Source organism: Heptranchias perlo, chromosome 1 (assembly GCF_035084215.1).
Source record: "Heptranchias perlo isolate sHepPer1 chromosome 1, sHepPer1.hap1, whole genome shotgun sequence".
NCBI lineage: Eukaryota > Metazoa > Chordata > Chondrichthyes > Hexanchiformes > Hexanchidae > Heptranchias > Heptranchias perlo.
Window position 1 is genome coordinate 33,662,037 of NC_090325.1, and position 72,089 is coordinate 33,734,125.

Consider the following 72,089-nt stretch of genomic DNA (forward strand, 5'->3'; position numbering starts at 1 on the left):
GCAGCAGCTTGCATTTGTAAAGCGCCTTTAACATAGTAAAAACGCCCCAATGCGCTTCATAGGAGCGTTATCAAACAAAATTTGACACCAAGCCACATAAAGTGATATTAGAACAGGTGACCAAAAAGGTCAAAAAGGTAGGTTTTAAGGAGCATCTTGAAAGAAGAGAGAGAGCTAGACGGGAGAGGTTTAGGGAGAGAATTCCAGAGCTTAGGGCCTAGGCAGCTGAAGGCCAACAGTGGAGTGATGAAAATCGAGGATGCACAAGAGGCCAGAATTAGAGGAGCGCAGAGATCTCGGAGGGTTGCAGGACTGGAGGAGGTTACAGAGATAGGGAGGGGCGAGGCCATTTGAACACAAGGATGAGAATTTTAAAATTGAGACTTTGCCAGACTAGGGAATCCCTGGGAAAATTCACCCCATGCTCCCTGTGCATAGCAGTTTGTTGCGGACCATGCACAGAGTCTGTCTGGACTATCAATCTCTGATGGTTTTAGATGGACTATTCATTTGAGCAAGACAGGCTGAGAAATACTGTTCATACAAATGACCAGGGCAAAGGAAATTTAAATACGTGTCTCTTAAACTTCAAAAGAGATGTCAATCAAACAAATATACCAACAAAATGGGCACGGACTCGATGGGCCAAATGGCCTCCTCCTGTGCTGTAATCATTCTATGATCCTATGAAAACCCACAAAATGTGCGATTGCATTGAATGACTTGGCCCTCCCTCTCTCAAATGTCTGGCCAGACACCAGAAGCCATTTTGGCTGAACCCGACTTGGCTGTTGCTGACCCCAGCAAAGAGGAGTCTAAAGTTTTTTTTAAAAAATGTTAAATTTAGCAGGCCCCACAATCGATTGCACTCCTGGAAGGGGGTTTTATAAATTTAATTGCTCTCCTGTCCACCATAGAAATTTTGGATGCCAGTAACATGCTTCTATCCCTTGCATCCAGCATTGCTATAGCGGCAATGATGGGAAATATGACATATCACATCATCCTGTCATTACTGTCCACTTTGAATCAAAATAAGCTGAGCCATTTTTGTGAGTGAACCTGGTTTTTAACCAGACACATACTCTGACAGAAATAAAGAAGGCTCTTTATAGACCAAGATAATTAATTTTTGTCACAAAGTGTATAAACATACTTTTCAATCTTTAACTCAGCAGCCAGCTAGAGCTTTTATAGTCCATTTTTAAGTTGTACTTTAAATTTTTTTTTAGTGGAAGTAGGGGCCAGCAGCTGCTTAAAAGACCATGTCAGAAGATGAACTTGACAGTTTAAGATTTTCCTTTACCTTTTTCTGTCGGGACAGCACTAAGTCAAGAAGGGCAGAGGAATGGACGCTTGGTTAAGCTCCACTTATATTTATGTTCGCTTTAAATGACTAGAGTTGAGATGTAATATTAAAATACACCTCAGGTCTGTGCTGAGTTAGCTGATTTCAGCCAGAATGGCAGTAGGGGTGCTGAAATTGTCCTCAGCACCCTTAGGTTAGGGAGGGGAAAATCGACCTGAGTTTTCAGGTTCTGATTGTTATTCAATGACCCCTGCTGGAAAGTAGACATGTCTAAGGACAAGATCAGGATCAGGCTCGGCTTTGATGCCCTGCCATTCCACAGTGGAATGGAATGTGACCACATCAATAGAGAGAAGGCAAGAAGCAGAGAGTAGAGACAAGAGGAAGCTACTTGGACTAGAAAAATAAAAGTGCTAGATGGGGATGAATGAATGAATTTGCATTTATAGAGCACCTTTCATGACCTCAGGACGTCCCATAGCGCTTTACTGCTAATTAAGTACTTTTGAAGTGTAGATCTGTTGGGGCTGCTCTTATTTACTAGATACAAAAGTGATCCAAACTTAGGAATTAAAGGAACAATATCAAAACTTGGCAATAACACTAAATTGGGAAGGCATCGCAAATTCTGATGAGAATTATGAAAGATTGCAGGAGGACATAATAGGCTAGGAAGATGGGTAGATAGGTGGCAGCTGCAGTTCAATGTAATAAAATGTGAAGTAAGAATAGGAAAAAGAAATATATTTCTTAAATGGTAATTTAAATGAAGTGGAGGAGCAGAGGGATCATGGTGTACAGATATACAGGCCATTAAAGGTGTCAGCACAAGTAGACATGACCATGACAAGCAAACAGAATTCTTGGTTTTGTGTCTTCAGATGTAGAATACAAAAGCAAGGAGCTAATATTGAATTTATACAGGACCTTTGTAATTAGTTAGCCTGCAGGTGAAGTATTCTGTGCAGTTTTGGGCACTCCATTATAGGAAGGATATAATAGGCCAAATCTTGCTGAGGCAGAGCATCTCACAGCGTGCACCGTTAGTTAGACTTTTTCCTGTATCCTTCAGCAAGAAAATAATTTGCGCCGTAACTTGCCAGAAGTGTGAGCTGATAACGACGTGGTGAAGACAATGGGGCATCTGGGACCTCAGTGAACGGTGGGACCAACAGTGTAAATCCTTAACCAAAGAGATTTAAGGATTGAGAAAGAAACAGAGGAACGATGATGAAGGAAATAGGGTGAATTAGAGTCAAATCAGGAACAGAAATAGAAATAAAGAGAGGGAAAGAAAGATTGGATTAAGAGAGAAAAAAAAGACAGAAAAGAAAAGAAAAAAGTTAAAAAATTTAAAATTTGAAATTTGAAAAATCTCTAAGAAGAATTTACTACATGCAGGAATAAGACTCAACAGTTTAAATTGTTTAAATTGTTCCCTTTCTGGGTCGGAGACAATGATTGGCATTGCATTAACAATGATCACGCCTTAAAAGGGTACTTACGCTGTTAATTATGAGCCCTAACATTCTGCAGCGAGTTTAATGGGTAATTAATGTGCAAATCCAGCAAGTTTTAAAAAAATAATGGGAAGGCTAAGGGCGAGATGACGTTTGTGTGAAGCAAAGGGTGGAGCGGTGTAAATCGACCAGCAAGTTCTGGAGAGTCACAATTCATATCTCTTCTTCCCCTGAACTTGCTGGCCGATTTGCGCATTAATAACGGCATACGCCGTGAACTCACCACTTTTTTCCCAGGAAGATTTGGCCCAATAACAATGGAAAAACTGCAGCCTTGATTCACTAGGATGTTAACAGAGATGAGGGATTAGAGTTATGAAGAAAAACTTGAGAAGTTAAAGCTTTTTTCACAAAATCTGAGATGATGATCAGGTGACCTGATGGAGGTCTTCAAGAATATGAAGAGTGGTGATAGATTGTTTCACTGGTCAGTGAGGTAGTAAAAAGAGGGCACAAATTTAAGATAATCACAAAAAGAATTAAAGGGGAGGCTAGAGAAAAATTCTTTACATTGAAGGTGGTTAAAATGTGGTACAAACTATTGTTGAAGTAGAGTCCATAAATTTTTTTAAAAGGGAATTCAATACATACTTGCAAATGAGGAACATTAAGGGATTTGGCGAATGAGCAGGAGAGTGGAATTAGGCTAGGTGGCTCATGTGGAGAAAAACACTGGCAAGTGATCTGTTTCTATGCTGTAACTATGAATGGGTTTCTTGGAAGAGAAGGATTCATCGGGCCCAACAACTCTCTATCATTTAATAGGAGCTTCACATGAAGATAATTCTTTCACGCTCTCCCATTTCCCCCAGTACAGAAAAAGGCCTGTTTGCAAAATAAGTTCCTCTGCACTGTGGCAAAAAATTGTTCTGCACAAGCAGACAGGGCGGTACCAGGCACAGTATTGAGTTGTCCAACCAGAGGGAACAGCTTTCAGACCATTTATTATTGTGGAAGTATCTCCAGTGAGAATGCGTTAAATCGCTGAAGTGAGGTTGACACCAAACTTATATTCCTGTTGGGTTAGTTCACTGTATTTCTCCAAATCATCCCTCTGACTGGTATGTATGTATTCATATTAGTTGGGCAGGTACGCTTTAATATGGATGCATGCCAATAGACTAGAATTAGAGAAGTGGGTGGTTTAGAAAGCTAGGTCAGAATAGCCTGTCTTTCACTTGGATCATCTCATGGAGGTGGCAGATCAATCCACATCTACTATAAGGTATTCTTAAAATATTATTTTCTGGTGTCAGGTCTGGTTTCTCCTCTTCCAGTTTTGATTGAACCGTGCTAGTGATTTCATTTGAGATGGGTTTTTTCCTCCTGAAAGAGAGGATTCTCAACCCTTATCAATGCAATTGTAAACAATTTTACAACACCAAGTTATAGTCCAACAAATTTATTTTAAATTCCACAAGCTTTCGGAGGCTTCCTCCTTCCTCAGGTGAATGGTGTGGAAATGGAATTTTCGAATCCTTCGCATTTGAAAATCACAGAACAATGCCTGGTGATTACTGCCCGTTGCCAAGGCAATCACAGTGAGCAGACAGAAAGGTGTCACCTAAAAGGCCACCGAATATACAAACCCCCCAAAAAAAAGAGAGAGAGAAGGAAGACAGTCAATGACCCGTTATATTAAAAACAGATAACATTTGTTCGCTGGTGGGGTTACGTGTAGCGTGACATGAACCCAAGATCCCGGTTGAGGCCGTCCTCATGGGTGCGGAACTTGGCTATCAATTTCTGCTCGACGATTTTGCGTTGTCGTGTGTCTCGAAGGCCGCCTTGGAGTATGCTTACCTGAAGGTCGGTGGCTGAATGTCCATGACTGCTGAAGTGTTCCCCGACAGGGAGAGAACCCTCCTGTTTGGCAATTGTTGCGCGGTGTCCGTTCATCCGTTGTAGCAGCGTCTGCATGTTCTCGCCAATGTACCATGCTCTGGGGCATCCTTTCCTGCAACGTATGAGGTAGACAACGTTGGCCGAGTCACAGGAGTATGAACCATGCACCTGGTGGGTGGTGTCCTCTCGTGTGATGGTGGTATCTGTGTCGATGATCTGGCATGTCTTGCAGAGGTTACCGTGGCAGGGTTGTGTGGTGTCGTGGACGCTGTTCTCCCGAAAGCTGAGTCTTTCTCCTGAAAGCCTTATCAATGCAAGGAGAGAGGCAGGAAACATAAGAATCCCCACCCTAACTGTAGGCTATGACAGACAGATAGAGAGACAGACAGATAGAGAGACAGACAGACAGACAGAGGGAGAGACAGACAAACAGAGAGAGAGAGACAGAGGAAAAAGAGAGACAAAGATTGTAAGAGAGAAGAAAATTAGAGAAAAAAGATGATCGAGAAGGGCTGGCCCCAGAAATACATGGAACAGCTGAGGAGCGCTCATTGGGAACCTTTGCTCCTGTCTCTGCCAAAGTATCTCTGATCAGGAGCAGTACTCCAATTAACATAATACAAGCAGTTGCATACATCCCTGTGGGCACATCTTGAGTGCCCTCCAGTGGGGGAGGTGGGTGGCAAATGTGGTGCTGACCAGCTGCTCACGGGCTTACTGGCACCACCGGCAAACTAATAATTTTTTAAAGTACCAAACAGTCTTTTTCAAAAGCAACATACTGCGGATGCTGGAAATCTGTAATAAAAACAGAAAATGCTGGAGAAGCTCAGTAAGTCAGGCAGCATCTGTGGAGAAAGAAACTGAGTTAAAGTTTCAGGTCGAAGACCTTTTGTCAGAACTGGAAGATGGTAAAAGAGTTAAAGTTTTTGAGCAAGTACAGAGCCAGGGAAAGTGGGGGAGGGAGAGGAGGGGAGGAAAGAACAAAAGGGAAGGTCTGTGATCGGGTGGAGGGCAGGAGTGATTAAATGACAAAAGGGATGATGGTGCAAGGCAAGGAAGGCGGTAATGGGACAGGTTAAGAAACAAAAGATTGATCAATAGCAGCTGTAAATGGCAGGAGCAGAACCATTATCAGCACTAGCTGACTGAAAAAATGGGATCAGTGGTTATGATCTGAAGTTATTGAAATCAATGTTGAGTCCGGAAGGTTGTAAAGTGCCTAAACGAAAGATGAGGTGCTGTTGCTTGAGCTTATGTTGAGCTTAATTGGAACGGTGTAAGAGGCCGAGGACAGAGAGGTAAGAGTAGGAGTGGGAAAGGGAATTAAAATTGCTTTTACATTGGAGCTGGAAATTTTCTTCAGGGGTCCAAGCCTGGACCCCATGTGTGCCCCACATCTGCCAAGCTGAGAGATGGTATATACATGCTTGAGCCTGATGCACCAGTTGCTTGTCATGTTTGGGGTGAGGGGAGGTGTAGTTTAGGAAGACAATGTGAAAAAGTAATTTCTTACAATTGATGTCCTCAGTTTGATAAGCACCCAAAAAAAATCATCCAAAAATATGAATTCTGGAAGTGTTCATTCCAGTTCTTCCGCTGGAAACAGCCAGACTCAGGATCATATTGTAAGGCAATCCAAAGTCCAGCCTTAAGGTTATTTGCAGGTTACCTTCCTTTCATTTTTGGCCCTCAGCTGCTTCTGGTACCTCTGGGCTTTCATTTCCAGCCCATTCTGCTGTGAGGATTTTCTAGAATCAGGCTGACCTGAAGGGATTCCCACCTCCATTGGAGAGCAGAGCACACTTGGGAGCAGACAGAAAAAGGCTGTGGCAGGCTTTATGTACCTGTCATAGCAGCATGGTTGTCAGTCTCTGAGAATGTCCAAACAATTGTTTTTTTTAAAATTAGTGGCCAGATTTTGTCCTATCCTATGCCCGGCAGGTGATTGCATAGGCTAAAGTGGCCCTTTGAATTTTAAATACCCCCTGCAGCCCTAGTAACCTTGGACAACAGGAATGCACTGGCATTCCTAGGGGTCAACATTTCTGGGGCATAAATGATGGGAAATATGTCATATAAAGAAAGAGAAAGACTTGCATTTATATAGCACCTTTCACGACCTCAGGACATCCCAAAGTGCTTTATAGCCAATGCAGTACTTTTCAGGTGTAGTCACTATTGTAATGTAGGAAATGCAGCAAACAATTTGCGCACAGCAAGGTCCCACAATAGGGCATACAGAAGAGACCTAACATAGTAAAGCACATATGGAATATCAGTCGTGTTATCTGAGAACTATTGATGAGAAATGGGAGGAACCTGACCCATACTCTTACATGAGATAAGTGAATACATTTAAAAACAAAGGTTTACTGTTGGCCAAAGCAGAGATCCAAGAGAAAAGATGCAAAATTAGCACTGCACTTAAACAAACTACTGTGATGTTGGGATGGGAGTGGGTTAGGGGATGTTGTTTGTTGAGGGCATTAGCCCAGAGTTGAATAGGGGGTATGTGAGGAGAGACAGATATTCTATTTGATAACCTTTAGAGGTCAGGGAGTTTAAGCAGATCTTTCCCTCATAAAATTAAATGGGTTGGGCGGATTGATGGATACATTGTTAGATTAGACAGGACATAGTGGGAGGTGGGAAGAGGTTTGATGGGTCTAATAGGGTTTCCTCAGTCCATGTCTTCTTACTACATGCGATCAATGCCACAGAACCTGAGACTGATTTCTTGATGGTTTTCCATTAATAATATGCTTCAGTTCTTTCTAACCAACTCTATATTTGTTCCTGACTTGAAAGTACGATCATCGAGACCCAGTGAGGCCCGATCTTTGATTCATCTGGAATTGACTTTCTTGCCTCAGTTGTATTCTTGAATAAATTGAACTACACCCTATTAAATGTTGCTGACAAATCCTTTAAGCCTAAAAAGATTTGGTCTGATTGTAGAGATTATAATTGAATGTTGATTCAATTCCAAGTTCAGATCGATATTGCTGCTCATTAAGATGAGAAATGAGATGCAGTATATTTACACATCAGAACATTAGGTTACTGAATAGCACTTTGTTTCTGGTATAGTGCGGCCAAGATGATCATACAATATGGGTGTTACAATAACATTGAAGGTGCAACCCTCAATAATTAAATCCAGTGCAAAGACACAATATAAATAAAGTCATAAAATGACCAGGGTCCAGCCTGGAGATTGTTAATGAGGATTTAGTTCCATTGATGATGTTGATACTTTAAAGTTAATTTATTTTAGGAGTCTTACAACACCAGGTTATAGTCCAACAGCTTTATTTGAAATAAAGCTGTTGGACTATAACCTGGTGTTGTAAGACTCCTTACATTTGTCCACCCCAGTCCATCACCGGCATCTCCACATCTTAATTTATTTTGGCACAGTCAAATTAGTCTCCAATGAACAAGACAGCTAGAGTTCATGATCATAAAAATAATTCATGACAGATTAGATTGTAGATCTTTTGTTGATACAATGATAGCTTTATACAAAACAGTCAGGTCTCTATCTTTATTTTTGTTTTAAAAATAAAACATATTTAACATAATACTAGTTCACCTCCAATGGGGAGTCGAGATCAAGTGTAATCTTCAGGTGAAGTAGGGTTAAAAGTCAGGGGATAATTAGACCAGGGTATGTAGAATTAAGATTTTTAATGATATTTCTCTCTGGTACAGGCTGAGGAGGTGGGAGACATAAAACTAAGGTGTTGCAGCGCCACCACTGGCAGGAGGGTGTAATTTACAATAATAAAAACAGAAAATGCTGGAAATACTCAGCAGGTCAGGCAACATCTGTGGAGAGAGAAACAGAGTTAATGTTTCAGGTCGATGTCCATTCATCAGAACTGGGAGAAGTTGGAAATTTAACAGTTTATAAGCAAGTACAGAGCCAGGGAAAAAGGGGGGAGGAACAAAAGGGATAGGGGTGTCTGTGATAGGGTGGAGGACAGGAGCGATTAAATGACAAAATGGGTTAATCACTCCTGCCCTCCACCCTGTCACAGACCTTCCCTTTTGTTCTCACCACCCCCCCCCCCTCCTTTTTCCCTTGCTCAGACCTTCCAGATTCAGTCAGCTCGGTCAGTGGTGGTACTACTGAGCCACCCAGTGGTAGACATTGAAGTCCTCACCCTGAGTACAATCTGTGCCCTTGCTTCCTTCAGTGCTTCCTTCAAGTGGTGTTCAACATGGAGAAGTACTGATTTGTCAGTTGAGGGGAGCAGTAGGTGGTAATCAGCAGGAGGTTTCACTTCAAGTTATCTATTTAGGGTCACAATTCTTACTAGTGCTTGCCATGTACTTATTTTGCATGCTTTCAAAAGATATTCCACTTGACCTGAATTGAGGTTTTCTAGTGCTACCCCAACTTAATTTGTTTACGAAAGTTACCTCTGATGGCGTCCCGATGCACTGAGTCAGTAAGTGTCGCACTCAGATTCTAGACCATTTGGTATCTCCAATTTATATTAATGGTTAAAATCGCCCATTAAAATAATTTTTCTGTTTGCCCATGCCTTCCTTGTATCTTCAAAGAGTAACCTGTCTTCCTTTTCGTTTTCACCCAGTGTTTTAAGCAAATCCCTATAATTATCTTTGCTAACTTTGCACTACGTACAGCCAGAATATTGTTTTGGAAAGCTTATCATGTATTAACGGGCCTACTTTATTTACCTCCCAGGAGTCATTGACAAACATAACTACTCCACCACCTTTCTTGTCTGGCTTGGCCTTCCTCAATACTCTAAACTCTTGAATGTTATATTTGAACTCCACTTTAGCTGGAGTTACATTATAATACTTAATCGTCAGGCTCAACTGTGCTTTTAGTTCTGACATCAAAGTTACAGATGAATATAAAAAATAGCTATTGCACATCACGGTCATTGGCACCTCAGCATCTTCAGCAAAATATACTTCTCCATCTATGCTTTTCTTTCCTTCCTTTTCTCTCTCCCAGGATAGGGGTTGCTATCGGAGTCTGGAGTCGAAGCAATGACAGTCATTTTATTTCTATTGAGAAACCCGAGTGAGTCGGAGAGAAGATGAGGTAAATCAAGAAGTGGTTTTTAGGCAATACCAAGTTCAGGTTTAAAAACTTGTATGTATTCGGAGGAAAGGAGGTAAAGAGTTTTTACACTTAGCCTTTCAGCATTAACATTTTCAAGTGAGGGAGAGGGTAACCCATTAAAATCAATTTTTTATTTCTTCAGTAATTTAAATCCTTATTGGACTTTTCACAGAGTCATTGTTCAAAGATTAGAAGAACAAACATAAGTGGACCCTGCATGTAGATTAGCAAATGGATGGTAAAGTAAGATAATTTGATTTGCAAAGGGGTAGGAATAAACATTATGAAAAATTTCTGCAAACACTGATAAAGGTACACAAATAAATCAGGAATGTTATTATCCAGATAATCAATGTTTAAAATTTAATTTGTTTGCAAGGCTCTTAGTCTGAAGTAAAAAGCAAACTGTAAATTCTGGAAATCCGAAATAAAACCAGACAATGATGGAAATGCACAACAGGCCAGTCAACATCTGAAAGAGGAAGAGAGGTTAATGTTTCTGGTCTAACCCTTCAGCCAATTCTGATGAAAAAGAAAAAAACGCCTTTCGTGACCTCAGGACATCCCAAAGCGCTTTACAGCCGATGAAGTACTTTTGAAGTGTAGTCACTGTTGTAATGGAATGAAGGGTTACCCCCTGAACATATCTTGCCAATAATATGCAATATAATCCTCTCACAACTACAGTATTTGAGAACTTGCTGCAAAGTTGAAAGGAGGAAGAGGAATTCATGGGGTGCTGAACTAGAATTCCCCTTGAGGTGTTTTGGCCACACCCATTGCATTTATCCCAGCTGATCATGTTGGAAACTGTCAAAGTGCTTCATTCAATGATTTACTTTGGAGTGCAGTGACTGTTGTTACATAGGCAATTGCAGTAACCATTCTGCACGAGCACTGTCCACAAACATAAATGAGATGAATGTCAGTTAATCTATTTTTTTGTGGTATTGGTTGAGAGAAGACTGTTAGCTAGGACATCATGATTTTCTTTGAATAGTGGAAAATAGCTGGAGGAGAGGCAGAGACTTGTATAGCCGCAGGATATAAAAGCTGCTGTGTTTAAAAGGGAAGTGGCAGCACTGGAGGAAGCAAGTAATCTGAAAGTCAAGAATTGCAACCAGTTCAAAGAAATGAGCAGCAAACTTCAGGGAGCCACCTATCAGAGATATGGAGCAGGGGGATAGTCTATTTAGAACCGGGAGCCTGGAGATCTATCAAGAATGTGGTATGCACTCTATAGAGGGGGGGTGGTTGTGGCAGTGAGAGCCACCTCCATGAACCTCAGAACTCCTTTGCAAGGCAGGAAGAAATGTAACGACCTCAGCAGAGCAGCCAAGGTAAGCTGCCTGCTCCCCTGTCCGTCCTTTGCAGTCTCTTCATTCATTAACCTCAAGGTGCCAGAGGGTGAGGATGATTGAGAACTTGCTGCAAAGTTGAAATGAGGAAGAGGAATTCATGAGGTGCTGAACTAGAATTCCCCTTGAGGTGTTTTGGCCACATCCGTTGCTATTCCAGTACCAGTACCTGGACATGTCGGAGGAAATTTTCTTCACTGCCTCTGCTTCACAAGACAAGCTGCCATAGAGTTGTGCCATCTGTTGCCCAAAGATCTGCACACATCTGGATCAGGGATGCTCTTCCCACTGATGTGAAGTTTACTGCAGCATGAAACTTTCCCATGCTACCCGACCCTTCCAAGTCACCCGAGGAAACATCTGCTACTTCAGACAGTCCAAACATGTATCAGGAAATTGACAACTGCTAACATCTTTATCACTTTTCCTGTGGAAAGTAGGCATCAGCTGGACACGACTCATGGCTTTCGCATGGGAATGCTTAGGTAACACATCAGACCCTGGCCTTCATAAAGTAAAAGGATTTGCACTCAATAGGAGGCATCTGATCATAGAAACATTCTGCACGTGAGTGGCCTTTATCAAGGAAGTAGCCATGAAGCCTTCTTTGTGTGACATTCCATGGTGCTTGCATTATTTGAAGGAGAAGAAACATTGGGCTGATGGCTCTTAGGAGACCAAGGCTATCTACTGCATCCATTACTGCTAACCCCACTGAGCAACTCCCTAACTACCTCGGCTGCCACCTCCACCTTCAAGAAAGTATGCCATGCAGCTAAGGCACAAAGAAAGAGTGAGGCAAACTCGAAAGCTAGGTGTACCTGTGTCTCTGCACTCATGTTCTGGTGACAGTAGCAATAGCAAAGTTTGTTTCCTTGCCACATCAACCAGGGAATGGTGCAAGGCTCAGTGAAGATATACGTAAAGGAATAACTTGTTTGATGCTGGTGGTGGAAGGGGCAGTAAGAAGAGCAATCACAGTTACCTTAAACATAAATCATCATGATTCTATTAATGTTCCCCAATGAGTACTTCAAGAAAAGAAATCAATCAAATGTGACTGACTTCATATGAGGTAATGTAATACACAATCCACACATTCCCCTCACTACGGGGCTCTCTGCCATACTATGACCTTGGATACAACATCTAACATTCTCAAAGCAATTATGACAGTCTCTGGAGTGCCATTTGTTTATGATAACCTAATATGGTTGTTCTACTTTTATTTCTGATATATCTAAGTACTGCAATAACTTACCTCTTTATTTCCAGCAGGGGCTGACAATAGGAATAAGTGGTGAATTATTTTCCAAATCTGAATTGGCTCAGAATTGAGATATTTTGTCCCAGGTTGGACAATTTATATTTGAAATGACATGTACTATTAAAAAGTATGCCGTTGAACAATTTGCCACTTCTAGTACTACATGTGCACAAACTATGCCATATTGGAGTCTGTACAAAACAATTTTGTACACCATGTTTGCTGGGTTTCTGGTGTAATAATGTTAATTAAAAAAGAATCACGGTGTTCATCTGTTCAATTTTCTTGGTAGTGCCGTGGGTACTCATGGAAGTCTGATGAGGTATGTGTTCCAATCCTTTAGCAGTTTAGTGTTGTCTGAGGTCCTTGGTGATCCAGTTCGGTTCAAGGATAGGTTGCCTGATTGTCTACTGGGCTGTTTGTCCAACATCCTGGTAGTCTAGTTGAGGCAACGAAGGCATGGGTTAGGGTTTTAGCAGCAGTGGGGAGAGGAGGGGTTGTAAGTGGCAATGTTTTGGACACAGACTGGATAAGGGGTAAAAAGCTCAGCTTAGGGTAGAACATAACAGTGAGCTTGCGCATCACTGGATTTAGCCATAGAGCTCAGCCAGGAAGGTTGTGGTCAGGGCTGGAGGCATGTGAATGCCGGTGGGAACCAGAAAGGACCACTTTGATTTTGCTGATGCTGAGCTGAATAAAATGTTGACTCGAGCCTTTAACATTAGACAGGCGTCAGAATGTAAAGGAACAGCCGTGGAGTTGGTGGAATTGGCAAAAAGGTCGAGGTAGTGTCATTGATGCACATGTCGAAAGAAAAAAAACTTGCCCTTCTCAAAATGTCCTAACATGCTTCATAGCCAATTAAATACTTTTGAATTGTAGTCACTGTTGTAATGTAGGAAACACAGCCAATTTGCACACAGCAAGGTCCCTCTAGCAGCAGTGAGATAAATGATCAAATAATCTGTTTTTAGTGGTGTCGGTTGAGGGATAAATATTTGCCAAGACACTGGGAGTACTCCCTTGCTCTTCTTCAAATAGTGCCATGGGATCTTTTGCACCCACCTGAGAGGACAAACAGGACAATCTGAAAGATGGCACCTTTGACAGTGCAACATTCCCTCAATACTGCATGGAAGTGTCATCCTAAGTTATGTGGTCAAGTCTGTTGTGTGGGGCTTGAACCCGCAACACTCTAACTCAGATTTAAGCTTGCTACTTCCGAGCCAAGGTTGGTTCCATGCTTATGGGTAATATTGCTGAGGACTATCATGTAGATAACAAATAAGATGGACCAAGAATGGAGACCTAGAGCACACTGGAATTGACCATGTGGGCATGGAAGAGAAACTGTTTGAGGAGGTGCCATGACTGCATTGGGTCAGGTGCAAGTGGAACCACAAGATAGTGTTTCTGCAGAAATAGTGTTGAAGGCAGGATAGAGGTTGAGGTGGACACAATGGGACAGCAACCCTCTTGATATTGTTTGCAGAAAGGAAATTGTGGGAGGATTAGAGAGACTTGTACAGGAAATGGTTAGAGAAGTGTGTGATGCCTGGGTGGGGACAAGGTCAGTGTTTAGAGAGAGGTTTACAATGTAATTGAGCATAGAATCATGAAAATTTCAGCACAGAAGGTAGCCATTTGACTTATCATAGCTATGCTAATACTGGCTCTACCTCAGAGCTACCTATTCTAATCACATTTCCCTGCTCTTTCCATGTACCCTTTAATAGTCTTCTTCAAGGCCAGAGTTTGCAGGATAGTTAGAAAGGTATCTCATTTACATAGGGTTGGCGGGTTCCTATATCACTATGGGGGCATCTGTGGCACCCATCTTCCACCTGCAGCCAGAAAATCCAGTGTGGGGGTGGGGGGGGGGGGATTGGGGTGGAGGGTAGCCGGGCATCCCAATTTAAAAAATGATATTCTTACCTCTTCTTCAGAGGTTCAGACTGCTCCATTGGCCTGGACGCCACACGACCTCCTGCTTCCCCACCTGCACTGCCCACTTGCAGCCAGCGTCAGGAGGCTAGAACCATTTTCAAGAATGCCGCTGGTGCCAAACAGGCACTCTGCTGCAGCTTGTCGGCTGTGGGAGGGTGAGAAGCAACCCAGCAACTATTCTGAGCTGGCCGGCAGGTCAGGCCTAGGAGGGGGAGTTGATCCTTGAGAGAGGCAAGCACAGGCCAGCAGCGGGCCGCTGTATTTTTGTGGGGCTGGGAGGAGCACTTCTGTTCCTCATGGCCCCACTAAAGTAAAAGTTCAAAATTTCTTTGGGCCATTTTGGTGTGGACTCCAGCGGTTCCTTTAAGGACCGCTTGCTGAGGCCGCTCACCACTTGGTACAAGTGGGCGGAGCGTGCACACCACATGCTCCGCTCCCATGTACTTCAAAACTCCAATTGGGGCCCTACCATGGTGTAGGACCTCAATTTGAATCTTTAAACAGCCTCCCACCTGAAACAGGTGGACATATTGTTTGCCCAGTTATAGGCCTGCAAACTGTATCAAGAGGGCCTTGAGCATCCTAGGGGGTGAGAAAAAAGCAGGCAGCAGTTGAAAATCTCGCTCCAATGGTGTAAATAGCTGAGGAAGTCGTTTGTTTTTGTTTCAGATTGCCCCCCCCTCTGCAATATTTAGCTTTTTAACTTTTAAAAATGACGAGTTCTTGTATGATTACAAGGCTGAGTAGGTGGCTTTGTGTGGGGTAATTTAAATGGGGGATGAGGTCGAGGGGGTGAGGAGGGTGGACATGTTGGAGGATTTCAAGTGGAGGCTGTAGTCACCAGTGAGGAGGAATCATTCAATGCAAAGACTTAAGTGAAGATATGAGTGAGGAGATTCTAGTAAAGAAGGAACCTGAGGGTGGTAAAAATGAGGATTTTACAGAGGTGGTAAGGGTGATAGAGTTAAGTTGCTCAAAATTAAAAGATATGCTACACCTATGATCGCTCCAGGTGAGACTTTGGGATGAGTGCCACACTGCTTCCGTGGTGGTTTGGTGGGATGGGGGGAGGAGGAGGAGGGCAGTGGGCATGAGGTCTCTGAGTGTTCAATGCTGGGTGACACCAAGCAAAGGGTAGGCAGGGTAGGAAAATCGGAGGAGGAATTATTCCTGGCTGCTGCCGTGCACTCCCTGACAGCTGCCTCAGAGTTACATTGGTAGAAGCCTGGAAGAAACCCCCCCTCGACCCCACCCCACTCTGCCCGCAGGTATTGCACAGTCCAGGGCGACCTCGGAGGCTTGGACGAAAAAAAGAAGCATTTGTTGCACTCGCACAAGCTGCAAAAAGAAAAATAACACCAAACAAAAGATTCTTCAATGCCAAAACTAAAGGTGGTATTTTGTTCTGCTAGATGGCGCCATTGATCAGGCTTTGAGTACAAGGGACTGAGACACAGCATTGTACGTAACAGATGGTCCACAGCAGGAGGGGACCAATTATTTAATTAATAACCAAGTACGATGGAGTCAATCACAGAGTCTTACAAACAAAGTGTGATTCAGAAAGGATTGCTGCTTCTGTAGTGGTCCTTCCCTCTTCTCCACCCCTTTCTTTTGTTATATTGCATAATTAAGTCTGGTGTACTCCACAAAATGGTCTTCCATTAAAGGGCCACTGTCTTCACAAAAAAAGTACTTGGAAAATTTCTTTTAATTTGTTTGCACACATACAACACAAAGACTTGAACCACATTGTTCCATCTCTTGTATGTAATGTTGTCAGACTGAAAATGACTCACAGCTGATTTAGCTTCTCTTTCTCCCCAAACAAAACAAAGGTTTGTCACATTTCCATAAAGATGGTGCTCCTTTAATATGAATTGCACAGTGGAGGTGTTAAGCAGTTTTTTGAGTGCTAGTTTAAATGTGGATCCTTTAATCACAGTGTCAATGCTAACATATACGGAAAAGCTATCTATATTTTGTAAGTTGCTTTTCCATTTTATTCTTTTTCCACTTCTAGGCCTTCCCACACCAGGCACTGTACCCTACACAAAATGAGACTTTGGGGTAAATTCCTGACAACTCACTGTCTGTAAGCGTGTGTTGGAAGACCCTCTCTAAACACAGTTAGTGTCGTCATCCTCCAATCTGGAGCTAAACCCCTACCTCCTGCCTCTCCTCAAATTCTCCCTAAAGCCAGGCAGGCTGTGGACTTTAATCTCCTAGCAGCCCAGAATTACGACTCTGGACTGACCTGAAGTGAATTTCTGTACTGATCACAGTGGTTCTGACTTCTCCCTGCACTTGAATTGTTGTTGTTAATGTTGTAACGACTGCTTTTGTTCCACAATTCATGCGTAATGGCTACTCCACCTCCCCAGATCTGACTTCCTCCATGTCTCTCTAATATTCTCCCCCCTCTCCTCCACTCTGCTTCTCTTTTCTATCTCTTGTCCCTCTCCTCCCCTGTCTTCAAATCTGTCACCTCCCTGATTGTCCTTGACCTACTGACCCAAGCATGTCTGGCCTACTCCTGCTCCTATTTCCTATGTTCTTATGTCTACTTCCTGGCACCATCCATTGCTACTGCCCTGCTTAACTCAATTCCTTCCACCAATCCCAGCTCTTGTCCCTCCTAGTTAGGCCTACAGCTTCCAACTGCAGCACAGGCCCAGTTCTACCCACTGAGGGAACTCCAGGAAATCCTCAGGCAATATTGTGGGGGTAGAGACCTGATGTAATGGGTCACCCCTCCCATTTCCTTATCATTGTGTTTGGAAACAAAGAGGAAAATCTCCTCTTAAATTCCACCTAATAGACTGTAATGAATGGTGGGGTGATTAGTTACAGTCCTGAATCTCATGAGTTTTAAAGCTTTTAAAAAGAAGTGGGCCCCCTCTTCAGCCTCCCAGAGACAGCCCACTTCACTCTGCTGAGGCGTACAGCAGATATATTCCAAACCCTTTGGAAGCAGGTCGCCCTGCAAAGGTGGGAATACTGTTGGGATCCTGCTAAAAATATTACAATAAGGCTGACCCCAGGAAATCAGCGTAGGGCCAAAGGTGGTGGATGGAAAGCTCAACCCACCACAATTCACCAAAGAGGAAAATCTGAGCCACTGAAAAGGTAATCGGTTGATTATACTCAATGCAGGCATTGGCCTGCGTGATCTTGTGCTGATAGTCACAGACAAGCTGAACATTGATGGAGTGGCAATCTTGACAGTTTGTGAATGTGCAGCTGTTTTGTTCAGAAGCCTCTTATGCCACATGGGCACCACTAATGATCCCCTGCACTTTGTGGAAATCCTGCCATTTGAAAAAAGTACATTGGCTCTCATGTTGATGTTGGTTACCCATGGAAAAATTTGCTCCAAACAGACATCACTCACCTGCTTGATACATCTGTGCACTACAGATTGACGGATGCTGCTAACATCTACCATGGAACCATGGATTAGGCCTTAGGTGTAAATGTTGAGTGCAATGGTGACCTTGACAACTATTGGCAGTGCTGTGACTGTGGATGAGTTTGACTATAGATCAGGTTTCAGCATGCATCACACAACTCTATCACAGTCTCTATGGTGAATTATACACCAGAAAAACAAATCCAGGTATGTGTGCCTCTGCCTGTATATCACGGTGCTAGATTAACAGCAGGTATGGACTGTCCACCTCTAGTGCAAAGTCACCTACCTGGCATGCTTCCTTTGCTCCTCTTCTTCATCCAAATAACGTTAATATAAAAGTATTTCCATAGGAACATCCACACTCCAAATTTAAACTGCTCCATCTGAAAATTGCAGTGCTGAAACTCTTGGCACAAATATAATGAAAGTATAGTGTCACCAAAAAAAAAATCCAACCAAAAACGCAATTACAAAATTTTACTGCAACTTCAAAAATCCAAGTCAAATGATGTCTGCTTCCCTTTAAATGCTGATTTCCTGTCAGCACACAGCCAAGCAGCCTTGAACGGCTATTATATGTGCATGGGATGAACGCACACTGCATTACTGTGTGAATTATGAGAAATTTCCCGTGCTTCATTAGCATGTATTAAAATTTGATTATAATATTTAAAAACAGCTCCCACCTGTTTTCCTGCCTGATTGGATTTGCCCTCCTTCAAATGAGATACGGATGGAGATCGAGAGAATGCAATCTTCATCTTGACTTTACAATAAATGGCTTCATGCCTGCATTAAAATAGCAGACAGACAAATATCATATGAAGTGTTAAGTGTCCATCTGCTAATACCACAAACCGTAATTTCTTGGTTAATATGTTTACAGCAATTCTTGAAGCTTAAGCTGCAGTGGCTACATATCGAGGCACAAGATTTTCCTATAGAACACTCAGAACATTTCAGACCAATTAAACAATCTTTCCTTCATTCTTCATTATTATTCCTAATGAGTCCTGATCTCAATCATCTTTTTTCCCCGGATAAACATTTTTAAAAGTGGCTGGCAGTTGAAATTGGACTTCAAAACTCAAGTTGCAAAGGAGTTGAACACTCAGTGAGCACAGATCCAATTTTTGAGGAGGGCTGCATGTTTGTTGCATAACTTATCTGTCGAGTCTATTTTTTTTAAAAAGGGTTCACCTCTTGTTCTTCCTAAGCTCTAAATATACTGCCCGAGACACTCTTCCTCCTCACTGCATCCTCACTGTCTTGAAATGAAGATTCATTACACCTTCTTCTGCAACAACAGCTTGCATTTATACAGCGTCTTTAATGTAGAAAACATCCCAAGGCACTTCACAAAAGCATGGAGGTAAATAAACAGACACTGAGCCAAAGAAGCGATGACCAAAAGCTTGGTCAAAGAGGTGGGTTTTAAGGATGGTCTTAAAAGAAGAGAGGGAGATGGACAGGTGGAAGGGTTTAGGGAAGGAATTCTAGAGTGTGGGATCAGGCAGTGGAGACTTTACGGGTAGAATTAAGAAATAGAAAAGGGAGTTGCGTATAGGCCCCCTGGCAGCAACTGTGAAGTGGTAGAATGTATAAATGCAGAGATTAGACAAGCATGTAGCAAAGGCAGAGTGGTTTTAATGGGGGATTTTAACTTTCATATAGATTGAGATAAGCAGGCGAGCTCATGTCAGAAAGGTAGTGAGTTTCTTGAGTATGTTCAGGACAGCTTTCTGCAACAATATGTCCTAGAACCAACAAGGAGGCAGGCCATATTAGATTTAATAATGAGTAATGAGCCAGATTTAGTTAACAGCCTAACGGTGTGTGAACATTTATTTAATAGTGATCATTATATGATTGAGTTCAACGTTGTATTTGAAAGAGAGAAACCCTTATCAGCTACTAAAATTCTAAATTTAGGTAAGGCCGACTTCAATGGGATGAAACAGAGACTGTCCACAGTAAACTGGGCAAATCTGTTAATAGGTAGAATGACAGAAAATCAGTGGGAGGTGTTCAAAAAAGAATTTAACGTGATACAGAACCAGTTTATACCCCTAGGGGGCAAGAGCTCTACTTGCCAAAAATGCAGCCATGGACAACAAAAGAGGTAAGGGACAACATAAAACTAAAAGGAAAAACATACAAAGATGCAAAAAATAGCACAGATCCTGGTGACTGGGAGAGATACAAAGACTAGCAAAGGGTGACAAAACAGACAGTAAGAGCTACAAAAAGGGAGTATGAAAAGAAACTTGCAAGAGATATCAAAATGAACACAAAAAATGTTAATAATTATATTAGGAAAAAGAGGGTGGTCAAGAGCAATGTGGGCCCCTTAAAAACTGATAATGGTGATAATGTAAATGAAAATAAGGAAATGGCGGACATGTTAAGTAATTACTTTGCGTCAGTATTTACAGAACAGGAAGAGGATAGCATGTCAGCTACCCCAAGGAAACTAATTTTGAATCAGGGACGGGGACTCACCATAATTAATGTAAGCAAATTAACAGTAGAATCATAGAATCATAAAAGTTTACAACATGGAAACAGGCCCTTCGGCCCAACATGTCCATGTCGCCCAGTTTATACCACTAAGCTAGTCCCAATTGCCTGCACTTGGCCCATATCCCTCTATACCCATCTTACCCATGTAACTGTCCAAATGCTTTTTAAAAGACAAAATTGTACCCGCCTCTACTACTGCCTCTGGCAGCTCGTTCCAGACACTCACCACCCTTTGAGTGAAAAAATTGCCCCTCTGGACCCTTTTGTATCTCTCCCCTCTCACCTTAAATCTATGTCCCCTCGTTATAGACTCCCCTACCTTTGGGAAAAGATTTTGACTATCTACCTTATCTATGCCCCTCATTATTTTATAGACTTAATGAAGAAAATAATGGTACTAAAGAGTGACAAATCCCCAGGACCAGATGGTTTCCATCCCAGGGATTAAAGGAAGTAGGTGAGAATATTGCAGAAGCCCTTTAATCTTTAATCTTTAATCTTTCAAAGTTCTCTCAATTTCAGGAACCATTCCTTTAGATTGGAAAATTGCACTATTTAAGAAAGGTGAGTGAGGGAAACCAGGGAATTATAGACCAGTTAGCCTAACATCTGTTGTCGGGAAATTACTAGAGTCTATAATTAAGGATAGAGTGATTGAACACCTTGAAAATTTTCAGCTGATCAGAGAGATGGATTTGTAAAGGGTAGGTCGAACCTGATTGAATTTTTTGAAGAGGTGACTAAAGTAATGGACAGGGGAATGTCGATGGGTGTTGTTTATATGGACTTCCAGAAGGTATTTGTAAAGTCACTCATAAGGGGCTGTTAGGTAAAGTTGAAGCTCATGGAATTGAGGGCAAATTATTGACTTGGTTAGGAAATTGGCTGAGCGGCAGGAGACAGAGAATAGGGATAATGGGCAGGTACTCAAATTGGCAGGATGTGACTAGTGGTGTCCCACAGGGATCTGTGTTGGGGCCTCAACTATTCACTGTATTTATTAACGACTTAGATGATGGGATAGAGAGCCACATATCCAAGTTTGCCGATGACACAAAGGTAAGCAGCATTGTAAGCAATGGAGATGAAAGCAAAAAATTACAGAGAGATATTAATAAATTAAGTGAATGGGCAAAACTGTGGCAAATGGATTTCAATGTAGGCAAGTGTGAGGTCATCCACTTTGGACCTAAAAAGGATAGATCAGAGTACTTTCTAAATGGTGAAAAGCTCGAAATGAAGGAGGTCTAAAGAGACTTCAGGGTCCATGTACATAGATCATTAAAATGTCATGGACAGGTACAGAAAATAATCAAAAAGGCAAATGGAATGCTGGCCTTTATATCTAGGGGACTAGAGTACAAGGGGGTAGAAGCCACGCTGCAGCTATACAAAGCCCTGGTTAGACCACACCTGGAGTACAGTTCAGGGCACTGCACCTTAAGAAGGATATATTGGCCTTGGAGGGAGTGCAGCGTAGATTTACTAGCATGATATATGGACTCCAAGGGTTAAATTATGAGGAGAGATTACACAAACTAGGGTTGTATTCCCTGGAATTTAGAAGATTAAAGGGTGATTTGATCAAAGTTTTCATGATATTAAGGGGAACTGATAGGGTGGATAGAGAGAAACTATTTCCGCTGGTTGGGGAGTCTTGGACTAGGGGACACAGCCTAAAAATTAGAGCCAGGACTTTCAGGAATGAAGTTAGGAAACACTTCTACACGCAAAGAATGGTAGAAGTTTTCAACTCTCTTCCGCTAAGGGCAATTGATGCTAGCTCAATTGTTAATTTTAAATCTGAGATTGATAGATTTTTGTTAACCAAAGATATTAAGGGATGTGGAGCTAAGGCTGGTATATGGAGTTAGGTCACAGATCAGCCATGATCTCATCGAATGGCGGAACAGGCTCAAGGGGCTAAATGGCCTACTCCTGTTCCTATGTTAGGGTAGGGAGGGATTTAAAGGCATAGTTGAGAATTTTAAATTATTCTAGGTTCTAGATTAGTCGGATCTCCTTCTCTATTTCTTTACCAGAACCTATAACTCTTTCTCCTATAGGCTTTTAAAATTCATTTGGCATCACCTAATAATATTCTTTGCTTGATCTTCTCTCATACTCTTTTCCATTTCGGTGGTGCCCTGCACTGTGCACCAGGACTTGGTGCTTCATTTAGATTTCTCAATAAAAAAATACTATTGTTTTTTTATTTTGAATGATTGCAAAGGGGCCCTATCTTCATGTAAAATTATCCAGTAAATTATTTTCTTCTGTGTCATAAATAGGAAAAAAACCACACATCTGTAGCACAGACATTCTACCATGGCAACACTACCCCTTTAAATCTGTTAAAATTTGCTTAACTGTTCCACATCAGGGCTGTTGCCATGAAGCCAAGAGAATCAGAGGCAGGAGCTAAAGATATATTTCAAAATCCTCTAATCTGTCAGCAATAATGAACTTCAAGTTATGGGTATATCCAGGTTTTACCAATGTTGGTCTAATCTGATTTCATCTGATGCCAATACAGTCCATAGTGGCTGAAAATCTTTGACAAATGCACACCTCGCTCATTGTTCCCAAATATTTCTGCTTTGAACCTAGTGATAGCATTAAAACTCTGACATTGGAAAAAAATGCCACTCTTTTTTAACTCATGTCCATAGTTATGTTAAGACATGGAGCATATTTAATATTTGAATACTATTTGAATACTATTTGAATACTATTTAAGTATAGACTGAAATGATTAAATACTGTAGGCAACATGACGGTTTCTGTACTGCTGGGGCTGGGAATATTATCTACGAATGGAAACAGGCTGGAATTGAATAGTGGAGATGTGGGGATAGATAAATATCCTAGAGTTTTATTTGATTATGTTTGGAGATCAGGGAATATTTATGCAGAACTTTCCCTCAGGAGGTTAAATAAGTGGGAAGGAGCCCACGATGGGTTAGGTTGAACAATGTGGAAGCAGCTGGCCTAATCGGCTGAAAGGCTTTGTTCTTCACACGCTTTCTGATGTTTGTAAGTGGAGGCTAGTGACTTTCCACAGATCACAAATTCAGCAGAATTGTGGAGGAGGTGGGTGGGAGAACGAAAGATTAGGTGCAATCATTTTACAATCAATAGACGTGAGACCCACATATGTGCCTGTGAATACAAGGGCCTGCTTGAAGTTTCTGTTTTGTGTGACAACCGAAGTGGACTGTAGTAAGTCCCATGATGCAGTTTACCATGACTTCCAAAAGGCTTCTATTAAAGTTCCACATAAAAGGCTGTTAATTAAACTCAAAGCTGTAGGGATTCAGGGTTAACCTTGGGAATGGGTAAGAATCTGGCTGAAGGGTAGGAAACGATGAATACTTATTACAGGAGTAATGTCGGAGCGGGGAACATACTGAGTGGGGTGCCTCAGGGCTTGGTGTTGGAATTACTACTATCTCTAATTTACATAAATTACCTGGAAATTAGAAACTCAATGCAAAGTGGTCAAATTTCCAGATGATACCAAACTAGGAGGGACAGTGGAATTGGAGAATGAGTTGAAATAATAGAACGGAGTGAATATTGGCACTACTGTGTCAGTTAGTGAGTTGGAGGCTGGGTGGGACTTGTGGTTTTCAATTTCTCATAAACTACAGCAAACAGAGTCTATTTACTCAGCAAACAGAGTCTATTGCCAGAGCAAGCAGGGTCTCTACAGCAAATTCATGAGCTACAGCAAACAGAATCTCCAAACTTATGACGAAAACTACAGCAAACAGAATCTCCCGAGCACAGCAGGATTATTTCTCCAGCAAAATGCAGTGAGTGGAGGATAGTTATGTGTTTAAAATCAATCCCAATCACTTACAGCAGTGGGAGTAAATTGGACAGCTCTTTCAAAGAGCCGGTACAGGCACGATGGGCCGAATGGCCTCCTTCTGTGCAGTAAGATTTTTTAGGAACATAGGAACAGGAGTAGGCCATTCAGCCCCTCGTGCCTGCTCCGCCATTTGATAAGATCATGGCTGATCTGTGATCTAACTCCATATACCTGCCTTTGGCCCATATCCCTTAATAACTTTGGTTGCCAAAAACTTATCTATCTCAGATTTAAATTTAGCAATTGAGCTAGTATCAATTGCCGTTTACGGAAGAGAGTTCCAAACTTCTACCTCCCTTTGTGTGTAGAAATGTTTTCTAATCTCACTCCTGAAAGGTCTGGCTCTAATTTTTAGGCTGTGCCCCCTACTCCTAGAATCCCCAACCAGCGGAAATAGTTTCTCTCTATCCACCCTATCTGTTCCCATTAATATCTTATAAACTTCGATCAGATCACCCCTTAACCTTCGAAACTCCAGAGAATACAACCCCGATTTGTGTAATCTCTCCTCGTAACTTAACCCTTGAAGTCCGGGTATCATTCTAGTAAACCTACGCTGCACTCCCTCCAAGGCCAATATGTCCTTCCGAAGGTGCGGTGCCCAGAACTGCTCACAGTACTCCAGGTGCGGTCTAACCAGGGTTTTGTCTGGCTATGATTCTATTGGGTAGTGGAGGAAAAAACCCTGGAATGATTTAAGAAACAATTCATTGTTGCAGAGGGAGGGCACTAGGATCTCTCTGGATGGATAAACTGAGATGGACCGAATCCTCATCTATAATTATCTTGTGATTTTGTGTGCTACATTCCCTCACGCACTGTAATGAGAAAGTAGGTCTTCCTTTTCATGCATTTCCTGAATAAAACTGGATGGAACGAGATATATTAGTGAATCTCCTGACCACGAATTTGCAACTGTTAAAACAAACAAAAAGGTCATGTTAATGAAGATTAATGACTATTGATTATTGTCTTAATGAAAATGAAGGAGATCGTGGGCCTGAATGTTAGAGCCACATTTAATTATTTCATTGAAATGTTTATTGCAAAGAATGAAAAAAATTGGTTGAGGCAAAATTTCATGACATAATTGTGAAAATTAATTTTAAAATCTAGAGCAATCCATTATTTGGAATAATATGAATTAAAATTTGATTTGAAAACAGTACATGCTTTGATTTCTAGTTTGTGCTAAGTTAGTTGGTTGCAGCTGAGGTGGAAATAATGGCTGTTTGATAGGTCTCAGAAACTCCGGGCTAAAAAGGTGGCGGGGGGAATAAATCAGCTAAGCTTCCCACTCGATCCCACTGGTGAGTGTATGGGTGTGGATGTTGGGTGGGACGAGATCATGCCCAATTATGACCGTACTACCACCTCCTCATGTTCCAATACCCCAGCAACAATTACTGTCTGGACTGATACATGAAGAATGACTATGTGGATAAGATATTAGAGGTGCTCTGCATCCTGTGAAACCATAGGACCAATTATATAATTTAGATGTAAGAGCTGCTGGGCACACAACACAAACACACACTCACAACAAACACACACACTCACAACACACACACAACATACAACCAACACACACTCACAACAAACACACACACAACATACAACCAACACGCACAACATAAAACAAACACACACACAACTTGCACACACGACACACACATTCACAACATACACACAACATACAACCAACACACACTCACAACAAACATACACACAACATACAGCCAACACGCACATCATGCGCACACAGCACACACATACAACATACAACCAACACACACATAGAACACAACACACAAATACAACATGCAACCAACAACATGCAACCAACACACATACACCACACACACGCACAACACACACACACAGGGTTAAGGTCAGTTATTGCTAGCTGTTTTAATTGCAAGCTGTAGGGAATTTACATTACAGCCTGGCTAATATTTTCACTTCAGAGGCAGAAACCTACATGGTTCTGGAAGTCATTGATATGCATGGCCTGATTATTTGCACTTTACCGAGATAGCGGGTCATTCAAAGCAGTTGACGCAGATCAATGAAGCAAGCCATCCCATTCAATTCCAAACATCCTAGGTGATCCAGGCATACTAGTTTTGATTGACACTTGTGTCAGAGATCAAGTTTTGGTCAGACCTGTGCAAGAAGCAGGGTCAATAATTCTCTGTGGTCCCTTTGATGGACAGCTCTCTGTCCAGATGCTTCTAATCGCGGGCTTATTACGGGCTGCTTCCAGCAGTCAGCCTGAAGCCAGCAGGGAGACTGAAATAAATCAGTGGCTCTGGGGTAGCACCTCACCGCATAAGAAGTGAGCAACTATGTTTCAAGGACCAATTTATGTTCAGAGGTAGTGTAGGGGAAACATTTTTTATTGTTTTGACACCTTGAGAATAGCAAAGGTTATAATTACTGTGGTTACAGTGTTTGTACTCAATACTGTTCAATAATCTATTTAATGCTAAATAAATGCATCTGTTGGTTTATGGTCCAAGACTTGGTCTGATTGAATGTACATTCAATCCATTTACTGAAGGCCAGGAGATCACATTGTGCCATGCGACATATTCCAGTAACACAGAATACAAGAGTTCTCTGTTTAATACATAGATCTGACTACATTTACCTAGAAAGATATGGGCAAAGACAAATGGGTGGAAATGGGGCAGGACCCAATAATGTCTGATCTCCAACCCAAAGAGCAAGCTGTGGGAGTTTCCTCTGGGGAAAGGGTTGGTGGTAGTTTTATCTGCTTCCTCAAAGCGTGGTGTACGTAAAGGAGATGGGTCCATTGGAATGGAATCATCCACCAGAACTCCAGCTGCCCAGAATGAAGTGGGCACTGCCACGATACTGGTGTACAGTTGAGTTCAGCAGTGTAATTGGGGCCCACAGGGGATTAACTAGAAAAATGGCTGCTCAAGTGAAATTAGCCCTTTCTTAAAGGGGGATGATTTCAAACTTATTGAATTGTTTTAAAACACCAGGTGGCTTTGCTCACATGTGGCAATAAGCATGGGGATCTTGCAACCATCAATAGGCACCCGAGATGTATCAATACTGACGCAGACGACCGCCTGTTTTATAAAAAAGCCTAACCCTGGAACCTCCAGTGGAGTTAATTCCTGCCTCACTGGCGGAGCGGGTTGACAGATATTCAGCCCTACATTCTAGTACACGGGGGACGTGAGGTCTAATTCCGAGAGTGCTGGTTGACACTGGGCTCAAGTAATAGATTTAGCATAAAAACCCCAAAATGTCACAGGAGCACTGCTACCTTTGGTGCCAAGAGGCACCCTTCTTTGTGTCCTAATGTGCAACAGGCCAAGTGAACAATGTCTCCCACTTCCATAGGTTGTGGGAGCAAATGAGAAAAGAAAATCCAGCCTCAGAAACAGTACGTGGGTGAGAGTGCCCAGATGGTGCTTATTGTAAGTAAATGTCTATAGGACGTATGTCACAAACAAATCCCAACCTGCTGTTGCATGGGTAATGCAGCATGGTCAGCACTGACACAACCTTTGAGCTCTTCATTGATGCACGACTAAATAACTGCAGAGTGCCCTTTGGGCTGTTACCCAAAAATGCACGTGATGGTTCACCTCATTTTAAAATTTGGCTTCCCCAATGCACATTGAAAATAGAAACAACTAGTAAGCTGTACCAACCTTGCATTGTCAACAAGGGAAAATGAGAGCTAGCTGCTGGGGTGACCCTCACTGCTCTTCCAAATTCTAAAATTTGTATTTTTTATCTTTGTTTGCAGGAGAAGGCAGCCCATAATCACTGTAAAAGAACAAGGACCATAGGAAGCCCTCCCAGCCCAAGGCCAGTCAACAGGCATGAAGAAGCAACTTTAATAGTCAGGGTTCAAGGCATTGAGGGAGCAGACGAAGAGGAACTTGGAGATTTTGTGCAACCTTACAGCTAGTATCCTCCTTTATGGTGTTATACTGTTTTCAATGCAAAGTCATCTCCTCATTACAATGCCATGTAAGGCGCACACTGTTTTGGCATGTTACTTACATCAAAAGCCTTTTTTTTTATTCGTTCACGGGATGTGGGCGTCGCTGGCAAGGCCGGCATTTATTGCCCATCCCTAATTGCCCTCGAGAAGGTGGTGGCGAGCCGCCTTCTTGAACCGCTGCAGTCCGTGTGGTGACGGTTCTCCCACAGTGCTGTTAGGAAGGGAGTTCCAGGATTTTGACCCAGCGACAATGAAGGAACGGCGATATATTTCCAAGTCGGGATGGTGTGTGACTTGGAGGGGAACGTGCAGGTGGTGTTGTTCCCATGCGCCTGCTGCCCTTGTCCTTCTAGGTGGTAGAGGTCACGGGTTTGGGAGGTGCTGTCGAAGAAGCCTTGGCGAGTTGCTGCAGTGCATCCTGTGGATGGTGCACACTGCAGCCACAGTGCGCCGGTGGTGAAGGGAGTGAATGTTTAGGGTGGTGGATGGGGTGCCAATCAAGCGGGCTGCTTTATCTTGGATGGTGTCGAGCTTCTTGAGTGTTGTTGGAGCTGCACTCATCCAGGCAAGTGGAGAGTATTCCATCACACTCCTGACTTGTGCCTTGTAGATGGTGGAAAGGCTTTGGGGAGTCAGGAGGTGAGTCACTCGCCGCAGAATACCCAGCCTCTGACCTGCTCTCGTAGCCACAGTATTTATATGGCTGGTCCAGTTAAGTTTCTGGTCAATGGTGACCCCCAGGATGTTGATGGTGGGGGATTCGGCGATGGTAATGCCGTTGAATGTCAAGGGGAGGTGGTTAGACTCTCTCTTGTTGGAGATGGTCATTGCCTGGCACTTATCTGGCGCGAATGTTACTTGCCACTTATCAGCCCAAGCCTGGATGTTGTCCAGGTCTTGCTGCATGCAGGCTCGGACTGCTTCATTATCTGAGGGGTTGCGAATGGAACTGAACACTGTGCAGTCATCAGCGAACATCCCCATTTCTGACCTTATGATGGAGGGAAGGTCATTGATGAAGCAGCTGAAGATGGTTGGGCCTAGGACACTGCCCTGAGGAACTCCTGCAGCAATGCCCTGGGGCTGAGATGATTGGCCTCCAACAACCACTACCATCTTCCTTTGTGCTAGGTATGACTCCAGCCACTGGAGAGTTTTCCCCCTGATTCCCATTAACTTCAATTTTACTAGGGCTCCTTGGTGCCACACTCGGTCAAATGCTGCCTTGATGTCAAGGGCATATTGTAACCACTGCAACACATTTTTCTTTTCATTTTCTATAGAGATCTTCCAGTGTTAAGCTAAAGGCTCCGTGATGCACAAGGCCTAACTGTGTAACAGTACCAGGTGTCACCTTTCACCACATGCAGGCACCAGCTCAGGGACTTAGAGAATGGGGGTCAGGAGGGAGCACCAGGTGATGCCAAAATCACAAGTGAGAAGGTCCATGAAGTGTATGGCAACTCGATGGCAGGGCAGCCATGGGGACAGAAGTATCTACGCTAAAAGGCAGCTTCTCTCATGAATGCTATTATTATGGTTGTAAAGATCTGGGACTCCAATTTACATAAGGCTTTTGGTTCCAGATTCAACAGGCTAGGGATTGGTTTGAAAGAACCTTATGGCGGGCTTCAGGTTGCTCGGTGGTGCCCAAGAGTCTGATCCCAGACAGGTTCCTGGACATCTTGAAGGAGAGTCGAGCAGCTGGACCATGGCAGGAAGAGACAAGGATGAAGCAACTACCTCTTTCAGTGTGATCTACCACACCCAGTCAGACGCCTATAAGCACTGAAAAGTGGGAAGCAGTAGGCAGCCAGCACACTTTCAGAAGAGCTGCCATCGAATGATCCAGCACCAGGAGAAACACTAGAGTCACAAGGACTTCCTTGATGAAGAGCAGCCTGCCACCACATTTACTGCTTCTACTGGGGGAAAATCTATAAGAAACACAAGATGAAGTATTAGAAGACAGATAGTATAACACCAGGGTGCGAATCATTAGATGTACCTGGACAATTCACTTATAGAGAAATAAATAAGTGGCATATGATGCTAATGTAGGCCTCAGTCTTCATTTGAAAAGGGCCATATTAGAGTTGCAGCAGCAGATGGAAGGATGAGTATGTGCTCATACAGCCACTGTATAGTACATAGTACGACTGGATTATTTGTGCAGGAGTGGCTTAGTCACCTGGGTAAATGTCCTGTCAATTAGTGACTGGTGCATGAGGTTTCCTTCATCCATTTCTTCTTCCTTGTCTTCCATGTCCTGCTCTGCCAATGCTTGGTGCCTGGGGCTCCTGGTCATTATATTATATTTCCTCATTGGATGGACTTGCATTCATATAGTGCCTCTATAGCCCTGCCAAGAACCCCAAGGTAATATATGCAAGATGCTATTACCTTGGGGTTCTTGGCAGGGCTATAGAGGCGCTATATGAATGCAAGTTGTTGTTGTTGTGATTGACAGATACAGGACATGACCAAGAAAACAAAGGGAGGAAGAGGTGAGAACAAGAGATGAAGGTTATGAAATCAAATCTATTAACTATTTTCAAAAAGATGCAGTTGATTGGTTTAAAGTTCTGAGGAAGGGATTGTACCTGAAACATTAACAGACTCATGTTTCTCCACAGATGCTGCTTGATCTGCTGTGTATCTCCAGTGCTTTCTGTTTTTGTTTCGGATTTACAGCCTCTACGGTATTTTGCATTTGATGGGTTTAATGGTCTGTTAACATATTTTAAAATGCCAGAAAGAGGTATGAAGTGCTGTGCTCGAAATAAAGATGGGTGGTATTGGAAAGGCAAAGCAAAGAGTCAGAAAATGGACTGTAAGCAAAGCATTTAAAAAAACTCAAGCACAATAGGAACAGAAAAAAAGAGAGGACTCATGGAAAAGGAATTATTCCAATGGGAATTTCAGAGGCACTCAGAGAAACACAAGGCATCTAATTACAAGCTACTTAGTCCTTTAGCAGTTGGCGAGTCAAAGTAAAATTAATGATGGGGTTGGTTTTCATAGAGCTCCAAATACTGCATTTCATGGTTGAAGTGTGGAAGATGAACAATGGCATGCCAGGGAGATCAGCAGGCACCAGAGGTAAAGTGGTCACAGTCTTGAGACATCTATCTGATACTTGGCACTATTGCTAGATTCCTTAACATGCTGACTTTTCCCGCTTCTGTTCCCAGGTCCTGCAGGTACTGTACACAGTATGGAGCCTGGCCACCTCCTCTTCCTGGGAAAGCGCATTGCCATCCTTTGGGAGATGCCCTGGAGTGCCGTAAACAGCAACCCTCATGCAGCAGCAGCAGCTCCAATTCACCAGCCATCAAATAGGGGATCGGGTGCTGCATTGCTCCATCAATTGCCCACACTGTGCTTGATTTCCCTCGCTTCTTTCTCCCATGAAGTGTCTAAGAAGTATTTTGAGGTTCAAATAATAACCCCAACCCCCTCCCCCGACTCACATCGAGCCACTTCCCTTTAAATTTGCGAGATTTTCCTGCTTCCCCTTCAGTGAGTTCCTGACTTCCCTACTATAGGCCCAACTGCGGTGGCAGCGTTGTAAGGTAAATGAAGCAACTTTGTTGATACTCATCTGAAAAAGTGGTTTTGTCTCTTCTCTCCAGAGACAGCAGCATCAGGACAAGATTGTCCCCGCTTCATTGCTTGTTACTGCTGGCACTGTGGAATCTGCCTCACAATATAAACCAGGCAGAATGCACACCACCAGGAACCAGGATATTATACCCTCACTGAGATAGGCTAATTTAACTACAGTCTGGTGGATTGGACCTAGGGCATTCCTGACCTGCATGGCATGACAAGAACCACAGTGTGTGGTGCATTTAACCACAGTGCAAAGTAATGAAATTGTAGCAATATTTTTTTTGTTGCAGAAATCCTCTCCACCGCCCTTCACATTCTTATCAGTTTTGAACATGGTTAACAGTCAATACTGGGCCTGTCACAAAAGTGCTGAGCGCTTAACACCTAGGTGAGGACGACCTGAATGTGTGAAGGCAAAATGGAATGATCAGCTGGAAACTGTAAAGAGAGATGACTAATTAGAATCAAAATGTGTGATGTCTTGGGGTGCGAGGAGGAGAGAAACAAAATGAACAGATTGACAATTGAAATAGGTATTTTGTCCACGAGTACTTTTCCTGTCAGTTGTGTAATTAAGCAGGTGAATGAAGTAGTAGCATTAATAAAAAGCTATTTTTCGCAGTTCTAGTGGGTGTAAGACCCTCAGGCAAGTTTTTTATTATGTGCATCGTTATAGGAGTTAGAAATTAGTCAAACTATCAAGAGCCTCCAGCAATGTTGCAAACATCATGTGCAAAATACAGGGGATTTCTGCCAAGTTGTCTCAGTTTTAAGATTTGTCTATTCAAAGGACAATAGGGAGTTTCTCCAGTGTCCTGCCTAACATTCCATTCTCAACCATCACCACCAAAAAACAGATAGTTTGGTCATTCATCTCATTGCAGTTTGTGGGAACTTGTAGAGTGCCATGTTTTCCTAGGTGTCAGCTGTGGCTGAGTTTAACACTCTCGCCTCTGAGTCAGAAGGTTGTGGGTTCAAGTCCCACTTCAGAGACTTGAGCACAAAATCTAGGTAGATACTCCAGTGCAGTGCTGAGGGAGTGCTGCACTGATGGAGGTGCCATCTTTCGGATGAGACGTTAAACCGGGGCTCCATCAGCTCTTTCAGGTGGGCGTAAAAGATCCCATGGCACTATTTCAAAGAAGAGCAGGGGAATTCTCCCTGGGCCATGACCAATATTAATTCCTCAACCAACATCACTAAAACAGATTATCTGGTCATGGGTGAGATCCTGAATGAATATTTCACATCGGTATTTACGGTTGAGAAAGGCATGGATGTTAGGGAACTTGGGGAAATAAATAGTGATGTCTTGAGGAGTGTACATATTACAGAGAGGGAGGTGCTGGAAGTCTTAACGCGCATCAAGGTAGATAAATCTCCGGGACCTGATGAAATGTATCCCAGGACGTTATGGGAGGTTAGGGAGGAAATTGCGGGTCCCCTAGCAGAGATATTTGAATCATCCACCGCTACAGGTGAGGTGCCTGAAGATTGGAGGGTAGCAAATGTTGTGCCTTTGTTTAAGAAGGGCGGCAGGGAAAAGCCTGGGAACTACAGACCAGTGAGCCTGACATCTGTAGTGGGTAAGTTGTTAGAGGGTATTCTGAGGGACAGAATCTACAGGCATTTGGAGAGGCAGGGACTAATTAGGAACAGTCAGCATGGTTTTGTGAGAGGAAAATCATGTCTCACGAATTTGATTGAGTTTTTTGAAGGGGTAACCAAGAAGATAGATGAGGGCTGTGCAGTAGACGTGGTCTACATGGACTTCAGCAAAGCATTTGACAAGGTACCGCATGGTAGGTTGTTACATAAGGTTAAATCTCATGGGATCCAAGGTGAGGTAGCCAATTGGATACAAAATTGGCTTGACGACAGAAGACAGAGGGTGGTTGTCGAGGGTTGTTTTTCAAACTGGATGCCTGTGTCCAGCGGTGTGCCTCAGGGATCGGTGCTGGGTCCGCTGTTATTTGTTATTTATATTAATGATTTGGATGAGAATTTAGGAGGCATGGTTAGTAAGTTTGCAGATGACACCAAGATTGGTGGCATTGTGGACAGTGAAGAAGGTTATCTAGGATTGCAACGGGATCTTGATAAATTGGGCCAGTGGGCCGATGAATGGCAGATGGAGTTTAATTTAGATAAATGTGAGGTGATGCATTTTGGTAGATCGAATCGGGCCAGGACCTACTCCGTTAATGGTAGGGCGTTGGGGAGAGTTATAGAACAAAGAGATCTAGGAGTACAGATTCATAGCTCCTTGAAAGTGGAGTCACAGGTGGATAGGGTGGTGAAGAAGGCATTCAGCATGCTTGGTTTCATTGGTCAGAACATTGAATGCAGGAGTTGGGATGTCTTGTTGAAGTTGTACAGGGCATTGGTGAGGCCACACTTGGAGTACTGTGTACAGTTCTGGTCACCCTATTATAGAAAGGATATTATTAAACTAGAAAGAGTGCAGAAAAGATTTACTAGGATGCTACCGGGACTTGATGGTTTGACTTACAGGGAGAGGTTAGACAGACTGGGACTTTATTCCCTGGAGAGTAGGAGGTTAAGGGGTGATCTTATAGAAGTCTATAAAATAATGAGGGGCATAGATAAGGTCGATAGTCAAAATCTTTTCCCAAAGGTAGGGGAGTCTATAACGAGGGGGCACAGATTTAAGGTGAGAGGGGAGAGATACAAAAGGATCCAGAGGGGCAATTTTTTCACTCAAAGGGTGGTGAGTGTCTGGAACGAGCTGCCAGAGGCAGTAGTAGAGGCGGGTACAATTTTGTCTTTTAAAAAGCATTTGGACAGTTACATGGGGAAGATGGGTATCGAGGGATATGGGCCAAGTGCAGGCAATTGGGACTAGCTTAGTGGTATAAACTGGGCGACATGGACATGTTGGGCCGAAGGGCCTGTTTCCATGTTGTAACTTCTATGATTCTATGATTCTATGATTCTTACTGTACACAAATTGTCTGCCGCATTTCCTACATCACTGGCTGTGAAGTGCTTTGGGATGTCCTGAGATCATAAAAGCAAACATAAATGTAAGTCTTTCTTTCTTTCGGTAACGACAGTGACTGCAGTTCAAAATACACTACATATACACCATACCAGCACTGTTAACTGGCCTGCAGTTCAGCCCAGCAAGATGGTCCAGAAATTTTGTAGCCTGCTGCATAATGTTGTAATGCAGAAAGGATTACTCCTACCTGAAGCTGAAGTGGATAACGATGACAAAGGAAGAGGCAATAATCTACCCCCATCCTCGAGCACATTGCACAGGAGGAAGAGGAAGTGGAACAAGAGAGCAGTCAGTATACAGCCAGAGAGAGGAGACAGCAACTTATTGCCGATTGATTGCTTTCAATGAAAAAAAGTTGAGCAGGCAAATAAAAATCCTTCCCACATGGCTGGTTTCCCCCGCCCAGAGTGCCTCAGTAAGACCTGCATTCCCAAAGAGATTGGAGCTTGCCAGCAGCCCATTCTTTCAAGGGGGTGGAGGCCCGAGCCATTTTGAGTTAGAATTAAATAGAAATCACAACATGGAAACAGGCTTCTTGTCCTAACCAATCCATCTTGATGTTCATCCTCCACACGAGCACTAGTACTGATCCCCTGTGCCCGCCCTGTTCCCATATCCCATTTTCCTTCAACCACCTACCTAACCTATTTTAAATGTTGATAAGGTCGCTGCTTCAATCACTAACTCCTGTAGTGTGTCCCACAGCCTCGCAACCCTTTCCCTTCTCCTGCTGTCTGTCCTAAATCTCTTAATCTTATATTGATGTCCCTTTATTCTAGGTCCCTAATATTCACTGGAAACAAGCTAGGGTTGATTTTAACTTCTCCCGCCGGATGGGGAGTGGGCGATAGCGAGTTTTACACCACGGCGATTTTCCTTTCCGTTGAAGCCCCCCGTTTCCCTCAGGATCCTCAGATGTATCAAGTCAGGTCCCAGCACTTTGCCCTCCTTTATCATTATTAACATCTCTAATACTTTCCTTTTTATTTATTGGCCCAGAAATTTCTCGGAGCGGCGAATCAACAGTGCTAACTGCTCCATAGACTTATACTAACCCACTAACTTACTGCGGTCTTTACTGGGTGCACTTCATCTGATAGGAAGCAGAGAAGAGCCCAGCATTAGGCCCAGCGAAGCTAGGACCCATGGGAGAAGCGAGAGGAGCGATCTTTCCCCTCGACCAATCAGTTTGCAGCGTTTTTGACAAGCTGCGAACATTTCCTGCAAGCTGGAACATGAAATCCAGGAAGTGAAAGGTACAACATTAAAATCATTTGTAAAAACAGTTATAGACAGTGAGGGTAAGAAATCATAGAATTAAATAAAAGAGACAGAAGGAATAAGTTAAAAAAACATTTTTAATGACCAAAAACTATTAAAATAAGGAGTAATGAGACACCATGGCCTAAATTTTAACGGGTGGGTTGGCGGCGGGGAGGAGGGGGGGGGGGGCAGTAAAAATTTTAAAAGTTTGGAGCTGGAACGAATCCCGGCTCCAACTCGTTGAGAAATGAATTTCACCCAGACGATTCTGGGTGCACGCACGTTTCAGAAACCCGGAAATCTGACATTTAAAGGGGCAATTAACATTGTTCAACTACTTAACTCAATTACATTTTGTGGATTGAGGCAGATAAATGATTTTAACTCTACCTGAACGTATCTCCCTTGTAATCTGAAACACACCATGGAAACGGAGGTGAGTTGCAGCCGGCAGCCATTTGGACCTTTAAACCAGTGATTGACACATGGGGATAAAAGGTGAATTTTTTGCTGCAGGGCAATCAGTTCTCTCAGACAAACCTTTGGCTGGGAGTTCTTTATGTTTAGACTGAGATTTCTTTGTTCACACTCAGAATTCTTGTGTTCACACATATTTACCTACATTTTGGATCCGCTCAAACTGACACCATCAAGATGGAGAGGGGGGAGGCGCAATGGATGTATTCAGCACTACATCTGAGGAGGAGGCACATCACCATCCATGGCAGGCACTGCGTGCAGTTCTGGGAAATGCAGTTCCACAAGACAGAGGTGCGCCACAAGGACCTGCAGAAGAGCAGAGAGGGGAACAACAGAGGGCCCAACTTCACAGGGGGCACTACCCTTGTGAGAGGGTCGACAGGCAGAGGCTGAGCTTCCTGGACCTCTGAGGAGCAGTGCCGACGAAAGCTCAGATTGAGTCGCCAGGTGGTCGCAGACATCTGCAGGCTCCTTTATGCAGAGCTGCTCCCGGCTGGGCCCGTTGCAGTTAAAGTCACCACTTCTTCACCTCTGGATCCTTCCAGGGTTCCACCAATGACATCAGCAGGATCTCTCCATCGTCTGCACATAAATACGACAGGTCATGGATGGCTTGTTTGCCAGGGCATCCGACTACGTCAACTTTCCCATCGACGACATCAGCCAGACTGAGAGGGCAGTGAGTTTCCACTCTCTGGCTGGCTTCCCACGGGTACAGGGCGCAATTGATTGCACACACGTAGCAATCCGAGCACCTCCATGTGAACCAGGACTGTTCATCAACCAAAAGGGATATCACACCATCAATGTGCAGCTGGTTTGTAATGACCAGAAGAGGTTTCTGCAGGTGTGTGTCAAATTCCCTGGCAGCTGCCATGATTTCTTCATCCTGTGTGAATCCAACATCCCGGCCCTCTTCCATGCTCAGGACACACTTAATTGATGGCTCCTTGGAGACAAGGGATACCCCCGGCAGGTGTGGCTCATGACACCTCTGAGAAACCCCACCAACGAAGCATAGCAGCGGTACAATGATAGTCACATCACCACCAGGTCTGTCACTGAACAAGCCATAGGAATGGTTAAGATGCACTTTGGGTGCCTGGATCGATCTGGGGGATCCCTTCAGTACTTACTGGCGATGGTGTGTAGAATAACTGTCCTGTGTTGCATCCTGCAAAACATCGCTCAATAGAGAGGGTTACAGGTGGATGAGGTCCCATGCGCTCAAGAAGCATCTGCACCTGCCATCAACATTGAAGAAGACGAGGAGGAGGAGGATGACGTTGGGCGAACCATCGCCACAGCAGCGTCTCACCTGGCTGCTCGTCATGCCAGGGAGTCACTCATATTTGATAGATTCTCATAGGGAGATCTGCAAAGTGACTACAGCCAAGTACTCAGACCACCTGGAACGAGCACCATGACCACCAACACCAGCAGCCCCCCCAGGTTGCACCAAACAGTCCTGCAACTACACATACTCCCATTGTAAACGCACTCAATGGGTGGCATCAAATCTCGCCATTCATGATGAAGCACATGAAAGGGTGCTTTCACAAGAGGGACTCAAGAATGAGCAAGACCTGGCAGTAGTGGTGAGAATCGTAACGTTTAATGTAAATTTAACAAAAAACAAATATAAATGAAAAACATGACAGTCTGTCAGACATCCTTGTACATACCCTTGGTGATTACAAAACCTTCCATTTCCTCTTGCTACAGCTACTATGTGGTGCATGTCCTGTGGCTGCAGCAGAGGTAGTGGCAGGTTGCTCAGATTAATTTCTAGACTGCTTAGATGCTTTCGGCCTACGACCTCCAGCTTTTGGAGCCTGTGAGGGCCCCACCAAAGACTGCTCCAGCTGCACCTGTGCAGGGGCAGACTCGGCCACCTGGCGAAGAGGCAACATTGCGGGTACCGGTTGAGGGGGCGAACGGGTGAGACGTGGGAGCGCTTTGAGTGGAGTGCCCACTTCCATGTCCCCATTTGCCATCATCATGACCAGGGCCACATCACTCCTTCCACTCTGCTGGACAACAGTTTGGAGGACATGTGTGATGCCTTGTAAGGTCACTGCTAATGTATCTGTCTGCCTGTCTAAGGCAACATAATGTACTTCACCCTGATTCCGCACAGCCATGGCTAGGACCTGAGTGGACTCATTTGTGAGCCGTGCTCAATGGAGGCTGCCATTCTTTTCATCACAGATATCCCCGCACTTGCCCGCGCCACCAATCCACTAGCGATGGAATTGGACTCCTCCATCCTCTCCGCTATTGTGGAGAGTGTGCATGGCACATTTTCCACTAACTCGCAAAGTTGCTCCAGTACCTCTATCATTCTTCTTCTCAAGGATGGCCCTCAGGGTTCAGTATCTGTGCCAAGCTGAGCAGAGCTTGGAGAGGAGTGCGCCCACCGACGTGGACTCTCCACCGCTGCCCCTGCCACCAGTGTCTGGTCGTGCTCACTTGTGTGTGTTGACTCACCTGGTGACAACCCAACTAACTCTCTAATAAGATCCACTGAGGTGTGAGTATCTACGCTGGCTCATTAAGATGTGATGCTGCGCCATCAGAGGCAGGGGGCTCCTCTGAGGAATCGCCCTTGTCCAGGTCTTCAGTCTGTAATGCTCCTGGACGAGAACATACAGCAATATTAATAATCATCGCAGAAGTAATGTTGCGATGAGCATACTGAGGTGCGCAACAGGTCAATCATTGATAACATCAATCCATGCTGTGTGTGAGGGATGTTAAAGTTCTGTCACCAGGTATTTGTGGGGTGCCAGCCTCAGCATCCCCTATGGCCAGGCACTCCACTGTCTGGCTCATCTCCAACACCTCCTCCTCCGCTTCTGTGAGGGCCACGATTTGTGGAGGTCCCCTCCAGTCCTCGCCCTCTCCCTTGCATTTTGCGCTCTCTTCTCCTACAAGGGGAGAAAGTACAAATGTGTGAGTGAATGAGGGAGACGTGGTCACCCGATGGATGCATTGCAGGATGACAATGAATCAGATGCATCAAAGGGTGACTATCAGACAGATTGATCACATTGCATCAGGATTAGGGCGAGTGGGAGTGGTGGGTTCACAAATGGGGGGGGGGGGGGCGGTGAAGAAGTGCACAGAAAGTGAAGGTAACTTGACACTGAGCCTTAAAATGGTGTGAGGAGTGATGTGATGGAGTAGGCTTTGCAGGGCAGTTTGGGGGTGGGGGGGAATGTTCACTACAGAATGCAGGTGAATCAGTAACTGTACTCACTTTTCCTGACCTGGTTAGATCATTAATTCTCTTCCTGCATTGCAGCCATGACCAGAACACCGTGCTCCTGCTGCTCACCTGTTCTGCGACCTCCAGCCAAGCCTGCTTTGTGACAGAACCGGGTTTCTTCCTCCTTTCCGGTGGATAAAGGAACTCCCTCCTTTTTCTCACAGCCCGCATCAATGTCTCCAGGGTGGAATCGGAGAACCTGGGTGCTGCCTTGGCTCTGGGATATTCCAGCCTAATTTTTGCCTCCTTTCTCCTTCAAAATGCATTGTTGGAGTGGCCCTTTAAATAGTGGGCTTTAAACGCGTCATGTGGGTGCGCAGTCCGCCCGCTGCGCAGCTTGAAAACGCGAAACCCAGAAGTTGAGTTAGGTGGCATCAATTGAGTCGTGATCAATAGCTCGCACCAAAATTTTTTCTGGGTTTCCTACCCGCTTATTGACCCCCCCACCGCTGAGATCCCGTCTCATAGTTAAAATTTAGGCCCACATCTTTAAAAGTTAATGTTTAATTGTTTGGCAGTCATTAAGACTTACTGCGTTGTTAAAAGTTGGTTTAAACCTCATATTTTTAAGGTTACCTGTTTTTTGGCAATATTAGTTACTTTCCAGCTGGGCAGATGAGCAATTTGGCGCTGGTCTGTTGTTTCCACTGATTCCAGTCGGCGATATCCCTTTAATTCGAAGCTGTCATATCGCCAGCGAACCAGGAGGAGCAAGTTCCGGATTTCCGCGTTTCACTGCTCATGTGCGAATGCCGGAACTTGCTCCTCGATTTCGCCACTAACAACGGAAAGCGCTGTTGAACTCACCGTTCTTTTTTAAGCAATTTCTGGGCCAATATCTCTCATCTCACTTTTAACCAATTCAGGATTTATGTTTTTCCAAATATCCTTCTCTTTTGTAAACACTGAAGCGAAGCACTTGTTAATTATCCCTATTAATTTCCATTTATTGTCTACTAACTCACTATACTCTCCTCTCAGGGGTCCCACCACACATTTAACATTTCTCTTTTTACTGATATATTTGTACAATACTGTTCTTTTTAATATTTTTTGAGATTATTTCCTCTTAGTCCCTGCTTTCTTTCCTTATCTCTTTCTTAACCTCTTTCCTTATTTGCTCATATTCTCTGTCATTTTTATCATACATATAGACTCCAGACTGTTTCCAGCGATTTGAGGGACCTAGAACGAGGGGAGATTAAATATAAGATTAAATGTAAGATTTAGGACATACAGCAGGGGAAAGTGTTTTATTTTACACAGAGGGTTGCAAGGCCGTGGAATGCACTCCAGGAATCAGTAATTACCTTGAATAGCTGGGGCTGTTTGACTGACAGTCAAAAATCATCCAATTCGGGTAATGAAGGGACTGTTTGCTTAACAATTGGAGTGGGAAGACAATGGACGGTGAAGATGATGGCCAGGATTTTGACCTGGAGCTGGAAAACGGGCAGTGGGGTCGAATCACAGACGGGAAACCCGGAAGTACGGGATTCCCGGACGTCCTTACGATTTTGACGTAAGGACGTCTTTTATTTTTTTTTGTCGGTTTGCCGTCCGACTGACCGGCTTGATTGACCGGCTGGTCTCAGTCAGACGGGAGCAGAGCAAGGAAGAGGATGTGAAAAGGTAAGTCATCAGGTAAGTCTTAGATTGTATGGCTGGGGGGGCGGGGGGGGGCAAGGGGGCATGGAGGGCATGGATGGGCACAGGGGCATGGTGGGCACATGGGCATGGTGGGCATGGGGGTCATGGGAGGGTGGGGAAGTCAGTCATCGGTAGGGGGGTCAGTCAGCAGAGGTCAGTCACCAGGAGAGTCAGTCATGGGGTTGGGGGGAGATCGGGAGTCATGGGGAGGGCAATCCGGTGTCAGTCACCGAGGGGGGTGGGATCCGGATCAGGGGTCATCGCAGGGGGTCCATGATCGTTGGGGTGTCCGCGATCATTGGGGGGGAGTCCACGATCATTGGGGGGGTCTGCGATCTTTGTAGGGGGGTCACTGCAGGTAGGCTTGTTGGGCCTGGGGGAAGCACTCCTGCTCCTCTGTGCCCACAAGCTGTGCTGGAAAGGCACCTACCTGCAGTTTCGGTCCTCCCCTCCTCCTCTCGTGTGGCGTGAAGGAGAAGGCCCAGGAATCCTGGCAGCCAGAGGCTAAAATCACAAAACCTTTTAAAATAGAGGCCCGCAGCCTCCTTGAAAGGTTTTAGTGACCAACCCGCCTCCTGGGAGCGGATTGGTCGCCCGACCCTCGTCCTGCCCCAGTAAAAACTGGAAATGGGCGTGATGGGGGCGGGTTGGGGGGGGGGGGGGTCTGAAATTGTTGCAATTTTGAATGTCCTCCCACCCCCTTCCCACCCATTTTTCACAGTTAAAATCCTGCCCGATGTGTCGGGCGACCAATGGCGGGAGTATGGGGCAGGACGGTTGGAGGCAGGAAGTCCAGTGATACACTGAAGTATTTGCCTGGCTGTGGCTAGTAGACTGCTTTGGTATATATCTGAACTTATGCAATCTCTCTGGAGACAATTTGCACTTTTGGCAGGAATGCAAAACAGCCTTTCGTAATTTTAAGCATTTCTATCAAACGGTAGTGAAAATCTGGAACTTTCTCCCCGAAAAGCTGGGGATGCTGGGTGAATTGATATTTTCAAGACTGAGATCGATAGATTTTTGTCAGGTAAGGGTATCAAGGGACAGGGAGCAAAGGCAGGTAAATGGAGTTGTGAAACAGAACAGCCATGATCTAATGGAATGGCGGAACATGCTCGCAGGGCCGAATGGCCTACTCCTGTTCCTATAGGCTGGCAGAGTTAAAATCAGACTTAAAGCATCTGAATATGAGATTTGATTTTATGTTGGCTAAGTAACAGGAAACAGAGAGTAGTGGTGAACGGTTGTTTTTCGGACTGGAGGGAGGTGTACAGTGGTGTTCCCCAGGGGTCGGTACTGGGACCACTGCTTTTCTTGATATATATTAATGACTTGGACTTGGGTTCAGGGCACAATTTCAAAACTTGCAGATGATGCAAAACTTGGAAGGGTAGTGAACAGTGAGGAGGATAGTGATAGACTTCAAGAGGATATAGACAGGCGGGTGGAATGGGCGGACACATGGCAGATGAAATTTAACGCAGAAAAGTGTGAAGTGATACATTTTGGTAGGAAGAATGAGGAGAGGCAATATAAACTAAAGAGTACAATTCTAAAAGGAGAACAGGAACAGAGAGATCTAGGGGTATATGTGCACAGGTCGTTGAAGGTGGCAGGGCAGGTTGAGAAAGCGGTGTGGGGTTCAAAAGCCCTTTAACAAAAGACATTTGAAGGAAAGGGTTAACTGTACCGCTTTTAAACAAAGACGTTTGAAAACCTGCAAACATAGTAATGTGATAAACTGTGTTCTCTCAAATCTTGCTTTTCTCTCAATGACGCTGATCTCATTGGAGAAATATGAGTTTCAGGATCGAAGACATTGTACTGCAGATAGATGTCTAGATTATTAAATAAATAAGCTAGATGGATAATATTGAGCTTAAAGTGTTGTTAGGTTTTCAAAACACATAGTCTTTTGGAAACACATACTTTTCAACACAGCAGGGGGTAATGTAAGAAAAGGCAATAAGGGCATACATCAAAGGCTTCAGATCAGGAAAGCAATGATAGGTGTGAAACAAAGCATGGGCCTCTCATTCCTATCTGGTAATCTGTTCAAAAGAACTGGGATTTGTAAAACATTAAGTGATATTGCATCCAGCATATGGTCAAATGGTATAAGGAATGGATTTGAAGCCACTGAAGCAAACAAAATTGGAGGCGGAAGGACCATTAACAATGTCTGAGCGTAGAAGTGAAAGGGACTATCTCTACGTGAAAGGCTATAAACAGAGACAGAAAAGGGGCCTTTTACAATCCATCATTCAAGCCCATGGTCTTTTCTACATCAAAGGGTCTCCAGTCACATGATCAAAGCCTAAACTGTCAATCATTGAAGTATGTTAATGATTGAGGCATAGCGACAAGGAGCAATTGGACAAAAAGAATGCCCCTCCCCAATCCTACATCCTATTGGTAAAAAACAATATAAAAAGAAGACTTTGAGGGAAGAATAGCCTCTTCACCACCTGGCAGTCACAAGGAACGCACACTACAGTTGAATATCACGCAAAAAGAAGATGACCTCGAGTTCTGAAGAGCTGATCAACCTTCAGGTCCGATGAGCAAAATCCTTGGTTTAAAGGTTGAATATGTATTAATAATTTGCCTGATGTGTGTATGAATTGTTAAGTCATTACATAATAACTTTGTGAGTTATTAAGTATATAACGGGATGTTATAGAGGAAAGTCATATGTATGGTTTGATTTTGCTTCATGAATGCTCGTATAAATTAGAATATCACTGAATAATTACTTTTAATTAACTAAACTACCGTCAGTGAGGGTGACTCTCTTTGCTTGACTATTCGTCCAGTGTACAAGAATCACACAAAATAAGGAAGAAAGTATATGGGATCCTGGGCTTTATAAATAGAGGCATAGGGTACAAAAGCAAGGAGGTTATGATGAACCTTTATAAAACACTGGTTTGACCACAGCTGGAGTATTGTGTCCAGTTCTGGGCACTGCATTTTAGGGAGAATGTGAAGGCCTTAGAGAGGGTGCAGAAGAGATTTACTAGAATGATTCCAGGAATGAGGGACTTCAGTTACATAGTTGGACTGGAGAAGCTGGGATTGTATTGTTCTCCTTAGAGCGGAGAAGGTTGCGAGGAGATTTAATAGGGGTATTCAAAATCATAAAGGATCTAGACAGAGTAGATAGAGAGAAACACTTCCCTTTGGCATAAGGGTCAAGAACCAGAGGTGATTGGCAAAAGAACCAAAGGCGACATGAGGAAAAACCTTTTTACACCGAGTAGTTATGATCTGGAATGCACTGCCTGAGGAGGTGGTGGAGGCAGATTCAATCATGGCCTTCAAAAGGGAATTGGATAAGTACTTGAAGGGAAAAATTTGCAGGGCTACAGGGATAGGGCAGGGGAATGGGACCAGCTGTATTGCTCTTACAACGAGCCGGCACGGACTCGATGGGCCGAATGGCCTCCTTCCGTGCTGTAACCATTCTATGATTATTGGAAAGTTTTTAATAAAGATTTGCTTTCACAGCATTAATGTTGAATTAATAATTGAAATCACATTGGGCCGGAAATTGCTCTGAGCGGCGAACGGACGTCGCCCATCGCTCGGAAGTAACCATCCCACCCACAAACTTTTCACGGGCTTCTGGGCACGAGCTTGCTTTAATTGAGACCTGCCAGAAGGGCAATGATTGTTCCCGGGCTTCTCTGAGATGTGAGAGGAAGAAAGGTTCTCGCTGTCTCCCCTCAACCAAACAGCTTGAAGCAAGCCATGCTTTGAGAACCAGGAAGTGAAGCTCATTCACAAACCGCGCAGAGTAAGAACCAGGAAATGTCAGATAAGATTAATAAATGTACTATGAAATCAGATTGAGAAAGCCAAATAAAGAGAGGGTAAGATTAAAAGACTGAGATAAAAGAGACAGAAAGGAAAAATAAAAAAACAAAAATTTTACATTTTTTAATTAAAATTTTAAAAAGTCCAAAAACTATTAAAATCGGGAACAATGATTGGCAGTCATTAATACTTACCACACCGTTAAAAGCTAGTTTACACCTGATATAACTCAGCGTACCTTTTTTCTAGCAAGATTAGTTGGTTTCCAGCTGGGCAGGAGAGCAAGTTGGTGCTGGTCCTTTGATTGCTGCCTGCAACATCTCTTTAACGTGAAGCTGTCAGATCAGCAGGGAATCAGGAAGAGCAAGTTCCGTATTTCCACGTTTGACTGCGCATGTGCGGTCGCCGGAAGTTGCTTTTCGATTTGCTCATTAATGGCTCACCGTTATTTTACGAGTAATTTCCGGCCCATTGACTTTACTAGACTTGCATGTTGCAACCTAATTGAGGCAGTCATTCAAAGTTCCCTTCTCAACCTTCAGACTGCTGTGACCTGAAACAAACCCCAATATGATGGCAATAAAGCTGCAGAAAAATCAGTAGATCTATTGCTGTAATATTAGCACTAAAACGCTAAAATAAATTCTTAAAATATAATCAAAAATAAAATATTTGAAACACTTTGCAGCAGATCTTCAAGTCAGTCATGCTCTTATTTCAGGCTCAGACAGAGTGTGATGGGTTGGGTAATAGGGTGTAAATCATTTCCACCTGATTTCTACCCGAAGCTATGTCAAAGCTATGAGCATTAGAAATAATACAGAGGAACTAATAACACAAGTTAGAGTGATATGATGTGGTAGCAGAGACCTGGCTGCAGCCTGGGTGTGACCTAACCAAACAATGTTTGCAGATCAGGGAGACTTGTAGAAAGAAAATGTGGTAATACTGGCGTATATTAACTTGAATATAGGTTGGGGAAGAAGCAGCTGCGCCAGTAGGAAATGGAATAGATTTATTGAGTGCATCCAAGACAGTTTCCTACAGAAGAATGTCTTCTACCTGCCAAGGGAGCAGGAGATATTTGATTCAGTTGTAAGTAACAAACCAAAAGTAGTTAAATCTGTTAGATTCGTGGAAGTAGTGACGATAATATGATTGAATTCACTATCAGGCTCGAAGGGGATAAATGAGGGACACGAACCATGGTTTGGATTTAAGCATGACTAACTTCATGTCACGCTACACGTAACCCCACCAGCGAACAAAAGTTATCTGTTTTTAATATAACGGGTCATTTGCTGTCTTTCTCTTCCTTCCGGACGTTTCTATGTTTCTGCCTCTCTCTCTCTGTTTTATTTTGGTTGTTTGTATATTTGGTGGCCCTGTAGGTAACACCTCTCTGTCTGAACACTTTGATTGCCTTGGCAACGGGCAGTTGGAAAGACTATCTGTAATCACCAGGTATTGTTCTGTGATTTATAAATGCGAAAGGTTCGAGGATTTCATTTCCACATTCACCTGAGGAAGGAGGAAGCCTCCGAAAGCTTGTGATTTTCAAATAAAATTGTTGGACTATAACTTGGTGTTGTAAAATTGTTTACAATTAACTTTAAAAGGGTATGGGAGGAATTGGCTGGAATAGGGCAGGAGAAATTACTAGCTGGTGAGTCTATGGATCAATAGTGCAATCTGTTCCAGAAGGTAATTAATGGATTACAAAATGAGTATATACTCCTGAAAAGCAAAAGGGGGAACTTCTCAGGTGACTATCTATGAAAGTGGTTAGGATCAGCATTAAACAATAGTGGTGAGAGTGAAGGTGGGGAGGATTATTGCATGCAACTATAAGAGACCAAGAAAATAATGAGGGCAAAAAGAGTGTTTGACAAAAGCTTGAAGATGATATCAAAATAGCAAAGGTTTTTATCAGTATGTCAAGAAAAAGAGTTTGGTAAAGGACACATATGCTCATTAAAAACAGATTTTAGAGATGGCAATAGTAGAGAATAAGAACATGGCAGAAGTGCTAAATGAATAGTTTGCTTCAGCCTTCAAAGCGATGAAGGACCTTGTGATACTAGAGTGAAGACTAGTGTAGGGGAGAAACTTTCAGGTGTGAACAGAAAAGATATAATGCATAAAATAGATTGAAGCTGGATAGATCACCAGGCCCAGGTTTCTGTCTGAGAGTATTATAATAAATGGGTGAGGTATTGCAGATGTATTCATTATAATTGCCCAAAGCGCACAAGATTTGGGATAATGTTGGGTCAGGAATGGGAAATGACAAATGTTACATCTTTGTTCAAAAAAGGAGGGAGGCAAAAGCCAGGAAATAATGGTCCAATTAATTTAATGCCAGTAGTAGGAAAATTACTAGAATCCATCATCAGGGACAGAGTAAGTAAGATCTTGGCAAGATATAAGTTGATTAGAGAGAGTCAGCATGGATTTATGAAAAGTAATTCATATCTATTTGGCCTAATGGAGTTCTTTGACGGAGTCATTGGGGTAGTAGATAGAGGAGGATCAATGGATGTCCTATTCAAGGATTTTCAGAAGGCATTTAAGAATATAAGAACATAGAAATAGGAGCAGGAGTATGCCATATGGCCCCTTGAGCCTCCTCCGCCATTCAATAAGATCATGGCTGATCTTCGACTTCAACTCCACTTTCCTGCCTGATCCCCATATCCCTTGATTCCCTTAGTGAACAAAAATTTGTCAATCTCAGTCACGAATATACTCAACAACTGAGCATCCTCAGCCCTCTGGGGTAGGGAATGCCAAACATTCACAACCTTCTGAGTGAAGAAATTTTTCCTCATCTCGGTCCTAAATGGTCGGCCCCTTATCTTGAGAGTATGATCCCTAGTTCTAGACTCTCCAGCCAGGGGAAACAACCTCTCAGCACCTATCCTGACAAGCCCTCTAAGAATTTTATATGTTTCATTGAGATCACCTCTCATTCTTCTAAACTCCAGAAAATATAGGCCCATTTTACTCAATCTCTCCTCATAGGACAACTCTCTCATCCCAGGAATTAATCTAATGAACCTTCATTGCACCCCCTTTAGGGAAAGTATATCCTTCCTTAGTAAGGAGACCAAAACTGTACACAGTACTCCAAATGCAGTCTCACCAGAGCCCTATATAATTGCAGTAAGACCTCCTTACTCTTATACTCCAACCCCCTTGCAATAAAGGCCAACATTCCATTCGCCTTCCTGCACCTGCATGTTAACTTTCTGTGATTTGTGTACAACGACACCCAAATCCCTCTGAATACCAACATTTCTTAGTCTCTCACCTTTTAAAAAATATTTTTCTTTCTATTCTTGCTACCAAAGTGGATTATTTCACATTTCCCCACATTATACTCCATCTGCCATTTTCTCACCCATTCACCTGTCTATATCCGGTTGCAGCCTCTTTGCGTCCTCCTCACAGCTTACTTCGGCAGTGATTGACACACCTCCTGACTCCCCAAAGCCTTTCCACTATATACAAGGCACAAGTCAGGAGTGTGACGGAATACTCTCCACTTGTCTGGATGAGTGCAGCTCCAACAACACTCAAGAAGCTCAATACCATCCAGGACAAAGCAGCTCACTTGATTGGCACCCCATTCACCACCTTAAACATTCATTCCCTCCACCACCGCCGCACTGTGGCTGTAGTGTGTACCATGTACAAGATGCACTGCAGCAACTTGCCAAGGCTTTTTCGACAGCACCTCCCAAACCTGCGACCTCTACCACCTAGATGGACAAGGGCAGCAGGCACATAGGAACGCCATCACCTGCACGTTCCCCTCCAAATCACATGCCATCCTGACTTGGAAATGTATCGCCGTTCCTTCATTGTCACTTGGTCAAAATCCTGCAACTTCCTACCTAACAACACTGTGGGAGAACCTTCACCACACGGACTGCAACGGTTCAAGAAGGCGGCTCACCGCCACCTTCTCAAGGACAATTAGGAATGGGCAATAAATGCCGGCCTTGCCAGCAACGCCCACATCCCATGAATGAATAATATAAAAAAAAACGTTCTCACATAGCTTTGTATTGTCAGCAAACTTGGATACATTACACTCGTCCCCTCATCTAAATCATTAATATATATTGTAAACAGCTGAGGCCAAGCACTGATCCTTGCGGCACCCCACTAGTTACAACCTGCCAACCCGAAAATGCCCCATTTATTCCTACTCTCTGTCTTCTGTCGGTTAACCAATCCTCAATCTGTGCTAATATATTACCACCAATCCCATGAGCCCTAATCTTGTGCAACAATCTCTTGTGTGGCACCTTATCGAATGCTTTTGAAAATCCAGATATACTACATCCACTGGTTCCCCCTTTATCTACCCTGCTAGTTACACCATCAAAAAACTCTAATAGATTTGCCAAGCACGATTTCCCTTTCATAAAACCGTGTTGACTCTGCCTAATTATATTATGATTTTCTAAGTGCCCTGTTACTATGTACTTAATAATAGATTCTAGCATTTTCCCCACTATTAATGTCAGGCTAACTGGCCCATAGTTGTCTGTTTTCTCTCTCTCTCTTTTTTTCAATAGCAGGATTATATTTGCTACCTTCCAATCCATGGGGACCATTCTAGAATCTAGGAAATTCTGGAAGATCAAAATCAATGCATCCAGCATCTCTGCAGCTTCCTCTTTTAAAACCCTAGGATGTAGGCCATTAGGTCCAGGGGATTTGTTGGCTTTTAGTCCCATTAATTTCTCCAGTACTTTTTCTTTACTAATATTAATTACTTTAAGTTCCTCACTCTCATTAGACCCTTGGTTCCCCACTATTTCTGGTATGCTTTTTGTGTCTTCTACTGTGAAGGCAGATACAAAAAATTTGTGTGGCGTCTCTGCCATTTCCTTATTCCCCATTATAATTTCTCCTGTTTCTGCCTCTAAGGGACCCACGTTTACTTTCTCTACTCTCTTCCTTTTTACATGCTTGTAGAAGCTCCTACAATCTGTTTTTATATTTCTTGCCAGTTTACTCTCATATTCAATTTTTGATAAGGTTCTGCACAAAATTGAGGTCCATGGAATTGGACACGGCCTCATGACAAGGATAGGGAACTGGTTGTAAGGTAGAAGGCAACAATTTGGGATAAAAGGGACATTCTCAGATTGGTGGGCAGTGATGAGTGGTATCCACCAGGGATGGGTGCATTTCACATGGTGATCTCTCATGGCATTGTTTATGGTGAATCAAAATAACATATTAAAAGAAAGTGTGATGCCTATAGAAAGGATGTGCTATACACAAGACTTACATAATAATATGGCCCTGAAATTTCTGGGCTTCTGCTATGCCAACACAAGCATGGCAGAGTGGAATCACCTCCCGCCCTAGGCCCAGACTGGAGACCGTGCCATGAATCCCAGGGATAGGATAATTTGCCAGAGCGGCTAGAGACCCTGCCATGATTCCCGGGGATGGGATCATTTCCCAGGGCAGGCTGGAGACCCCGCGATGATTCCCGGGGACGGGATCATTTGCCAGGGTAGGCTAGAGGCCCTGCCATGATTCCCGGGGACGGGATCATTTCCCAGGGCAGGCTGGAGACCCCGCCATGATTCCCGGGGATGGGATCATTTGCCAGGGCAGGCTGGAGACCCCGCCATGACTCCCGGGGACGGGATCATTTGCCAGGGCAGGCTGGAGACCCCGCCATGATTCCCGGGGACGGGATCGTTTGCCATGGCAGGCTGCCACGGGCACATCAGAGGTACCCAATCGATCTGTCCTTGTAAGGTGGAGTGACTCGCAGCCGCTAGACCTGAGGCCCAATGGAGCTGAAGAAAAAAGTGAACTGTTTTCAGTCTTTGCCTCCAAAAGAAACCATGGCAGGGTCTCTAGCCGCTCTGGCAAATTATCCCGTCCCTGGGATTCATGGCTCGGTCTCCAGCCTGGGCCTAGGACAGGAGCCTATTAACAGTGTAGGTTTAGTTTGGGGCCTTTCAAATGTCTCTAAGGGGACTAGCCAACGTCCCAGACTCTTCCATCACCATCCCTGGGTATGTCCTGTCCCACCGGCAGGACAGACCCACCAGAGGTGGCGGTACAGTGATATACAGTCAGGAGGGAGTGGCCCTGGGAGTCCTCAACATTGACTCTGGACCCCATGAAATCTCATGGCATCAGGTCAAACATGGGCAAGGAAACCTCCTGCTGATTACCACCTACCGTCCTCCCTCAGCTGATGAATCAGTCCTCCTCCATGTTGAACACCACTTGGAGGAAGCACTGAGGGTAGCAAGGGCACAAAATGTACTCTGGGTGGGGGACTTCAATGTCCATCACCAAGAGTGGCTCGGTAGCACCACTACTGACCGAGCTGGCCGAGTCCTGAAGGACATAGCTGCTAGACTGGGCCTGTGGCAGGTGGTGAGCGAACCAACACCAGGGAAAAACTTACTTGACCTCGTCCTCACCAATCTACCTGTCGCAAATGCATCTGTCCATGACAGTATTGGTAGGAGTGACCACCGCACAGTCCTCGTGGAGATGAAATCCCGTCTTCGCACTGAGGAAACCATCCAACGTGTTGTGTGGCACTACCACCGTGCTAAATGGGATAGATTCAGAACAGATCTAGCAGCTCAAAACTGGGCATCCATGAGGCGCTGTGGGCCATCAGCAGCAGCAGAATTGTATTCCAGCACAATCTGTAACCTCATGGCCCGGCATATTCCTCACTCTACCATTACCAACAAGCCAGGGGATCAACCCTGGTTCAATGAGGAGTGTAGAAGAGCATGCCAGGAGCAGCACCAGGCGTACCTAAAAATGAGGTGCCATCCTGGTGAAGCTACAACTCAGGACTACATGCATGCTAAATAGCGGAAGCAACATGCTATAGACAGAGCTAAGCGATTCCACAACCAACGGATCAGATCAAAGCTCTGCAGCCCTGCCACATCCAGTCGTGAATGGTGGTGGACAATTAAACAACTAACGGGAGGAGGAGGCTCTGCAAACATCCCCATTCTCAATGATGGCGGAGTCCAGCACGTGAGTGCAAAAGACAAGGCTGAAGCGTTTGCAACCATCTTCAGCCAGAAGTGCCGAGTGGATAATCCATCTCAGCCTCCTCCCGATATCCCCACCATCACGGAAGCCAGTCTTCGGCCAATTCGATTCACTCCACGTGATATCAAGAAACGGCTGAGTGCACTGGATACAGCAAAGGCTATGGGCCCCGACAACATCCCAGCTGTAGTGCTGAAGACTTGTGCTCCAGAACTAGCTGCGCCTCTAGCCAAGCTGTTCCAGTACAGCTACAACACTGGCATCCACCCGACAATGTGGAAAATTGCCCAGGTATGTCCTGTCCACAAAAAGCAGGACAAATCCAATCCGGCCAATTACCGCCCCATCAGTCTACTCTCAATCATCAGCAAAGTGATGGAAGGTGTCGTCGACAGTGCTATCAAGCGGCACTTACTCACCAATAACCTGCTCACCGATGCTCAGTTTGGGTTCCGCCAGGACCACTCGGCTCCAGACCTCATTACAGCCTTGGTCCAAACATGGACAAAAGAGCTGAATTCCAGAAGTGAGGTGAGAGTGACTGCCCTTGACATCAAGGCAGCATTTGACCGAGTGTGGCACCAAGGAGCCCTAGTAAAATTGAAGTCAATGGGAATCAGGGGGAAAACTCTCCAGTGGCTGGAGTCATACCTAGCACAAAGGAAGATGGTAGTGGTTGTTGGAGGCCAATCATCTCAGCCCCAGGGCATTGCTGCAGGAGTTCCTCAGGGCAGTGTCCTAGGCCCAACCATCTTCAGCTGCTTCGTCAATGACCTTCCCTCCATCATAAGGTCAGAAATGGGGATGTTCGCTGATGACTGCACAGTGTTCAGTTCCATTCGCAACCCCTCAGATAATGAAGCAGTCCGAGCCTGCATGCAGCAAGACCTGGACAACATCCAGGCTTGGGCTGATAAGTGGCAAGTAACATTCGCGCCAGATAAGTGCCAGGCAATGACCATCTCCAACAAGAGAGAGTCTAACCACCTCCCCTTGACATTCAACGGCATTACCATCGCCGAATCCCCCACCATCAACATCCTGGGGGTCACCATTGACCAGAAACTTAACTGGACCAGCCATATAAATACCGTGGCTACAAGAGCAGGTCAGAGGCTGGGTATTCTGCGGCGAGTGACTCACCTCCTGACTCCCCAAAGCCTTTCCACCATCTACAAGGCACAAGTCAGGAGTGTGATGGAATACTCTCCACTTGCCTGGATGAGTGCAGCTCCATCAACACTCAAGAAGCTCGACACCATCCAAGATAAAGCAGCCCGCTTGATTGGCACCCCATCCACCACCCTAAACATTCACTCCCTTCACCACCGGCGCACAGTGGCTGCAGTGTGCACCATCCACAGGATGCACTGCAGCAACTCGCCAAGGCTTCTTCGACAGCACCTCCCAAACCCGCGACCTCTACCACCTAGAAGGACAAGGGCAGCAGACGCATGGGAACAACACCACCTGCACGTTCCCCTCCAAGTCACACACCATCCCAACTTGGAAATATATCACCGTTCCTTCATTGTCGCTGGGTCAAAATCCTGGAACTCCCTTCCTAACAGCACTGTGGGAGAACCTTCACCACACGGACTGCAGCGGTTCAAGAAGGCGGCTCACCACCACCTTCTCGAGGGCAATTAGGGATGGGCAATAAATGCCGGCCTTGCCAGCGACGCCCACATCCCATGAACGAATAAAAAAAAAAATCATGAGAGCTGGCATGTGTTCTGCTGAGGCTTTTCAAGGGCATAAAGGGCTGAATTGCTGGGGTAGCCCAGAAACTTTCCTCTAACATGTACCCTTGATGTAGGGGCGCAGGTGGAAGATCTGCCCACAGTGCCCTCCACTGGAATGTAAATGGCCAGTCTTAATGGGTGGAATGCCAGCATAACAGGGCTCTGCCCCAAATTCCCGGGCCCTGGTTGGAAATCAGGCTTTCTGTCCTCTCTAGCCCTTGGAATTCTATGGCCTATTTATCTAAGTGACCTGGATTTAGGAACAGAGGGGACTATATCCATATTTACAGCTGATTCTAAGCCAGGCAGCATGTGAATTATGATGAAAATCAAAGAAAATTGCAACAGGGCATGAAGAGCTTAAGCAAGTGGGCAGAACGATGCTGTTCAACATAAAATGTAAGGTAGTACAGGTTGCGCACAATAATGGAAGATGGGAGTATTGTGGGGTTCAAAACCCCTTTAACAAAAGACATTTGAAGGAAAGGGTTAACTGTGCCCCTTTTAAACAAAGATGTTTGAAAACGTGCAAACGCAGTAATGTGATAAACTGTGTTCTCACAAATCTTGCTTTTCCCTCAATGACGCTGATGGCATTGGAGAAGTATGAGTTTCAGGATTGAAGACATTGTACTGCGGATAGATATCTAGATTATTAAATAAATAAGCTAGATGGATAATATTGAGCTTAAAGGGTTGTCAGGCTTTTGTAAACACATTGGGGGTTAAATTGATAACCTCCGAATCCAGGTGCGGGGGTCGCGGTGCGCGATTAACCAGTGCCCGGTCGTTCTGATTCCAGCGGGGGCAGACAGGCCTAGCTGCATTGTTCAGTGACATCTCACCAGCGCAGATATCCCCTCAGTGGCTCGCACCTCTTAAAGGCAGCTTGCACCTCTTATTTGCAAAAAATAAGATATGGGTCCCATGGAGTCTAAACAGAGATCAAACATCGCACACGTAAAACACAGATGCAGGTCCCGTCCCTATGTTTACAAACTGTTGAGTTATGTTAAAATATTGAATAAAGGTTGCGCACTACTAAATCCCACATCCTCCAATCTGTACGCCAGACTTCACCAATCTGCTGATCTGAGTTTGTACCAGATTGCGTGCATCAAGGTTCTCTGATGATGCACCAGAGGCCTTGGTGCAAGAGGTGGACAGAAGGAGGGGCATCCTATGTCCGCAGGGGTCATGAGGTTCTCCAGACATATGCTCAAGAGGCAGTGGGAGGCAGTGGGGGATGCAGTCAATAGCAGGCGCATAGCACCATGAACATGGATGCAGTGCGGGAAGAAGTTCAATGCGTTGACACGAGTGGTCAAGGTGAGTGAGGTCAACTGTCAAGTGGCGTCTCCTACCAACTGCACCACTAGCCGCATCCACTGCTCCACACACTACACCACCCATCACCCACCTACCAACAAACTCTTTCAATCAGTGCTCAAACGTCTTTACCAAGATGGCATCCGGCGCACGGCCCGCGCATTCCGGACGCGTTTTAGGACCTTAGGAGGCCACGAAGTGCCTAAAAAATGGGTGCTAGGCGGCCAAATTTATAGCTCATAGGCTTTTCAACACAGCATGGGGTAATGTAAGAGAGGGGAACATGTTGCTTCAAGAGCATATATCAAAGGTTTCATCTCGGGAAAGCAATGATAAGTGTGAAAACGCATGGGCCTCTCATTCCTATCTGGTAATCTGTTCAAAGAACTGGGATTTGTAAATCAGCAAATGGTATTGCTTCCAGCATATGGTCAAATGATATAAGGAACGGATTTGAAATCACTGAAGCAATCAAAATTGGAGATGTCAGGACCATTAAGAATGTTTGTGTATAGAAATGAAAGGAGCCAACTCTGCATGAAAGGCCATAAACAGGGATAGTAAAGCGGCCTTTTACAACCCATCGTTCAAGCCCACGGTCTTTTCTACATCAAAGGGTCTCCAGTCACATGATCAAAGCCTAAATTGTCAATTGTAAACAATTTTACAACACCAAGTTATAGTCCAGCAATTTTATTTTAAATTCACAAGCTTTCGGAGGCTACCTCCTTCCTCAGGTGAACGATCCACATCGTTCACCTGAGGAAGGAGGTAGCCTCCGAAAGCTTGTGAATTTAAAATAAAATTGCTGGACTATAACTTGGTGTTGTAAAATTGTTTACAATTGTCAACCCCAGTCCATCACCGGCATCTCCACATCATAAATTGTCAATCACTGAGGTATGTTAATGATTGGGGCACAGCAACAGGGAGTGATTGGACAAAAAGAATGATGCTCCCCCAATCCTACGTCCTATTGATAAAAACAATATAAAAAGACTTTGAGAGAAGAACACGGCAGTCAAATGGAACCACCATGCAGTTGAACATCGCAGAAGAAGAGGACCTTGTGGACTGAATAACTGATCACCTTCAGGCCTCGATTAGCAAAATCCTTGATTTAAGGTTATATATATTTAATGATTTGCCTGATGTGTATATGAATTGTTAAGTCATTAAATAATAATGTTATGAATTATTAAGTGTATAACAGGATTTTATAACAGAAAATCATATGTATGGTATGATTTTACTTCATGAATGTTTGTATGAATTATAACATCATTAAATAATTACTTTTGATTAATGAAACTACCGTGAGTGAGGGTGACTTTCTTGGCTTGACTATTTGTCCAGTTCCAAGAATCACAGGAAATAAGGAATTCCCTACAGTATAATCAAAATGGGCAAGCACTGGGGAGTAAATGAACAAACAAATTTAGCAGGTACCTAAGGACGAGGTACATAAGTCTTGCTAGCCCGCCGGTATAAAAAAGTATGACCAAAAAAGCAAAGAAATACTACTGCAGTTATACAAAGAACTGTTTGTACCTCATATGGAATATAGAACCATAGAACCATACAGCACAGAATGAGGCCATTTGGCCCATCATGTCTGTGCCGGCTCTTTGAAAGAGCTATCCAATTAGTCTCACTCCCCTGCTCTTTGCCCATAGTCCTGCAAATTTCTCATTTTCAAGTATTTTGATCCTGAAAGAGCACGGGCCAGTGATTCCAACACTTAATCCGGGATTGCGTCTGCCGGTGCCATCTGCCACTAACGTCGCTGGACTATGAGAGTCAGTGGGAGGGCACCTAATTAGCATATCAGCAGAGTGCACCATTGTCACTAGGGGGTTGTCTTAGTGACCTTGGTGCCAGGTCTTGGGAGGTGTCAGTCTTCTTGCCCAAGAAGGAATAATGTGGTATCAAAAGCAAAATACTCTGGATGCTGGAAATCTGAAATAAAAACAAAATGCTGGAGAAGCTCAGTAAGTCAGGCAGCATCATTTCGCCTGACAAAAGGTCTTCGACCTGAAACATTAACTCTGTTTCTTTCTCCACAGATGCTGCCTGACTTGCTGAGCTTCCCCAGCATTTTCTGTTTTTATTTCCGAATAATGTGGTAGCCCCCTTGTAGTGGGAGCCGCTTTTAAATTAAAAAGTTAAGGAATTTGCTACTGTCAAGTTAAAATCTGCCTCTCAGACTCCAGGTAGATTCATTCTTAAACCAGGAACAGTCCACAGGCTCTACACTATAGAAAAATACCTAAGTACCTTTCTAAAAAAAGCTTAAAGATATTTTACGCTTGGATCAATCTGTCAAAACAAAACAAGAATTCCAAAAAAGAAAGTGATATCAAAACTCTGGTAGAAATGATTGAAAACAATTGGATGCACCCATTTGGTGATGACTAACAGGAAGTAATCTGCCTCTCAATGAGTCAGGTTGCAAACACCTCAGTTGTTGCAGATCTTAAGCATTCACATGATGCTAGAGAGGTAAACAGGGAGTAGCAACTTGAAAGCAATCCACGACTTGAAAGGCTCCGTGACACAGGGGTCTAAAGTGACAGTTCTGCGGAGAGTCTCACCCACTGACTGTGCAAACTGGAAATTCAGGCAGGCACTGCTCACAATTTTCTGACCATTGGTGTGTGCTAAGGGTTTGGGCTTGTAAAATGACTCTCTTCCCCCCCACCCCCAGTCCATCTGAGGTTAAAAACCTTCAATAACCTTAAGATGAGGGAGAAGGGAACATTTAGAAGCCTGTGTTGACATATCCACTAGATACTCTTATCAGATTTAGCTACAAAGGATGGATCGTGGAGGAAAAGAAATAAGTCATCCCTTAATTTTGTCCCACAGAGCCACTTCCAGAGCTATCTGTGTATTTAATCAATGGCATGAGACTTGTACAAAAGTTAGAAAAAAGATCACAAGACATTTGCAGATCTAATAGTGAATACTTTATCATTTGCTCTGAGCAAAGTATCAGGTTGTAAAAGAATTGATATGTGCATGGAAGAATTCACCAGATATATAAAGGGGTGCGCAAAGAGAGATATAATTTTAAAGGGGGTGCAGCAACAGAGAGGCCTGGGGGTATACGTACACAATCTTTGAAGGTAGCAGGACAAGTTGAGAAGGCTATTTAAAAGGCATATGAGATCCTTGGCTTTATAAATAGAGGCAAAGAGTACAAAAGCAAGGAAGTTACGCTAAAACTTTTTAAAACACTTGTTAGCCCCAGCTGGAGTATTGTGTTCAATTCTGGGCACCACACTTTAATCCTCAGAGAGGGTACAGAGGAAATTTACTTGAATGGAACCGGGGATGAGGGACCTCAGTTAAGTTGAGAGACTAGAGAAGGTGGGATTGTTCTTCTTAGAGCAGAGAAGTTTAAGGGGACATTTGATAGAGGTGTTCAAAATCATGATAGGTTTATAATAGAGTAAATAAGGAGAAACTGTTCCCAGTGGCAGAAGGATCAATAACCAGAGGACACAGATTTAAGGTCATCGATTAAAGAATCAGAGGCTACGTGAGGAAAATATTTTTTATGCAGAGAGTTATTATGATCTGGAGTGCACTGCCTGAAAGGATGGTGGAAGCAGGTTCAATAATAACTTTCAAAAGGGAATTGGATAAATACTTGAAGGGGAAAAATTTGCAGGGCTATGGGGAAAGAGTTTGGCAGTAGGACTAATTGGACAGCTCTTTCAAAGAGCCGGCACAGGCATGATGGACCGAATGGCCTCCTTCTGTGCTATTTTATTCTATGATTCTATGCAATAGGGGAGTAGAAGTAGGTAGACAATTCAAGAACACCGTCCCTTAACACAAAGTCTAATAATGGAGGAAGTTCCAAATAAGCTCTAGCAATAAAGAAAGATTCATCAAATTCTTGCCTGGAGAATGAATGGAGCACTTGAATCCTGAAATTATTCCTCATACAAATGTGCAAGAAAATGTAAGATCCCTATTTGTCTATGCTTTGCTAATGGCTTGAAATGTACTGAGCTGTACACATTGCAAATCTACAGCAATGAGGCAAGTGACGATGACGCTGATAATGAGTTAGTAGATACAAATGATGTGCAGGATGATGATGGTGAGGATGACACTTGTGAGTGACTCTACTTCTTCACAACATTGACTGTGGAAATGATTGTTGCAAAAGTTTATGGGGCTGATAATGAGGTCCTGATGTAGTGCCGCTGGGACTGCTCCTCTTGAGGCACTCTGCGCACCTCTGCTCGAATGAGCTGACCACAACCATATAATGTGAAGCTAGCTCATTAACATAATTTGACAGCAATACCAGCACGTAGCCTCATAAACGTTTGCTACGGTAATTTATGTAGTCAATGTTGTGAGGAGGCACAAATATCACCCTCATCATCCTATACATCATTAATGTCTGCCGATGGAATGCAGGATGGTGAAAGTGTGGATGTGCACTAAGGTTGGGGGAGACTTGGAGGGATGGGATTCCCTGCGTTAGCAAGCAGCAAACAATCTTGGGGCCGGGCTATATATACTTACGTATATATATATATAGATGCGCATCTTCTATGATGTTATTCACTGTAAGTTGGTGCATACAGTCTCTCTCACATGTCAGCCTTAGTTCAGTGTAAGCCCTCTTGCCATTGAATTGGAATGTTGTGGGTTCAAACCCCTACTCCAGAGACTTAAGGGATGATTTTAGCTCTCTACGATCGGTGGGAACGCAGTTAAAAGTAAAACAGTTCCATTTCCCGCTTCGTTCCCTATGGTCCATAATGTTAATGCCGCAGGTTTTGGTAGCAGATGAGAGTCCCACTGGACTCTGGCGGGAGCCTCATTAATCAATGTAAATCGGGGTCCTGTGACGTACCTGGGCCCTGATGAAATTTTAACCGGTTCCTGAGCGGGTTGTCCATCACAGCTGCCCTACGAGGTAATCACGTCAGGAAGTAGGTGAGGTGCTTTAAGGTAAAGTGCTCCTCCGGGCCCAACAAGGGATGTCTGGGCCTCTGCCGGGGCTCCCCGGCCACCCCCCCACCCACTTCTCCAGCTGCAAGACCCTGCAAGCATCCCTGTCCCAGACTTACCTCATTGTCGATGTCCTTCTCCCGACGCCAGCGGGCGGTCATCCTTCTTTGCCGGCCGGCTTCCGCTTTGTGCCGGCCAGTTTGCATTATGCTTTCCACTGCCTCTTCACAGTACCTCTTCACTTCTTGTATCCTTCCCTCCCTCTTGCTCCCCTATCGTCTACTCTTTTCCTGACACTTCTACCCCTCCCCACCTATCCTCCATTCCTTCCCCCTCACTATCTGCTCCATGACATAATTCAGAGATGCTTACACTCCTTGTAGCTTGTTTGGCCTGAATTTCCTCGGGGCCAGTAGTGTACCTCAGGCAGACTGCAGGCGTTACATGAGTGGTGGGGGAAGAGAATAGGGCAGGACCCAGTAGTGCTGGGTCTTCGCACTGAAGATCAGGCTGTGGGAGTTTCCTGTGGAGACAGGGGGACCCCTTGGAAACCTGACATTGTAAAAGGAGGTGTCATCCACCAAAAATTCCTGCTATGTCTGCCTTCTGTGCCCCCACTGAACTGAGCAATGACAAGACACTGGCGTCCAATTCAATGGAGCAGCATAAGTGGGGCCCACAGGGGTGTTCCAGGTTGGGGTTACAGCCTGGAATATTACAGCCTGCTACCTTGAAATCTTATAAAGGAGGCTGATTTGCTGGTACCACAGTTGGCTTTACCGACACTTGGCTTTCAAGCACCATATTTTGCTGCCCCCCACCAAAGAGTGTTAAATGACATAAATCACAGATACAATTACTAAAGCGGGTGCACAAGATGTGGCACCTGCCTGACTTATTCAAGTGGCCTGACTCTGTCCTAAGCCTGAAAACTCCACTAAGGCCAGGTTCCCTTCCTACCAGCAGGGTGTGTTATAGCGTGTTACAGCGATCGAGCGGTGTCACAAATATTTAGGGCCATTTTCTTGATATATATTAATGACTTGGACTTGGGTGTACAGGGCACAATTTCAAAATTTGCAAATGACACAAAACTTGGAAGGGTAGTAAACAGTGAGGAGGATAGTGATTGACTTCAAGAGGCTATAGGCAAGCTGGTGGCATGGGCAGACACGTGGCAGATGAAATTTAACGTAGAAAACTGCAAAGTGGTAAATTTCGGTAGGGAGAACGAGGAGAGGCAATGTAAACTAGTGGGCACAACTCTAAAAGGGGTACAGGAAAGAAAGATCTGGGTGTATATGTGCACAAATCGTTGAAGGTGGCAGGGCAGGTTGAGAAAGTGGTTAAAAAAGTATACGGGATCCTGGGCTTTATAAATAGAGGCATAGAGTACAGAAGTATGGAAGTCATGATGAACCTTTACAAAACACTGGTTCAGCCACAACTGGAATATTGTGTCCAGTTCTGGGCACCGCACTTCAGAAAAGATGTGAAGGCCTTAGAAAGGGTGCAGAAGAGATTTACTAGAGTGATTCCAGGGATGAGAGACTTTAGTTACGTGGATAGACTGGAGAAGTTGGGGTTGTTCTCCTTGGAACAGAGACTATTACGAGGAGATTTGATCGAGGTATTCAAAATCATGAAGGGTCTAGACAGAGTAGATGGAGAGAAACTGTTCCCATTGGCGGAAGGGTCAAGAACCAGAGGACATAGATTTAAGGTGATTGGCAAAAGAACCAAAGGTGACATGAGGAACAACATTTTTACACAGCGAGTGGTTAGGATCTGGAATGCACTGCCAGGGGAAGGGGTGGAGGCAGATTCAGTCATGGCCTTCAAAAGGGAACTGGGTAAGTACTTGAAAGGAAAAAATTTGTAGGGCTGTAGGGATAGGGCGGGGGAGTGGGACTAGCTGGATTGCTTTTGCATAGAGCTGGCGTGGACTCGATGGGCTGAATGGCCTCCTTCCATGCTGTAACCTTTCTATGATTCTATGATTCTATTACGCTTAACAGGATGGAAGGCGCAGCATCGAGTAAACAATCGGAGCCCAAGGAAAGTGCTGAACTCACACCATATATTCCTGCTTTCAGTATGAAAGTTTGAAGCAATCCAACTATCATTTATGCATATTATGCAAAGCAAGTTTAAGAAAATGCAATCATGGAAGCTTTTCAATTTTTAATATGACTCATTTTGATGTCATAAAAATGTATTCAAAGAAACAGGAAATACAGTGCAGGTCTCAGTGAGGAGAAAGGTCCTGCTGGTTCTAAAATTTTGGGCTTAAATTTACATCCATTCTGAACCAGCGCAATTGCAGGAAATTCACTTTTTTTTTGCTATTTTGCATACGGCAAAGCTATGTTAATGAGTGGAGGAGGGTCTATGCGGAGGTTTTGAAGAACCGGCACGAAAGATTGATTTATATCCGTTCTCACCCAAGACCCGAATTTCCTCGATCGACTGTGGAAATCGTCATTCTGGGCCAATATATTCGTGAGCATTTACCACTGTCAGATTGGAAAGTATTAAACTTTATTTCAAATCTGATTTACATAGCACATATTTAGCGCCTGTGATGGCTTTTTGCACCACCAATACTGATTTTTCAGTCAAATGCACATCTCTTTAAAACTGTGAAAGAAAAATTGGTGACAGCATCATTTGATCTTTGTTGAATTGATATTAATGATTTAATTAGCTATCATAGTGCTGTAAAATCCCTAATACACTGGCACAAAATGTTCAAGTCAATATTTTAACTGTTTTCTTCATATATTTCTGCCACTGCTTGCACAATGAGCTGTCAGTCTAAGCTTAAATGAGCTACATGCTATATGTGTATAGGGACATGGAAAAAGTGTTTGGCAAACATTTTAATTAGGAGAGAAAAGAGACGAATGAGTTGTGTGCAATCTTTGCCAGAATTATGTCATGCGCAAATAATCAGGAAACTACAGTGAGCAATGTTATTGCACAAACGCCTAACATCCTTGTATCAAATTTCTCTCTCTACTATTTTCACATTGGTGTTAGGCCTATAGGAACAGAGGAATTGCTAGACGTAAAAAGACCAAGGTCCTTCTAGATTGCCTTCCACCAGCCTGGTAGTCACATGAATAATAGAATCATAGAATCGTAGAAAGATTACAGCATGGAAGGAAGCCATTCGGCCAATCGAGTCCACGCCAGCTCCATGCAAGAGCAATCCAGCTAGTCCCACTCCGCTGCCCTTTCCCCGTAGCCCTGCAAATTTTTCCCTTTCAAGTACTTATCCAGTTACCTTTTGAAGGCCATGATTGAATCTGCCTCCACCATCCTCTTGGGCAGTGCTTTCCAGATCCCAACCACTCGCTGTGTAAAAAAGCTTTTCCTCATGTCACCTTTGGTTCTTTTGCCAATCACCTTAAATCTATGCCCTCTGGTTCTTGACCCTTCCGCCATTGGGGACAGTTTCTCTCTATCTACTCTGTCTAGACTCTTCATGATTTTGAATACCTCGATCAAATCTCCTCACAACCTTCTCTGTTCCAAGGAGAACAACCCCAGCTTCTCCAGTCTGTCCAGTCAGTCCCTCATCCCTGGAATCATTCTAGTAAATCTCTTCTACACCCTCTCTAAGGCCTTCGCATATTTCCTAAAGTGCGGTGTCCAGAACTGGAAACAATACTCCAGTTGTGGCTGAACCAGTGTTTTATAAAGGTTCATCATGACGTTCTTACTTTTGTACTCTATGCTTCTATTTATAAAACCGAGGATCACGTGAGCTTTTTTAACCACTTTCTCAACCTGCCCTGCCACTTTCAATGATTTGTGTACATATACCCCCAGATCTCTCTGTTCTTGTACCCCTTTTATAATTGTGCACTCTAGTTTATATTGCCTCTCCTCGTTCTTCCTACTGAAATGTATCACTTCGCATTTTTTTGCGTTAAATTTCATCTGCCACGTGTTCGCCCATGCCACCAGCCTGTCGATATCCTCTTGAAGTCCATCACTATTCTCCTCACTGTTTACTACACTTCCAAGTTTCGTGTCATCTGCAAATGATGCAACAATAATGGAGTTGCTTATTAATCATGGCAGTCTATCACAATTAGTCTTCAACGGACTCAGACATGAGGCGAAGAAAACCCCTCAGTATTAGATAGCTTTGAGAACCATAGGTCCAAAGTCACTAGCTCCTGCCAAGCATGCTACACTTACCATATCAAATTACTCATATACTGTATCCCAAAATGTTATTTTCTGAAAGAACATAGGAACAAGAGTCGGCCATTGAGCCCCTCGAACCTCTTCTGCCATTCAATTAGATCATGGCTGATTTGTACCTCAACCCAATTTATTCACCTTTGCTCCATATTCCTTGATACCCTTACCTAACAAATTTATAATTTCTAGCAACAGAATTCATTTTTTCCACAACTTTACAACTTTAAAACAATACTATCATATCTCCCATGGCAGTGCTCATGATCAGTTGAATCATACATTGTTCCAAAATAATTGGGATGTCTATGTCATGTGTCACATCAGGACCACTTATTCAGTCCAAATCTTGGAGGAGGGGGTCAAGCCAACAATTTTTAAGACCAGAGCCCTAAAGGGAAGGATATCAGTGGAATTAATCACATGGAACACGAGAGCTTAATTGACGAAATTGATCACAGTGACTGGGAAGTCCGATCGTGTCTGTGGTAAAACCTCAACAAAGTGGTTTGGAGACTATTTCTGAAAGTGAAAGCGCCGAGGCCAGCACCAAAGAAAGCCCGGATGACAGTCTGGCTTCAAAGAAGAGCAGTGAAAGGAAATTGCTCAACCCAGATGGCAAGAAACGATGTGACTGGGAATTTCTCCTTTGTTTCCAGTTCATACCAGTCAGTATCCAGAAACCAGATGGTTTGCCTGAAATCGGAAATGTTATTCTTGACAAGATAACCCAAATCAAACTATCGACAAGTCACTTGGACTGCTCTTTTGTTAACTTTTGTTATTTTTTGACGAGAATGTTCCAGGGTAGGGGTGTCAAACTCAATTTACATGTTGGGCCTATTTGACATCCGGGCACTCGGTGTAGGCCAACTTCAACAAAAGTTATTTGGACACGTTGGAGTAGAAATTAGTGTGCGTTTTGCCCATTTTTTGGACATACAACGGGTTCAATGTATACTAATTTCTGGGCGCAAGGCCCTGCACCTAATCTGCGCCAACTGCATGAACGTCGCCTAATGGGCTCTCACTGTTTTTAGGCATCCCTGGCGACTGCCTGAAATCAGCATTGGATTAATTTAAGTAAGCAAAGAAGGGTCTTGTGCTTGTTTCAGGACCTTTCTGCAAAATGGGTGAAAAACTAGGTGGTGCATGCGTAGTGCAACCACCCATCCACCCCTGATTCCCAAGCTTAGCAACCATCCCCACCGAGTCCCAAGCTTAGCAGATCGGCACAAAATTTAAAGGCGCAGGTCTCCTGGGCTGTAAGAAGCAGTGCCCGGGTGACTCGCCACAGTGAATGGAACTGCTTCGTGTGCTGTATGTTTGATACCCCTGTTCTAGGGGATCTGGAAATACAAGCAGTTAGTTATCACCACACCAATGTGAGTGGCTATTCGGGCATAACAACTACCATTCCCTATTTCAAGCTTGCTATCTGATGAAGAGTTAGACTGGAAATGTTAACTATCTTTCTCTTTTAATCAACCTACCTCATAGAATCACATAGAATCTACAGCACAATCTATTTAGTGTTTACACTCCACACGAGCCGCCTCCCACTCTCATTACCTCAACCCACTCTGTCCCCGTATCGCTCTATTCCCTTCTCCCTCATGTATGCATTAAGCTTCCCCTTAAATGCATATAGAATTACATAGAACCTTCTGTGCATTTTCAGCATTCTCTGTTTTTATTCACCTTTTGAAACTGGGATTGTTTTTTTAATTTACAGGTCTTTGGGATTCAGGGACTAATAGCAATAATGGATGAGACTGTGTACATGTGCCATTTGATTTATTGCTGTCGCTGGTATGGTAAAAACCATCGTAGGTTGAAATTGCACTGTGCGATATTAGTAAACAACGATTTAACACTTTTGTATGTCTGCTATTTTAACAAAGTCATTGTCCAGCTAAAATAAATCCGTTAACACCTTCAAAGAAGTGTTACAACCTATCTCTACAATCTCTTCCAGCTCTATATCCCTTCCAAAGAAGCTTCATTTCTCTGACTCCTGCCTACTGTTCATCCCCACCCTTTCCTTCATGCCACCACTTATAGCAAAGCATTGAGCTACCTTGGTCCCACTCTTTGGAATTCCCGATCTAAACTTCTGTGCCTCTCCATTGACCTTTAAAATCCTCATGACGCATAACCTTGACCAAGCTTTCAGTTGCCCTTGTTAATATCTCTCTTCTGGCATGACATTCATTGCCTCTGCATCTATTTCTGAAGTGCCTTGCATCATTTCTTCTGTTAAAGGTGCTGTATGAATGCAAGTTGTCATCACTGCAATACAAATGTATTTGTTGCTAATATTGAAGATGGACAATTTCAACCCATTAGTATAGATAGCCCTGTTAGTATTGCCAAATATGCTGCACAATTTAATCTTTCTGATGGTGCCTTATTTTGTTTCTATTGTTTATGGACCAGGAGAAATTATGAAAATGGTGTGAGTGACGTCAAAAGCTCAGACAGGTTCCTCTTCGCTTTCAACAGGCCAATGTTTAGAACTGGCGGCTGGAAAAATAACTAATAGATAATTAGCCCTGAATTTCTTCAGACTTTCGGCCGCTCCACCGCTGCAACTTCACCGGAGGTTGGGTGGAAATCCTGTTTATGCGCGTAGGTGGGCTTTCCTATGCACCTCCGACAGATTTACGGTGGCTCCGTGGCAGAATGTCTGAGGAAATTCGGGGCCAATAATTCTAATTCGTGTTAAAACAGGAAATTTAATAAAATAAGCATACTTTTTATAATTATAGCCTGTAATTAAAAGTGACACTTTTCATTGTAATACATCTGCTTCCAACAGTTTCTCCTAATGAGTAGATAGCTGGGAAAGAAAGGACCATGAGATACATGATGCCTATGTTTGTGAGATGTCATACAAAAATGTTTTATTTCATGATGTCTTTTTTTCTCATTTTCTCTCCTCTTGTAAGGGCACGGACCCTTGTTTGGATACAGATCCACAGGCGTGGGAGGTCCCCAGTGGCTCACAGAACTGGCCATTCCTCCAATGCGAATGTCAGCCATTTGCGGCCTTGCCTTCAGCTGTCTAGGCCCTAAGCTCTGGAATTCCCTCCATAAACCTCTCTGCCTCTCTACCTCTCTCTCCTCCTTTAAGACGCTCCTTAAAACCTAACTCTTTGACCAAGCTTTTGGTCATCTGTCCTAATATCTCTTTATGTGGCTCGGCATCAAATTTTGTTTGCTAACATTCCTGTGAAGTGCCTTGGGAAGTTTCACTACGTTAAAGGCACTTTATAAAGGCAAATTTTTTTATTGTCAGCAGGTTATTTGACCATATTTGGACATCACTCATCGGACTGGATCTTGTCCTCACCCGATGTTCAAAAATGTTCACTTTCTAGCAGAAGTCACTGAATAGTGATCAAAAATAGGAACACTGGATGGTTTTTCCCTTCTCTAGCCCAGGAATGCTGCGGTCAATTGCAGCACCCTTCCTAACATCCTGCCTGAAATCTTCTAACTAAGTTATAGAGTGCAGATTGAATACAGGACCTTCCTGGTCTGTGTGACTTTGTATCAATCTGGGCTGTGTATTTTCCCACTAAGCCATCAGAGCTCCACAAAAGTGTCTTAACACAATATCAGATTAAATGGCAGAGTTGAACCCATGAACCGTTCTGATCAAAGACCCAAAAGGTTCATATCCTGAGGTCATGAATGGCTTCAACATTTCAATTTACAACGTCTGTGTGATGGATGAGGACTCAAGTCAAAAAAAGTTAGGTCCTCCCTGGAGGGACAGACTGGAAAATGCTAGTCGACCCGTTGCGTATAATCTTAGGCCTCCTGAGAATTCCTCTTTTAACCAAAAATAAGAGGATGTCTATTTTTCTCCACAATTAATGACCCACTAACAAAATTGCAGGAAGTGCAGCTTTGAAACATATGAATTCTTCAAATATGATTTTGTTAGCGGATCATTAATTATGGAGAAAAAGTCATTCTGCTGATTTGCACTAAAAAAAGAAATTTCAACCACCCCCAGCTAGTTTTAAATCACCATTTTATTGAGTTCCAACAGCAATCATGATTCATGTTAAGAAAACAGGGTGAACATGTGGCTTTCTTTATGAGAATTATTTCACTGACAGGCACAGCATTGTTTATTACTGCGGATTTAAACATTTCAAGGAGACATGTATTATGTTTCAGTTCAATTGGATTGCTAATCACTCTCCTAGACTAGTTTGAGTTTAAAGAAATAATAACACTGCAAAAAATGGCATGTATGAAATGATATTTGGAAATAATCCACTTGGTTGAGTGGGTTTACTTTTCAGTGCAAGATCAGTGCACGGGGGCCGTACTCTGTAATTAAATGTAACTTGAGTACACGATCACAGTGGGGCAGTGTTTTAAGCAGGAAACTGGTTGGAGTTTATCTGTTAATTGCTGTGGTGAGTTTAAAAATACAGTAGGTGGTGGCTGGGATAATCTAAACTGGAGCAGCGCGCAGGAAGTAGTAAAGAGGAGGGAGGGAGAAAATCTCCTGAGACCTGTGGAATCTGTAATCAAGATTATGGGAAACAAAAGGGACAGAAATATACCGGGTTATAAGGTCTACGGGAGAGACAGGGAAAATGGAAGAGGGTGGGGAGTAGCCTTAATGTTTATAGTTGAAATCACTTCAATGATAATGGAGGATATAACGAGAGGCAAGCAGGCAACAGAGACCTTATGGGTTGAATTGAGAAATAGGAAAGGATCTAAGACTATAGTGGGAATTGTGTATAGGACCCCTGGCAGCAGCTCTGAAGTTCTAAATTGTATAAATGCAGAGATTAGACAAGCGTGTAACAAAGGCATAGTGGTCTTAATGGGGGACTTTAACGTTCACATAGATTGGGAAAAGCAGACTAGCAACTGTCAGAAAGGTAGTGAATTTCTTGAGTGTGTGCGGGATAGTTTTCTACAGCAGTACGTCCTAGTGGCAACAAGGGGGCAAGCCATACTAGATTTAGTAATGAGTAATGAACCAGATTTAGTTAATGGCTTAACTGTATGCGAACATCTATCCAATAGTGATCATAACATGATCGAGTTCAATGTAATGTTTGAAAGGGAAAAAAGTGAGTCAGCTGCTAAGATTCTAGACTTGGGTAAGGCCGACTTCAATGGGATGAGACAGAGACTGTCCACAGTAAACTGGGCAAATCTGTTAATGGTTAAAATGACTGATGATCAGTGGGAAATGTTTAAAGAAACATTTAACGTGATACAGAATCGGTTTATACCTCTGAGGGGCAAGAACTCTACTTGCCAAAAAAAAAGCCATGGACAACTAAAAAGGCAAGGGACAGTACAAGACATAAGGAAAGGGCATACAAAAAGGCAAAAAATAGCACAGATCCTGGCGAATGGGAAAGATACAAAGATCAACAAAGGGTCACAAAACAGATAGTAAGAGCTACAAAAAGATAGTATGAAAAGAAACTTGCATGGGATATCAAAACCAATACAAAGAACTTTTATAGTTATATTAGGAAAAAGAGGGTGGTCAGGAGCAGTATTGGCCTCTTAAAAACTGAAAGTGGGGATATTGTCATTGACAATGGGGAAATGGCGTACATGTTGAACAATTACTTTGCGTCAGTATTTAAAGTAGAAAAAGAGGATAGCATGCCGGAAATTCCAAGAAAACTAATATTGAATCGGGGACAGGGACTCGATAAAATTAATATTAGTAAAGCAACAGTAATGAAGAAAATAATAGCACTAAAGAGTGACAAATCCCCAGGACTAGATGGTTTCCATCCCAGGGTTTTAAAGGAAGTAGGTGAGCACATTGCGGATGCCCTAACTATAATCTTTCAAAGTTCTCCAGATTCAGGAACCGACCCTCTGGATTGGAAAATTGCACATGTCACTCCGCTTTTTAAGAAAGGAGAGAGAGGGAAACCAGGGAATTATAGACCAGTTAGCCTAACATCTGTTGTGGGGAAAATGCTGGAGTCTATAATTAAGGATAGGGTGACTGAACACCTCGAGAATTTTCAGTTAATCAGAGAGAGCCAGCATGCATTTGTGAAAGGTAGGTCGTGTCTGACAAACCTGATTGAATTTTTTGAAGAGGTGACTAAAGTAGTGGTCAGGGGAATGTCAGTGGATGTTATTTATATGGACTTCCAGAAGGCATTTGATAAGGTTCCCACATAAGAGACTGTTAGCTAAGATAGAAGCCCATGGAATCGAGGGAAAAGTATGGACTTGGTTAGGAAGTTGGATGAGTGAAAGACGACAGAGAGTAGGGATAATGGGTAGGTACTCACATTAGCAGGATGTGACTAGTGGAGTCCCGCAGGGATCTGTCTTGGGACCTCAATTATTCACAATATTTATTGACGACTTAGATTAAGACATAGAAAGTCTCATATCTAAGTTTGCCGATGACACAAAGATTGGTGGTATTGTAAGCAGTGTAGATGAAAACATAAAATTACAATGCGATATTGATAGATTAGGTGAATGGGCAAAACTGTGGCAAATGGAAGTCAATGTAGACAAATGTGAGGTCATCCACTTTGGATCAAAAAAGGATAGAACAGGGTACTTTCTAAATGGTAAAAAGTTAAAAACAGTGGATGTCCAAAGGGACCTCGGGGTTCAGGTACATAGATCATTGAAGTGTCATGAACAGGTGCAGAAAATAATCAAAAAACGAATGGAATGCTGGCCTTTATATCTAGAGGACTAGAGTACAAGGGGGCAGAAGTTATGCTGCAGCTACACAAAACCCTGGTTAGACCGCACCTGGAGTACTGTGAGCAGTTCTGGGCACCGCACCTTTGGAAGGACATATTGCTTTGGAGGGAGTGCAGCGTAGGTTTACTAGAATGATACCCGGACTTCAAGGGTTAAGTTACAAGGAGAGATTACACAAATTGGGGTTGTATTCTCTGGAGTTTCGAAGTTTAAGGGGTAATCTGATCGAAGTTTATAAGATATTAAGTGGAACAGATAGGGTGGATAGAGAGAAACTATTTCCGCTGGTTGGGGATTCTAGGAGTAGGGGGCACAGTCTAAAAATTAGAGCCAGACCTTTCAGGAGTGAGATTAGAAAACATTTCTACACACAAAGGGTGGTAGAAGTTTGGAACTCTCTTTCACAAAGAGCAATTGATACTAGCTCAATTGCTAAATTTAAATCGATAGATAGCTCTTTGGCAATCAAAGGTATTAAGGGATACGGGCCAAAGGCGGGTATATAGAGTTAGATCACAGATCAGCCATGATCTTATCAAATGGCGGAGCAGGCACGAGGGGCTGAATGGCCTACTCCTGTTCCTATATTCCTATGTTCCTATGAAATAAGAGCTGGGGGCTTTAGATGGGCAGATAAAAGGGCAAGATAAAACAGGAAGTTTGGGATGCAGCAGGTGAAACAAAGAAATGGAACAAAAAGCCAAACGAGAGCCA